The sequence below is a fragment of the Lupinus angustifolius genome, chromosome LG15 (genome assembly GCF_001865875.1).
Source record: "Lupinus angustifolius cultivar Tanjil chromosome LG15, LupAngTanjil_v1.0, whole genome shotgun sequence".
NCBI lineage: Eukaryota > Viridiplantae > Streptophyta > Magnoliopsida > Fabales > Fabaceae > Lupinus > Lupinus angustifolius.
The window spans coordinates 8,430,244-8,502,332 of record NC_032023.1 but is presented as its reverse complement, the minus strand read 5'-3'; the positions used below and the strand labels follow the sequence as shown (position 1 = coordinate 8,502,332).

The window sequence follows — 72,089 nt, the reverse complement described above, 5'->3', positions numbered from 1 at the left end:
TAGTACATAGAACCAAATCATTTCAAATTAAGATAATGCCTCATCCCTAGTGGACAACACTCTACTCAACTAACGAGGTCAAACTATGTCTGCACATTGCTCACCAACTGAATGATACACGTAGACAATAAAGAATCTTTTGCTAACAATTCCTCCAAGTCAGATTAGTACTCAAATTCTTCCCAGGTTTAAGGCTAGGATTTGTTGTATTTATATTGTGATGGGATCCCTTTTTCTAATATTGTACAGGAAAGTAGTGGGTAAAGCATGATTTGTATACCTTTTTGTTTTAGTCACATATATATATATTTGTTTTTAATTGCTATCATATCTTGCAAGCTACTTTCACTTATCCCATTTGAAAAGTGCCAAAACTTGTAGAAATAACTACTTTTGTTAAACTTGATAAACTCTAACAATGGATATGCTTGTTGCAGGACCATCAATGACTCAACAAGCAAGGATCATGATCAGCATGGCTCGAGTATGAATCAAAGGGAAATTGGCTTGGTTGGAATCATAGCAATGTACCATGAACCAGATAAAACAAGGAATATGTTTGATCAAGACAGAATGCACCAATTGGCTCTGTCTCGGTCAGGAAGCATGCATCAGATGTGCATACGCCAGTCTCGGTCAAAATCCTTGCACCAGATGCACATGTGCCAGCCTCGGTCAGAATGGTTGCACCAGATGCACATGTGCCAGTCTCGGAGCCTGCATCAGATGCGCATGAGCAATGAGCACCAATTGAGTCTGTCTCGGTCAGGACAGGGCATGACGCACCAGTTGCTTCTGTCTCGGTCAGGACAGGCCTTGGTGCACCAGTTGGCTCTGCCTCGGTCAGGATAGGCCTTGGCGCACCAATTGATGTCTCAGTCAGGCAAGGCCATAGTGCATCAAGTCAACCATGGCAATACTTACTCAACTCAGATTCATCATCACAATGAATCAAATAGATACAAAGTCTCTTGGATCAACTATAGGACTTCATATCTACATAAATTAAAGGCCTATGATGTGTCCTTTTATGATTATTTAAGAAGCCAACAATTTCTTGTAATACAAGCTATCTCTCTTAGCTTTGTAATAGGCTCAATAATTCTGGTTTTACATATTCTGTTTTTCTGTTTTTAGATTGATGGTTAGTTATTAGTTTGTTAGGTTTGTTATTTTCAAAGATATATATATTGATCCTTGCTTTGTAATTGTAATATGCTTTTTCATAATCAATAAGAGAAAATTCATTGAGTTCTTTTCATCTTTACATTGATTTGCTTCTTCCTTTTAATCAAGAAGAGTCTTTGATCTTTAGCAATGGAATTCACTTTTTCAAGATGGTATCAGAGCATCAATTGATGCTCTGCTGTGCTTCCATCAGAAAACTTTGATATCACTGCCTTCACCCTCCTCTCTACGTTCTCTTTATCATCAATGGAAAACATAGTTGCCACTCTCAATTCTATCAATGATCCATGTAGTCCATACTATATGAGTTCAAATGAAAATCCTGGAGCCATCTTAGTGTCACCTCCTCTAACAGGAGGAAACTACCATAGCTGGTCTAAAGCCATGATGATGGCTTTGAAAACCAAAAACAAGCTACAATTTATAGATGGTACCCTTCCAAAACCTCATACAAGTGACCCAAATTATCCAATCCAGGATAGATGCAACACTTTAGTTCTCTCTTGGATTAATCAATCAATTGATAAGTCTATTCTACAAATCTATTCTACAAAGTGTATTATGGTTGGACACATCTCTTGAAGTATGGCAAGATTTAAAAGAAAGGTATTATCAGGGTGATGTTTTTCGCATATGCAATCTTCAGGAAGAATTGTACAATGCTAAGCAAGGAAGCAAATCAATAGATGCATATTATACCTGCTTGAAAGGTTTGTGGCAAGAGTTAGACAATTTCAGACCTCTGTCATCATGCCCTTCACAATATGATTCTGTTCTCTATAAACTTGTTAAGTCCTACAGAGAAAGTGACCACGTGATCAGATTCTTGAAAGGCTTGAATGAGCAGTATGGAGTAGTAAGATCCCAGATCATGTTGATGGACCCTTTACCCTCCATAAACAAGGCCTTTTCACTCCTCATCCAACAGGAAATGCAGTTTGCATTAGCAAACCCAATTGACGATGTGAAGGTCCTAGCCAATACCTCCAATAACACATCTAATGGATTTAGATCAGGTAGAGGTAGGAGCTCTGGATTCAACATTAATTCGGGGACAGGAAGAGGATATAGCTTCAATAATGGGAAAGGCAGAGGTGGATCTAAGATGTGTTCCTTTTGCAATAAGCCAGGGCACACAATTGACACATGTTATAAGAAACATGGATTCCCCCCTCACTACAAGAAGACCAACAATGTTAACAACCTTACAAGTTCCAATGAAGAAGATGACCAAGAAGATCAAGAAGAGACAGGGGTCTTCACTGCAGATCAACATAAGGCTCTATTAGCCATGATCAAGGAGCCTGCAAATCATCAGGTGAATCAACTAACGAAGCATAGCACGGGTATGGATTCTTCAAGTCAAGGTAACTCAAAATCCATAGCTTGTTCTATCAAAAATAAGGATTGGATTCTGGACACAGGAGCAACAGATCACGTATGCTTCTGTTTAACAGAATTTCAATCCTTTAGAAAAATTGACCCCATCAAAATTAGATTGCCTAATGGAAATGAGATTGTAAGCACCATTGCAGGAACTATCATATTTTCAAAAGACTTGTTCCTGAGCAATGTGTTATACATACCTAACTTCACCTTCAATCTCATTTATGTCTCCAAATTAACCTCGACCCTTGGTTGTAGGTTAATATTCACCACCTCAAAATGTGTGATGCAGGAGGAGTCCACATTGAGGATGATTGGTGTAGCTGAAGCGAAGAAAGGATTGTACATCATTAATGCTCAAAGTTTAGTTTTCAGTCTAAATGAATATGTCAATAACATAGAAATGATTAGAGACAACCATGTAAAGAATAACTTGTGGCATGTTAGACTTGGTCATCCTTCAAATTCCAAACTAGTTATATTGAATAAAATGTTTTCATTCATACAATGTAAAGATACAGATATGCCATGTGATGTATGCCATTATGCCAAGCAAAAGAAATTGAGTTTCCAAGACAACATGACTAAATCTGCATACAATTTTGATCTCATACATATAGACATTTGGGGGCCCATATTCATTCCCTCTATATTGGGGCATAGATACTTCCTCACCATAGTGGATGACAAATCCAGACATACATGGTTGTTCTTCATGAAAGCCAAGTCAGAGGCAAGTTCCCTTGTAGAGTCTTTTGTCAACATGACAGAGACTCAATTTGATGTTAAAATCAAGACCATAAGGTCTGATAATGGGCCTGAGTTTAAGATGAATGCCTTTTTTCCAAAGGCATTGTTCACCAAACTAGTTGTGTTGAGACACCTCAACAAAATGGAATTGTTGAGAGAAAACATCAACACATACTTGGTGTTACTAGGGCCCTCATATATCAATCTTGTCTGCCCAGGTGTTTTTGGAATTTTGGAGCTGCTCATGCAGTGTATCTTATAAATAGGCAACCCTCTCAATTTCTCAAAAATAAATGCTCCTATGAGATATTATACAATCATGAACCCAACCTTTTGAATATCAAAGTTTTTGGATACCTCTGTTTTGCCTCTACTCTAACTCATAACAGGAAGAAATTGGATCCAAGAGCTAGGAAGTGTATCTTCCTAGGCTTCAAACAAGGAACCAAAGGATACATAATGTTTGATTGCACAAACAAAGAAACCTTTTTGTCCAGAAATGTAAGCTTCTATGAGAACATATTTCCCTTCAAGAATGAAAGAAATCATCATAATCAAGGTATGGACATTTCCCTTCCTACTTCTTCTTATAATAATGAGGATGTCTTCCTTAATCATGACCATGTCAACATGTCTAGACATCCTAATGAAACTCCAATAATTGAGAACAGTAATGACTACTATGAGAGGCATGTTGATGATGATCAACCTTCTTTGAATAATTTAGATGAGAGTCTTGACTTCAATAACAATAACAACCAAAGCCTGAGAAGATCCTCTAGACAAAGAAATGACCCTAACTACCTAAGAGATTATCATTGTTCTTTAAATCTTAGCACAGCAAATATGGATGACACAAAAATCAAGTTTCCTCTGTCTAAAGTCTTATCTTATGACAGATTTTCACCTTCCCATAAGAACTTTATCCTATCCATCAGTTCTCACACTGAACCTGAGAGCTATAGTGAGGCTATTAAACATCAACATTGGATTGATGCTATTAACACTGAGTTGGATGCTCTAGAGAAAAACAATACTTGGGTCTTGACCAAACTACCTGAAAATAAAAGAGATTGAGGATGTAAGTGGGTGTTTAAAACCAAGTATCATGCTTATGGGAGAGTGGAGAGATACAAGGCCAGGCTTGTGGCAAAAGGATACAACCAAACAACAAGAATATATTACTTTGACACTTTTAGCCCTATAGTTAAAATAACAACAATTAGAACCATAATTGCCCTGGCTGCCATAAAGGGTTGGCATCTTCATCAGTTAGATATTAACACTGCCTTTTTACATGGTGACCTTGTTGAGAAGATCTACATGAAGCCTCCACTAGGTCTCAAAATTCACAATGAATCCCTTGTTTGTAAACTGGAGAAATCCCTATATGGCTTAAAGCAAGCTAGTAGACAGTGGAATGCTAAACTCACTGTTGTGTTGAACCAGTGTGGCTTTATTCAATCTAGAGCTGATTACTCTCTGTTTACAAAGATTGATGCCAAAGGCTACACTGTTATAATTGTATATGTAGATGATCTTGTGATTGCAGGAGATAACCTTGATGAAATCCAATATGTGAAAGACATTCTGGACAGAAAATTCAACATCAAGGATCTTGGAACTCTCAAATATTTTCTTGGTATTGAGGTAGCCAGAAACAAAAATGGAATAAATCTATGTCAAAGGAAGTATACCCTTGACTTACTTCAAGATACAGGTATGCTAGCTAGCAAACCCTACTCTAGTCCTATGGATTATAATGTTAGATTACATAGTGAATTTGGAGCCATTTATTCTGATATAACATCATATAGAAGGCTCATTGGCAAACTAGTTTATCTGACTCATACTAGACCAGATATTTCCTATGCCATTGGGCATTTGAGCCAGTTTTTGGCTGCCCCTAGGATAGACCATTTTAATGCTGCATTAAGAATTCTCAGGTACATTAAGGGTGCCTCAGGTACGAGATTATTTTTTCCTACCAAAACTACTACTCAATTGAAAGGCTTCAGTGATGCTGATTGGGGATCATGCCTTGACATTGGAAGGTCAGTAACGGATTTCTGCTTTTTTCTTGGAGAATCTTTAATTTCATGGAAAAGTAAGAGACAAAAAATTGTCTCTAGATCCTCTGTTGAAGCAGAGTATAGAGCCTTAGCTCTAACTGGTTGTGAGGCTCAATGGCTTCTTTATTTGTTTGATGATTTACATTTAAGTCATGATGGCCCTATTATTCTATACTGTGACAATCAATCAGCTTTGCATATGGCTGCTAACCCTGTTTTTCATGAGAGAACAAAACATATTGAGATAGATTGCCACTCAATAAGAGAAAAAATCTTGAGTGGTGTTGTTCATCTCTTACCTATATCTAGCAGTGAACAAGTTGCTAACATGTTCACAAAATGCCAACCCCCTGGAACATTCAAAGATAATATATCCAAGCTTGGATTGTGTGACATACACACTCCAGCTTGTGGGGGATGTTAAACTTAATAAACTCTAACAATGGATATGCTTGTTAGAGATGAACAACACCACGCAAACTTTCTAAACCCCAAAGTTTGTTTCATAAGGGAGTGACTTTATGAGATTGAATTGTGAACCCACGCCAATTTTACTTGAATCTTAGTATGGACGGATCCAGAATATTATTAAAGGGGTTGAGAATAAAAATCACACAACATATATGTAAAGAAAATGTTTACAAGCATACAAACAAATTTGATAATAATAATTAAAGGTATAAACTACACCAAACATATCATATGTGTAAAAATAGAGAGATATACGTAAGAAAAATTAATATTATCAAAGACTCTTTCAACTTTCAATAAATACACTACTAGTAACTAAAAGTTGAGTGTGTTTGGGATATATCATTACAAAATTGAATTTTGTTGAACTGAGTTTTGCAAATTAAATGTTGGTACAGTGAGTTTGATAAACTAAATTTATATTTGGATACGCTATGAATAAAAAACTTTTGATAGTAGAATTATATTTGGATTGTGTTATTCAAACTCATGACTTTTAAATATATACTTACCAATTTGCACTTTAAGTTAATTTTATTAGGTATCTTTTCATTTATTATGAAAAAGGGATTGAATGTTGATGTATATTAAAAATAGTAGATTATTAAATTAAAAACATACAATAGTCACACAAAAATGATTAAATGTAAATACAACATATTTAAATTAGCATAATTAATAGATATTAAACAGAAAAGTATATATGAATTTTTTGAATTATTAAATTAAAGATATAAGAGTAATAATAAGTTTTTAAAGACAATAAGTAGGATGAGTGGTAATAATCGAAATTTAATACTTTTTTAAGGATATTATGAGAAGAATGATATTTGGAAATTGAAACTGAGTTTTTAAAAGAGAAAAAATGCATACATTGACGTATATGAGTTTTATATACTATTACTATATCATTCATCATTCACCTTTCAAAAAAAGCAACACAAATAAAAGGTGACTGACATATTACTGTATATAAATTTGTACACTAACAATGTATAAATATTACTCTCTTTTTAAAATGTAAACTGAGTTTTTTAAAATTGGAACTTAACAAACTTTTATTTCTTCCTAAACCATGATTATGTGTAAGTACTCAGTTGGAGTGTTTCTCTCATACTAATTTCATTTTTATTTGAGTCTTACACATTATTATATAATTTATTATATTCTCATAAATTAAAAATAATATTTAGTTTTTTTATTAAAAAAATATTATTTTTATTCTTATTTGGGTCAACAACCTATTCAAACTTTTATATTTTATAATAGCGAATGATTTCTCTCTTATCATTTCTACTTTTTGGTATCTACATTTTCTTATAAAAGTAAACATAAAAATATTCTTATGTAATGAGGATTCTTAAGAAATAAATGAAAAATATTCTGATTTTAATAAAATATTATAAGAATATATGTATTTATGGCTATGAAGAACTTTTGCAATGGCAAACATACTGAAAAACTCAAAGGTCTGTTGTGACATTCCAAAAGTACCTTTGATCCACCTAGATAATACACGTTTAATTTTTTTTAAATGTGATATCTATAAATTGACAAATTAAAAATTTATACATAGTTAGTGTATCATCTATAATTTATTTATATTACTTTTATAAGAATCAATGATAATTAAAAATAGTGTAAATTACACTAACACCCCTTGTGTTTTAGCGAAATTACACAAATCACCCCTCACTTTTTTACACCTACACAAACCCCATAATTTTTATACTTTCATTACACTGACCACCCCTGCATAAAAAATAAGTGTAATCTTTTAAACAAAAAATGTCATAAATGCAATTTAGTTAAACAAAATATGGTATATTGTGGAGACAAGTCTAAATAATATATGAGTCAATACCTCTTTATTATTTTTGGTTCATTACGATATAGTATAAAAGCAATTTAAACAATATCTCTTTAGAATTGTTGATGCATTTTCTAACCAAAAATAATAAAAATACATTGATTTGTATATTATTTGGACATGTCTCCACAATATATTATGTTTTATTTAATTTATCACATTTTTTGTTAAAAGATTACACTTATTTTTCATGTAGGGGCGATTAGTGTAATGAAAGTATAAAAATTAGGGGGTTTGTGTAGACGTAAAAAAGTTAGGGGTAGTTTGTATAATTTTACTAAAACTCGGGAGGTGTCAATGTAATTTACTCTAATTAATTAAAAATCCATATAGTAAATATTATTAAAAAGAAATTGACTAGGGTAAGCATACGGATGGAAAAATGGGTTTGGCCCGACGGGCCAGCCCGTTCTGGTAGGTGTTTTTAGCGGGTCGGGCTGAGGGTTTTAGCCAAAAGCCCGTATTCAACCCGTTTTGGAAGCCCGTTTTTTAGACAGGCCATGGAGGGCTGGGCCGGGCCAACATAAGATTAAAGTTCATTTGTCTATCATGTTGCTCATTGCAATTAAGATTAAACTTTTACAATTTTAACTTATGTTTGGATGTTTAAGCATATAATTCTTCTTTCTCTTTGTAAAATGAACATTTAATATCTCATTATGTAGTTATCTATTATCTTCACTCTTATCCAATTATTGTACTTGTTATCAGATAAAGGTAGAGTTTCACTGACAATTAGGGGTATTTGAGTCAAATTTAAACATTTAATTAATTGAAATGGAAAATTAGAAACTCAAACATAATTACTGATTTTGATTCCTTCTGGAAAATTAATTGAATTCGACTGGGTTTCAATTTATATTTTTAATATAGACGAATTCAAATTAAATTGAGTAATATATATACTTTATTGTGATTGATTTATAATATAATAGTTTTGATTCTTATACATTTTTTAAAACTTAGGAGTTATAAGCTCTATTGTGAACTATGAGTCTAAAAATTTAAGGCTATGATAGTTTATTGTTAAGAATTTACAAGTTTTGTACTAATGTAATATGTTATTATGAGATTGTATCTTTTGTTTGTGATTTTTTGTTTTAAAAAAACATTTATGAATTGTTTGAATTATTTATTTTTGTCTAAAAGCTTTAATGTGTGTTTTAAAAAAAAACAAAACGGGTCTACCAGTCCTGCCAAATATGGGTCGGATTGACATTTTGAACTCTTTTAACAATAAGGCCAAATGTGAGCTAAGCTGGGCCGAGCCGGGTTGGCTCGTATTACCACCCTTATGTAAGCATGACACACTGGTCACCCCTTACTCGAATAGGAAAGCTTTAGTTATATGCCAAGATTCAAATTCTATAATACCTAACTATCACAATCTACTTCGAGTTAAGTCTCTCATATATAAACTCATCTTTAAAAGACAACTTTTTTTTACTCCTTTATAACATATTTATTCTGTATTATAGAAACTTGGTTTAAACTCTTTTTTCGACTGTCAAGGTGCTGTTTTCCTTTTCCATTTTAATTTGCATAGCCTTTAACTGTTATTGAAACTCTAAAGTTAAACTTCAAGGATGGCGAGGGCCAAAATTGAATGATTCAATATTTCAATTTGTCATGAAAGTTTTTGGTTGACAAATTGTAATATATTTCAAGAGCTTGGAAAAGAATTGCCTCGCAATTATAAACTAAACACTAAAAGTACATTTTAGCCAAGAGACATCTCATAATAAACATCCACTAGATCATATGTCTCACTTAACTCAAAATAAGTCATAAAAACAAAACACAACATTTTTATATTATTTAGTAGAATTTGATTGGCTAGAAATATGAAGATATGGTTTTTTCGGACAAGTAATCTTTGTTCATAAAGGCGGATGAGTAGTCTACCATACGAGTATAGACCCTCTCTAATATTAGAGAGTCCAATACTAGTTAGAGATATTGACACGTGTCACTAAGATTATTTTAAGAGTTGAGATTTTTAGTTACTTTTCAAATTAAATAATTTAAATTTTTTTAATATTTTATCATCCTCACATTGGAGAGGATCTCATTTCTGTAGATCCTCTCCACTACCGAAAATTCAAATACTGGATAGCGATATTGACATGTAGCACTAAAATATTTCAAAAGTCCATATTTTTAGTTACTTTTAAACTAAATAATTTAAAAAAAAATTAAAATTTTCTCATCCTCACATTTCTTTACTAAACCTTTAGAAGATCACATTTCTACAAGAGTGCATGCCTTCTACAATAATGAAGAGTCCAATAGTCGGCAGAGATGCTGACACATGATATTAAAATTATTTAAGAGTACAAATTTTTTAGTTACTTTTGAAATTAAATAATTTAAAATTTTTTGCATCCTCACATTTCAATAATGGAGAGAATCTCATTTCTATAAGAGTGCAGATTCTCTCTAATACCGGTGTTAACATGTAGTACTAAAATTATTTCAATAGTCTAGATTTTAGTTACTTTTAAATTAATAATTTAAAAATTTTAAAAAATTTCTCATCCTCACATTCATTTGCTGGACCCTCCCATACTAGAGAAAATCACAACTTTACAAGAGTGTAGATCCTCTATAGTAATGGAGAGTCCAATATTGGATAAAGATACTGATACGTGACACTAAAGTTATTTTGTGACACTAAAGTTATTTCAAGAGTCCATATTTTTTTGTAACTTTTCAAATTAAATAATTTAAAAACTTTTAAAAAAATTCATCCCCACATTCCGGTACTCGATATGATCTCATTTTTACAAGATTGTAGATGCTCTAGAGTCTTAAAGAGTCCAATACTTGATAGAGATGTTAACACGTGCTACTAAAATTATTTTAAGAGTCGAGATTTTTATTTACTTTTCAAATTAAATAATTTAAAAACTTTTAAAATTTTCTCATCTTCACATTTTAGTACTAGAACATCTAATATTGGAGATAATCTCATTTTTACAAGAGTGCATATCCTCTCAAGTACTGGAGATTAAGTCTAATACTGGGCAGAGATATTGACACATGACACTAAAATTATTTCAAGAGTTCAAAATTTTAATTACTTTTTAAATTAAATAATTTAAAAAGTTTTTAACTGCTAAGCACGGTACAGCATCTCATTTCTACCAAAAGTGCTCTGCGTTGTACCTTCTTCAACCACCTAAGCTGGTTGGTATTGTGAGAACACAATGAAGAACCTACAATGCTTAAAAACATCTGGTAAACACTAATTACTCTCAAGTCCAAACAACACCACCTTTCCAGTAGTTAGTTTCTTCTTGTTGGCCTATCCATTCCTAGAAAATACCAATCTTTTAAACTCTCTAACCTAAACTTGGTATAGAAAATGAAACACCAACATCCCATAAACTTGGATGTAATATTCTCTCTATTACTGTGATTGAGAACCAATTCAATTTATCACCTCTCCCTCTCCATCTAGCTGCTACAAAGGTGATTAATACCAGTGGAGGCTTGAGGCAATATTCTAAGAAGATCAATTCTCAGTTTTCTTCAAGAGTATCATTATTTCTGTTAAACTTGTATGAGTCATGCTTGAATGAGAAATAGAATCTTGAAGAAGAAAGAAGGAGGAAAAAAATATTTCTCATTGAATTGAATAAATGATAGTTTAGAATGAAATAAACTATATATACATGTAAACAAAACTTAACTAACTAAAACCTCTAAAACTAACTCTAACTATAACTAGCTTAATACAATATCAACCTAAATACTAAAATATAGTTCAAAATATATTTCAACAATTTTCCTCAAACTGGAATGTATTGTGCATTCCAAGCTTAAAATGATTGCGTTGAACATAATCATATACTCTAGTGTCTCCTCTAACTAGTGAGTGAATCATTATCTCTCAGTCTTGAAATTTGAATATTAAGCAATAACGATGCTTAGCCACCACTAGCAGAAGCAATTTCATTTAACACTTAATCATTTATTTGATAGAAGCTTAACCAACCATAATGGATGAAAGAGAAAAAAAAATGGATCTTATATGTTCTTCAATAAAGAAAAAAATACATACTTCATAACGTTGTGTATTTATGAGAGGAATATAAGAAAATAGAGTATGAAGAAATGAGCAATGAGATATGGGTTTAAAAGGTGAACAATAAGAAAAAATGTGTAGATTCTTATTGTCATTGATAAATGATGAAAGAGGAAAAATTCATCACTAGATCAAATGTTTTTCTTGAATTGTGTATATCCTGCTCTTCTTGTATTGACCTCTCCCTACATTGTAAAATTCTTCAAGAAATTCTTGTGCAACTTTAACATACTTTGACTTTCTAAGAACATTTACTGCACTTAAGGTGATGATGATCCAAAACCAACATGATGTCCTGAAAGTGGTTGCAAAGATGAAATCTTATATGTTCAACTTCCAGCTCCTCCTTCTTGGAAGAAATTGTTCTTCTTTAAGAATAAAGGACCATACTTATGACTGAAACAAACATGGATCTCTGCACGTGTATGCCAAGCTTATGGTATTGTCCTGCCCCATATGCTACCATAAAAAGTGTCTGGTGCACTAATCAATCCCATCAATAAGGTGAAACACGTAACTAATGCAAAGGAAGTAGCAATCGAAGCACTGAAAGAGGAAGTGTACCAACATGACAAGCAAACATAACATAAATGGTTTGAAGACTGTACTGAAGGATGACAACTGAGGAGAGAGTTTTCTTGATTATCATTGGAAAACTTGAAAACACCATCATGCATAGATAAAGAAACAGAAATGAAAATTGGAACACAAATTTCTTCTTCACCCATCCATTACTCATTACTTTCCACGATGGATAAAGAATTTTGCTCATAACAGTGTTTTAAATTTCGTTTGCGGTCGCGATAGCGGTTGCGGTTACTGCGATTATGGTCATTGCGACTGTTGCGATGCGGATTGCGGCCATTGCGGTGTGAATTATTTTGTGAGAAAAAAAATATTTTTGACATCGATGCGGTCTGATGCAGCCTGATGCGGTTCCGTTGCGTCCCGATGCGGTCCAAATGCAGTCTGATGCGGTTGCATCGTGACCTGTTGCGGTCGCATCACTGTGAATCAGGATCACGCTGCAATTGCGGTGTGATACGGTTGCGACGGTCATCGCAACCACAATATTGCGGCCGCATCACGTGATGTGGTCCGCAATTTGATACACTGGCTCATAAGCAAAGAATGTACAAGAATAGAGATTGATGGATAAACAACAGAAGAAATAATTACATTATTCTGATACCATATTAAAGTGGTAGGAGCCATGCTTGAATGAGAAATAGAATCTTAAAGAAGAAAGAAGGAGAAAGAATAATATTTCTCATTAAATTGAATGATAATTTACAATGAAAATAAACTATATATACATGGAAACAAAACTTAACTAACTAAAACTACTAAAACTAACTCTAATTATAATTAGTTTAATACAATATCAACCCAAATACTAAAATATAGTTGAAAATATATTTAAACAATGTCACCTCAACCTCAGCTTTTTTAGCATTTCCATTCTCTGCTTTAATGTTCTTCTCGCAAGCTCATCCCTCCTCCCTCACAATCTTCACCCTCACCTTTCTCCTCATTGCAAAAGCATCCAAAATTCAATCACTGCAACCACCATAAACTAACTTTCTCACCATCCTTCACTTCTATAATAAACTATTACAAACCAATCCTTCACACCTATATCTACAACTCCTTATTCATTCTCTCAGCAAATGCAACTTCTATTGAGGCCTTGTTCCAATTCCGAGTTGCCAGAGCACTATCACACTCCTGGAAAGTCATAGCCTTCAATGACTTTAGAGAGCATTTTCATTCATATTTGTACTTAATTTTTATCACCCTTGACAGTTGGTGCATAATAGCACCATGTCATGACTAGGACAATTACAATTGTATCAAAATGAGGAAAGCTTACAAGGGAAATAATAATAGGAAGTAACTTGTTGACCATGTTACTTCCTCTAACTAATCAACTACCTAAAAATAGAAAAGGTAACTCAGAGACATTGGTTACCACTTTATATCGATATAAACTACGTACTACTTGTAATTCTTTTTATCTAATAAGCATGGATCATGTAAAAGTGTTTTATACTATTATTATATTATTTATCATTCATATTTGATGCGTATGAATCTTTATAGTGACATTAGATAATGATTACACTCATAACACAAAGAGTGTAAAATCTATATACTGACAGTATAAAAATTTATACTCATACACTTTATCACCCATCATCCACCATTCATTTGGATTACTTTTTCTGAAAGTTAATAATAATTAAATAACAATAGTGAATGATGTAATAATAATGTATAAAACTGTCACTGTATACATCTTTTTCTCTAATATAAATGCATATGTTTATTTCCTTTCATTTTGGATCGTGTATTTAGACGAATATTTGCATGTGTTCCTGATTGTAAATGTGGGAGCTGTTCCCAATATAATTTATTTATTTCATTCATGAACTTGTTTTATCGTTTCTCAACTAAAAAGTTAAAGAATAAAAAAACAATAGACAACAGCTTATCTTTGTAGACCCCATGAAAGATGTATATTATGCGTTAGTTCAAGGCCTGAATCCTCTTTTTATTTTGAAAACCCATGAGATCATCTCATTGTCATGATAAAGGAATGTTATGATTCGAATCCATGGGATCATTGGACAGAAATAAGCTCAGAGCACTCATATAATGGTAAACTACATAAGAAGGAACTAATTCAATTGTAGAAAAATCTTAATCACTACTGTACGGTTCAACTGGACCTGACTTTTTAAACCACACAAACTTATAGAATATTAAGAACTGAATGATCAGTGAGATGGAAAATGATTAGGCAACTAGCCAGGAAGGACATCCCCATACAATAGCTAATGCTACACTATCTTTGCAAGTTTGAAATGTTTCTACTATCTTGTTCAGGAAGGACGTCCCCAAACTGAACAAGACAACGTTTTCTGGTTTTGTTTGGTTTGATCCCACATGTTTCGCAGTTTATAAACTGAAACTGCTTACACCCCTCTGTCTGTCCATAGTCCGAAGTGCTCAATTTTATGAGCTGGACATGGGTAACTTAATGAAACAAGAACCTTCTACAGTTCATACACTGTGCATTGGATTTAACAAGATAATGAAACTATCAATACTTCTAACTCGGCCTGCTCTTCACTTATGATACAGTTACAATACAGAGACCTGATTTCTATTTCTCAACCTGACAGCTATACAACATGCTCTTGAAGATATCCTACAAAATTCTACTGGAATAAAAATAGAAACTAATTTTTGTTACATGAGAAAGAATTGGTTAGAACTCTGTACAAGGTTTCGTGGTAATACCGTGCTCTGGTGCTGGGAAAAAATATACCAAATGAATGATGAAATCCAAAGCCAGTAGACATGTTCTACAACAAAATTTCTTCTTGCAATGAGAAAGACCAGACCATCATCTTCATAGCATTCACTGGATGCAGATAACTCACAAGCCATTGCAATAACCATCCATGCTGTATCTAATCTTGGCCTTTTTTCCAGAGTATTTTGCCATTTTAGATCAAATAATTTTGTTTCAACAACATGCCGCGAAACAATAAACTCCTAAGCCTTTTGTATGTTCAAAGATCTGCAGGTGGCAAGAATTTTCTACTGCAACTCAACAGCTCACCTTGAGAGGCTAATTGTCACATCATCGTCGGGAAAAGAGGCTGCCTCAGTCGATTCCAAAAGCAGTCCCCTTATCCACAGGTAGATCTGTGCTCTTAGGCAAGAGCATCATGTAGGTGCAAAGGATCTGACTGGAGTCTTCTTCTATCTTTTGCACTCTACCTTGTCAAGTTATTCCCTTGGCCTTCTCCATTACAGCCTCTTTCTCAGCTTTCTCCGGTTTCTTCTTCTCTATCTTTTGCACCCTTCTTTGTCAAGTTAATGCCTTTAGCCTTGTCCATTTCAGCCTCTTTCTCAGCTTTCTTCTTCTCTAACTCTGCTTCTTTAATATTCTCTTCATGCGATTTCCGGAACAACCTTACAAAATTTAAGAGAGTTGCGGTAACTGTAATCAACCAAACAGCAAGAGTAAGAAATTAGCCAGAGCATTATAGAATAGATAACAGAACATATCACATTTTTTCCAAATATAAAATTAAATATGCAAGAACAGTGAAACTATATTCAGTCCTTTTCTATCAATTATAAAATCTGTGTATATATGATATAATCAATTAGATGCAATGTTCCATTTATTCTTTTAATTACATTGGTTTAGGACTGGGTATCTTTATAATTGTTGACATTGTTAATATTAGTTAGTCCCAAGCCTGATTAGTTAGTCACTTATGGCGGCTTCTGGTACCTCAGAACCGTCCAAGACCAACATCCATTTTCATCAACTGTCTCACCTTTTTTCCACATATAAAATTGAACATGCAAGAACAATGAAACAATATCCAGTCCTTTCCTATGGACTATAAAATCTGTGTATATATGATATAATCAATTAGATGGTCAAGGGTATTAAGAACATCTCGCTAAAAAAGCTAAAGATGTGTCGGCGACTGAACGTCCAAAGTAAGAGAAGGTTGATGCACATTGTGCAGTGTTATCATGTCAACACTTCATCCCCTACCAAACTGGTTTTCGGTCCCCATTTCATGTGTTATGAATCGATTTGGAGTCAGGCTAAGGAACTCTATCCCAATGACATTCAATGAACTTCATCATGTGTTGATGATCCTATGTCCGGCTATTTTGCTCATGTTCATGCCGCACTTCATCATTTCATTGAACTTCTACCTACGGCTACATTTGCCCTGCTGAAAAGAAGAAACAACTTGAGCAACACAATACCTTCTTTATGATCCTTGCCCTTTATGGTTTGTCTCCGGAGTACATTACTACATGTGAACAGATCTTGGGTTTTACAGTTGTTCCCACTTTATCCAAAACATCGTTTGCACTCCTCCGGGTTCGAGTTCAGTCTACTTCGATCATCTCAGTCGCTCCAAGCAATAGTGATGTCTGCTAAGGGGGATTCAACGATTAAAATAGCAAGGCTGAACTAATCCAATAAATCACAAGGGTGAATATGTAAGATTCATGTTTGACCCTAGAGGGAAGTTGTTCAGTAAAATGTTTTTTGGCAGCGAGAAGACTCACAGGCCCTACAACGACTCCGACGTGTTGGCTTCTTGTCTGATGCATCTACCTTTATATGTAGCAACCTGAATCAATGGAATAACAACATATAACAAGAAAGCTTTAGAGCTTATGTGCTTATGTGCTTAGTGCATAGTTCGATTTTCATGGGTTCTTTGAGGCATTCCAAACCAGAACTTATCAAGAGATCACTCTCTTGGGGCGTTCTAAGGTCTTATCACTTGTCTCCATCTCGTGTCTCACTTGTTTCACTTATTCTTTCATTGCCATAGAATTAAGTCATCACAAAACCCTTTGGCTGTTTTTTTCCTCTTGAATTTGACCTCCATTGGAACATAAGCAAATAACATTTAATATTTTTGACATCGATGCGGTCTGATGCAGCCTGATGCGGTTCCGTTGCGTCCCGATGCGGTCCAAATGCAGTCTGATGCGGTTGCATCGTGACCTGTTGCGGTCGCATCACTGTGAATCAGGATCACGCTGCAATTGCGGTGTGATACGGTTGCGACGGTCATCGCAACCACAATATTGCGGCCGCATCACGTGATGTGGTCCGCAATTTGATACACTGGCTCATAAGCAAAGAATGTACAAGAATAGAGATTGATGGATAAACAACAGAAGAAATAATTACATTATTCTGATACCATATTAAAGTGGTAGGAGCCATGCTTGAATGAGAAATAGAATCTTAAAGAAGAAAGAAGGAGAAAGAATAATATTTCTCATTAAATTGAATGATAATTTACAATGAAAATAAACTATATATACATGGAAACAAAACTTAACTAACTAAAACTACTAAAACTAACTCTAATTATAATTAGTTTAATACAATATCAACCCAAATACTAAAATATAGTTGAAAATATATTTAAACAATGTCACCTCAACCTCAGCTTTTTTAGCATTTCCATTCTCTGCTTTAATGTTCTTCTCGCAAGCTCATCCCTCCTCCCTCACAATCTTCACCCTCACCTTTCTCCTCATTGCAAAAGCATCCAAAATTCAATCACTGCAACCACCATAAACTAACTTTCTCACCATCCTTCACTTCTATAATAAACTATTACAAACCAATCCTTCACACCTATATCTACAACTCCTTATTCATTCTCTCAGCAAATGCAACTTCTATTGAGGCCTTGTTCCAATTCCGAGTTGCCAGAGCACTATCACACTCCTGGAAAGTCATAGCCTTCAATGACTTTAGAGAGCATTTTCATTCATATTTGTACTTAATTTTTATCACCCTTGACAGTTGGTGCATAATAGCACCATGTCATGACTAGGACAATTACAATTGTATCAAAATGAGGAAAGCTTACAAGGGAAATAATAATAGGAAGTAACTTGTTGACCATGTTACTTCCTCTAACTAATCAACTACCTAAAAATAGAAAAGGTAACTCAGAGACATTGGTTACCACTTTATATCGATATAAACTACGTACTACTTGTAATTCTTTTTATCTAATAAGCATGGATCATGTAAAAGTGTTTTATACTATTATTATATTATTTATCATTCATATTTGATGCGTATGAATCTTTATAGTGACATTAGATAATGATTACACTCATAACACAAAGAGTGTAAAATCTATATACTGACAGTATAAAAATTTATACTCATACACTTTATCACCCATCATCCACCATTCATTTGGATTACTTTTTCTGAAAGTTAATAATAATTAAATAACAATAGTGAATGATGTAATAATAATGTATAAAACTGTCACTGTATACATCTTTTTCTCTAATATAAATGCATATGTTTATTTCCTTTCATTTTGGATCGTGTATTTAGACGAATATTTGCATGTGTTCCTGATTGTAAATGTGGGAGCTGTTCCCAATATAATTTATTTATTTCATTCATGAACTTGTTTTATCGTTTCTCAACTAAAAAGTTAAAGAATAAAAAAACAATAGACAACAGCTTATCTTTGTAGACCCCATGAAAGATGTATATTATGCGTTAGTTCAAGGCCTGAATCCTCTTTTTATTTTGAAAACCCATGAGATCATCTCATTGTCATGATAAAGGAATGTTATGATTCGAATCCATGGGATCATTGGACAGAAATAAGCTCAGAGCACTCATATAATGGTAAACTACATAAGAAGGAACTAATTCAATTGTAGAAAAATCTTAATCACTACTGTACGGTTCAACTGGACCTGACTTTTTAAACCACACAAACTTATAGAATATTAAGAACTGAATGATCAGTGAGATGGAAAATGATTAGGCAACTAGCCAGGAAGGACATCCCCATACAATAGCTAATGCTACACTATCTTTGCAAGTTTGAAATGTTTCTACTATCTTGTTCAGGAAGGACGTCCCCAAACTGAACAAGACAACGTTTTCTGGTTTTGTTTGGTTTGATCCCACATGTTTCGCAGTTTATAAACTGAAACTGCTTACACCCCTCTGTCTGTCCATAGTCCGAAGTGCTCAATTTTATGAGCTGGACATGGGTAACTTAATGAAACAAGAACCTTCTACAGTTCATACACTGTGCATTGGATTTAACAAGATAATGAAACTATCAATACTTCTAACTCGGCCTGCTCTTCACTTATGATACAGTTACAATACAGAGACCTGATTTCTATTTCTCAACCTGACAGCTATACAACATGCTCTTGAAGATATCCTACAAAATTCTACTGGAATAAAAATAGAAACTAATTTTTGTTACATGAGAAAGAATTGGTTAGAACTCTGTACAAGGTTTCGTGGTAATACCGTGCTCTGGTGCTGGGAAAAAATATACCAAATGAATGATGAAATCCAAAGCCAGTAGACATGTTCTACAACAAAATTTCTTCTTGCAATGAGAAAGACCAGACCATCATCTTCATAGCATTCACTGGATGCAGATAACTCACAAGCCATTGCAATAACCATCCATGCTGTATCTAATCTTGGCCTTTTTTCCAGAGTATTTTGCCATTTTAGATCAAATAATTTTGTTTCAACAACATGCCGCGAAACAATAAACTCCTAAGCCTTTTGTATGTTCAAAGATCTGCAGGTGGCAAGAATTTTCTACTGCAACTCAACAGCTCACCTTGAGAGGCTAATTGTCACATCATCGTCGGGAAAAGAGGCTGCCTCAGTCGATTCCAAAAGCAGTCCCCTTATCCACAGGTAGATCTGTGCTCTTAGGCAAGAGCATCATGTAGGTGCAAAGGATCTGACTGGAGTCTTCTTCTATCTTTTGCACTCTACCTTGTCAAGTTATTCCCTTGGCCTTCTCCATTACAGCCTCTTTCTCAGCTTTCTCCGGTTTCTTCTTCTCTATCTTTTGCACCCTTCTTTGTCAAGTTAATGCCTTTAGCCTTGTCCATTTCAGCCTCTTTCTCAGCTTTCTTCTTCTCTAACTCTGCTTCTTTAATATTCTCTTCATGCGATTTCCGGAACAACCTTACAAAATTTAAGAGAGTTGCGGTAACTGTAATCAACCAAACAGCAAGAGTAAGAAATTAGCCAGAGCATTATAGAATAGATAACAGAACATATCACATTTTTTCCAAATATAAAATTAAATATGCAAGAACAGTGAAACTATATTCAGTCCTTTTCTATCAATTATAAAATCTGTGTATATATGATATAATCAATTAGATGCAATGTTCCATTTATTCTTTTAATTACATTGGTTTAGGACTGGGTATCTTTATAATTGTTGACATTGTTAATATTAGTTAGTCCCAAGCCTGATTAGTTAGTCACTTATGGCGGCTTCTGGTACCTCAGAACCGTCCAAGACCAACATCCATTTTCATCAACTGTCTCACCTTTTTTCCACATATAAAATTGAACATGCAAGAACAATGAAACAATATCCAGTCCTTTCCTATGGACTATAAAATCTGTGTATATATGATATAATCAATTAGATGGTCAAGGGTATTAAGAACATCTCGCTAAAAAAGCTAAAGATGTGTCGGCGACTGAACGTCCAAAGTAAGAGAAGGTTGATGCACATTGTGCAGTGTTATCATGTCAACACTTCATCCCCTACCAAACTGGTTTTCGGTCCCCATTTCATGTGTTATGAATCGATTTGGAGTCAGGCTAAGGAACTCTATCCCAATGACATTCAATGAACTTCATCATGTGTTGATGATCCTATGTCCGGCTATTTTGCTCATGTTCATGCCGCACTTCATCATTTCATTGAACTTCTACCTACGGCTACATTTGCCCTGCTGAAAAGAAGAAACAACTTGAGCAACACAATACCTTCTTTATGATCCTTGCCCTTTATGGTTTGTCTCCGGAGTACATTACTACATGTGAACAGATCTTGGGTTTTACAGTTGTTCCCACTTTATCCAAAACATCGTTTGCACTCCTCCGGGTTCGAGTTCAGTCTACTTCGATCATCTCAGTCGCTCCAAGCAATAGTGATGTCTGCTAAGGGGGATTCAACGATTAAAATAGCAAGGCTGAACTAATCCAATAAATCACAAGGGTGAATATGTAAGATTCATGTTTGACCCTAGAGGGAAGTTGTTCAGTAAAATGTTTTTTGGCAGCGAGAAGACTCACAGGCCCTACAACGACTCCGACGTGTTGGCTTCTTGTCTGATGCATCTACCTTTATATGTAGCAACCTGAATCAATGGAATAACAACATATAACAAGAAAGCTTTAGAGCTTATGTGCTTATGTGCTTAGTGCATAGTTCGATTTTCATGGGTTCTTTGAGGCATTCCAAACCAGAACTTATCAAGAGATCACTCTCTTGGGGCGTTCTAAGGTCTTATCACTTGTCTCCATCTCGTGTCTCACTTGTTTCACTTATTCTTTCATTGCCATAGAATTAAGTCATCACAAAACCCTTTGGCTGTTTTTTTCCTCTTGAATTTGACCTCCATTGGAACATAAGCAAATAACATTTACTTTTTCTTATTAATCCATCATCCTAACACCACAATCCCAAAACCCATAAATACTTGACCTATTCTTGTTTTCCAACTCAAGAACGATTCAAAATATCCTTATGCAAGGTGGGATCTCATCACTAGGTGACATATTGCCCTTGTGTCTCAGCATAACAATCAAGGGTGATCTCGGGGTTTTACATCCCACTCCAAGAATCTTCCCAAGTGTTATTATTGCCATCGTTTGGGAAACACTATGGATCGGTGTTGGATACTACATGGGGGTCCTCCACAACGTCCTGCAAACAACTCAAACTGACATACCCTAGACCTGCTTCAACCTAAGCCAACTCCATTTCGATCTGCTTCGGTTGTGCACATTGTTAATTCATATTCTTGCATCTCACAGTCCAGTTCCCTTGGCCCCTCCGTTATCAATTCATGCGCCTCTCTGACCACAACACTGATAATTAGACCTTTTTCTGCTCTCTTTCTAATTTTGGTTACTTACCTACTATTACTTTAGCCAGTGGTACTAAACCCAAATCCCAAGGGATTGGTACGGCCAAACTCCTCAATCCACTTTTTGCTCATAATATGTTATATGCTTCAGAGTGTCCATTTAATTTAATTTCAGTTAGTTGTTTGACTCACTCTGACAATTGTAATGTTATCTTTACTACCCATAGTATGAAAGTTAGAAACAAAGGGAGAGAGGAACATAAAAATGTGAATCCTATGGCCTCTACTACATATCTTCACCCAGGATATACACTACCACACATTCTCGCATACGGTTCACAGTTAGTTGGGTCATCCATGTATTCACAAGCTTCACAAACCGGTGCCTAGCCTATCTAGATTGTATAGTTTACATTGTGAGTTGTGTCAGTTAGTGAAACATACTCGTAGTCAATATCCCAATCGAGCTAATCCATGGGCGTCATCCCCTTTTGCTTTAGTCCACTCTGAAGTTTGGGGCCCTTGTCGTATCAATACTAGTTCTAATCTTAAGTATTTTGTAACTTTCATTGATGATTTCTCTCACTGGACGTGGTTCTTCTTGTCACTTCTATTTCAACATTTCATGACCGCTAATAGTATTCTTCATCAAACCTCATGTGCTCATACGCCTCAATAAAATGGGGTTTCTATATGCAAAATTATACATCTCCTTGGCACTACTCGAACCCTTCTTCATGGTAATGTTCCACCATGTTTTTGGGGATGTTCTATTTTCCTATCATGTCATAAATCGTATGCCCTTTCTATCTTCGATGATGCAATATCCCATTATGTTCTTTCCCTATACATATCTTCAAGTAAATGACCAAGGCATGGAAAATGGTCCATTAGTGACCAAGTAAATGACCAAGGCATGGAAAATGGTCCATAGGTGGCCAACCTGGCCAAGCCAGCATGAGCCAGGCGCTGGGCGCATAGAGCACCAAACTGGGCCAGAATTCAAGTTTTCAAAATTGGCTTGATCAAATGGAAATTGTCTCGGTCAACTTGGGTTGTACTTTATTCAAATTCAAAATGAGGAGCATGGGCAAAAGATGGCTCAGTAAAACTGTGATCAAATTGAAGATAACTCCTTCAACTTCAAATCTGACATTGCACAACAAGAATCGCGGTCAAAGAGGCTAGAAACCACAAATATCTCGGCCAAGATGGATCCTCACTGTTTAAAATTCAAATTGAGGCGCAGGATAAAAATATGGCCCGGTAAAACTCTGATCAAAATGAAGATGGTCCATTCAAACTCAAATCTAGTGCATGGAGCAGGATTCTCGGCTGGGCAGATTTGGCTAAGAGTAGCCAAATTGAATTTTTCCACCTCGTTCCAAAATTCCACCTGAGCAACTTTTTCATATTATCTTCAAGGAGTTCAGAATTAAATTTTGGCTCAAGACAACTAGTCAACTAACCCTATGGATTTTTTGTCCTAAAATCTAGCATGGTAAAATTTGGCTAAGAGTAGCCAAATTGAGTTTTGCTCCTCTTTTCGAATTTTCACCTGAGCAACTTATCCATATTATCTTCAAGGAGTTCAGGATTAAATTTTGGCTCAAGAAAACTAGTCAACTGACCGTATGGACTCTTTGTCCTAAAATCTAGCATGGTCAAATTTGGCTAAGAGTAGCCAAATTGAATTTTGCCTCTCTTTTCGACATTCCACCTGAGCAACTATCTCATTATCTACAAGGAGTTCAGATTGGAATTTTGGCTCAGGAAAATATTCAATTTGACTATATGGAAATTTGGCTAAAAACTATGCCCTAAATTCTAGCATGGTCAAATCTTAGTTGTTGGAAAAGATCAAGATATTCAACCATATGCTTCTGAAGTTCAAATTCAAAATTGTCAACCAACCGAATGAGCCAAGTCAAGCCATGGGATTTTACCACCCTAGGACTTAGGTTCTTTACATGATAATTTAAATTTTGAACTTTTAAATTTTGCAAGTTTAGTGGAAGCCCTTTTCGACCAGCCACATCTATATGTAATTGAATTTTCATATTGAATAAACAAGTTTGATTTATTTGAGAATTGATTGTCTTTAGTTGAGTTAAGACTCCTAAAACTATCATAGCCGTGACCAACCCTATATTTCTTATCAAGCATCTTCGCTTGTGGTGAACCTCCTTGGCTTATCAAGCATCCATTGTTTGTGGCGCCCTCACCTCATTCCTTATCCATTTCACAAGTGTCTCACTCACACAATACACCAAACCGTAACCCATACATATTTTCCTTAACCATTCAAGCTAATAAACTATCCAAAACAAAGGCACCCCAAGGAGGTTGTCATCATCTTCTTCCTTCAACTGAAATAATTTTTCCTTTGATTCCAATTATTCAACTCCTACTACTACGGTCACACCTACCACCCAATTAGCAACTCTATAACCACAAATCTCCACAATTATACAGTAAGCCTCTTCCAGGTGTTCCTTTAGTGTATCACAGTATTCTTGGAGATTTGTGTTTAGAGAGTTGCTAATTGGTGGGTTTTCCCACATATAGAGGAGTTCCTACTTCAGGTTTGTTAAAGTTTTATTTGAAAACCAATTAGTAATATGAGGAGTAGTCCAACAGGTATTTAAACCATTCTCAAAATAATTAGGTAGACAACATGAGACTTACTTCCCAACATGCCCCTCTCCACAGAAGCCTACTGAATCAGGCGATGAGTTACCTTTGACCCTTGACAAAATGGTATCTTTTGGCCAATGAAAATCGAAGACAAGTTGGGCTCTGACGCAGATACCATGTTAAAGTTTTATCTCAAAACTAATTGGCAATGAGAGATAATCAAGCATGCGACGTGAGACGTACTTCCCAACAAGGTTAAGTGGCCTTGTTGGAGGAAACCTGATCTCTAAGAAAAGCACAAGCCTTATTATTTCAAAGGCAAGCTTTAATCTGAGTTTTTAAGGTCAAGGGCAAAAGTACGGTCTTATTATTTCCTAGCTTATTTCTTCTTTTTATCCCTCAAAGCCTCAAAAAACTCCAATTCAACAACTTCAACTATCACAGTCAAGAAGTGTTTAAGGAAGCACGAGGCAGATCCCATGAAAAACAACAATTGGGTACAAACCTAATTCCAAAATCAATTGACATGAAAATCACCCTTCTAAACTATCCTTATTTCTCATGAAAGAACATTTAAATCAATTTTAACATGATAAAATTGAAGTCACCAGTAGAAAGACAATGGCCACATATGATACAGACGAGAAGAACAAGTGTTAATGCTCAACCTACCTTGCTCAAATGGACAACGGGCAGGATCCTCGCCAAAATAAAGTGCAAGTGCATCTGCATTTCTACCCTGTGAAAGACAAATTACACAATCTTTATATCCCCTCTGTACCAGTGCATAATCTACCAAAATGATGGTTAAGCATATTACCACCACAGAATATAGATTTGTTACAGATGTGACATCTGACTCAGCTCCAGCAATGAAGTCTTTCAATGTCTGGGAAGGGTGTAAAAGTGAATCAAATGCAATGAAAATATAAGCAAGATAACAAATGATATGAACAAGATCATTCATGCAGTATGATGACAATGTTGTTCACTTCTATAAAAAAAATCACTCCTTAATTTTGATTTAAAACAATTAATGTTTATGCTAATAGTTGTACACTATTTGTAATAATCTACTATTGTTTAAAACCCCTTCATTGACTGAACCTGGTAACTAAAAAAATCATAACTCCATCTCAACTAAATAAATAACCATACAATCCCTTCCATTTATAAATCAAAAGATTCAGGAAAAATCTCATCCACAGTTGTTGAACAAAATGAAGAAAACAAATTTAAGAAAGAAAAAAATGCTAAATTCTACAAGAATCTAAACTAAAATTCCTCACACTGGAATATAAATGAATTAATTGATGACGATAATTATAGCAATAGCTACACTGTCAAAAACCTTTAAGATGGAGGAAAACCATTGTTATGAACTCAGTTTACAGACCGAACTTTCTTTGCAATTTCATTACAATATTTTCATGATATAATGAATAATTAAGGCTTGAATAAAAATGGTGAACACCTTATTGAAAACTTCAGATACATGGCCATCATTTTCAGATGCAGCAAGTTCCTGTTTAACCTTTTGTAACCCCTTGATGATTGCCTGCATTTCTTCTGCTAATGACTTCAATTGTATCTGCAAGATTGGGAACATACAATCAATATACAATGCAATTACCTGATGCAGAAAGTTAACTAGTACCAAGGACTTTATTATCAATACAAATCTACTATTTTGGACCTTCATTTTTCTCTTTCTATACCAAAACCCTATAATTTCAATAATTTCTCTTTGGTGTACTTCCAGAATATTTATTTAATGAGCACAGCCCAAAGAGGATAAATCATTTTTCCTAAACTTTTGTATGGCTCATATGATTGTTGACATGGTATTAAAGTCACAACTGAGTCATGGTCAGCCATTCCAAATCGGCATTCTTGTTTTGAGTCTGTGGTGGATGATTTCTAAACATCTTGGTTGGGTAGTGTCAAGCCTATTTTTCCAGACATCTCCTTTCTAGGATTTTTTTCTTAATCCCTGGTACTTTATTTGTTATCATGTCTTTCGATCAGTCAGATTCTCTCAGTGTCCGCTTTACAGGCAAAAGTTCTTGGGAATTTCAACTGAAATTGTTTGTGAAAGGAAAAGAGTTGTGGGGTCACATTGATGATAGCGATCCAACACCTAAGGATAAAGAAAAATTGGGTAAGTGTGATATCCAGGACATTTGTGTCATGGCCTGGATGATTAGTTCTGTTGAGCCTCATATTATTCTTAATCTGAGGCCTTATAAATCTTCCTTAGAAATGTGGAATTATTTATTAAAAAAAGTTTACTATCAAGACAACACAGCTAGGAGGTTACAATTGGAGTATGGATTCGCTATTACTCACAAGGGAGTTTATCTATTGAGGAATACTATTCTGGCTGTCAGATTCTTTGGAATATTCCACCTTGTTCATACGAATGTACACCCAAAGCTTTATATTCACAATCATAAAGCTGCATGACGAGATAAAGTCAAATTTATGATTATTCTATGGTGTAAATGCTGGAAAGCACACCCAAAGACTCAAAGTATACTCAGGAGTACCACCAAAGAGTAAGTAATGAGGGATTGATTATTAAGAGAGAGTAGGTAGTCTACTGATAAGAAAGACAATTGTGGTAAAGGCATGGTCCCAATATTGTATTGGAAAACAAGCATGAGGGCATGTTCCCAATTATGGTAAATAGAGCTAAACCAATTGATGATGCGTATAAGGGCATGACAACCTATGAATAATGCATAGAGACTTCAGAAAGGCAGTAAATGGCCTAAACTCAATACCAAAATCAGTCTGAACAGCTTTGACATTTTTGTCAAAATTGTGTATAAACTAGGGATAAAGGTATGGTTGTTGTTGCGTACGAACTAACCTTAAAAAATACTAAAAAATGTGAAGAGTTTTAGATTTCTGTTTGAGAAGAGAACCAAAACCAAACTTTCCTCTACCATAGGAACCATTAAAACCAAAGTTGAACTGATGGGAATTTTGAAGAAAATTCAGGTGAGGCATATTCTGATTAGATGAAGAACTACCAAGAAAATAGGAATTAGAATTCAGAGTTCATCATATCAGGGCTATGATAGGACTAAATACCAGAATTATGAGATAGATTTCGACAGACAGAGGTTGGATTTGACGAACTAGGACCATGCGTCACATTTGATGAAAAGACCTTGGTAGAGGAAAAAAGATGAATTCTCTCAAGGTATGTATGCTTCATGAGCTAGAAGAAGAGATTCAGGTTCACCAATTGTTACGGGGTTCAAACCTATTGTTGATAAATGTTACAAATGATTCATAATATGAAGGAAGACCTTCAAGAATCAAACACACTTGTTCTTTTCAAGAAATTGCATTACCAATAGCTGCTCCGAGAACAGAAGAGCTTTACATCAAGAGAAAATTTCAGAAACATATTGTGTGCCTTTATTCGCAGTCCTAAGCTCAGATTACAACAATTGCTATGCGCATGAATCCACAAGTGAAAATAAGTGGGTAACTCGTCCCAGATCTGCCACGAATGCCTACACCCAAGAACACACGATTGGGCAGAGAGTGGTGGCAATAATCAAGAAGCTAAGTGATGATGTTGCTCTTCCCAGAGTAAGTACGCAGGATTCTCATGATTGAATTAATGATCTTCTTCAGTGAGAATCCGTGGTGGAACCTTAGGGTTCACAACAAAACATTCTATCGATGAGATGTGATCACTACTTCAACTTGTTTCCAGATTAGATAATTCTTCTCTGATAGTTTAGCAGAGAAATAACTTGCGAAAATGTGATTGGATATGGTGGAGGCAGCAAAGTAGAAGGTGAACAATGTATATCAACCATTATCACAGATCACTTAAGCTCTGATTACCATGTTAGAATCTAAGCTCTGATTACCATGTTAGAATCTAAGCTCTGATTACATTGAGAAAATCACTATTTATCAAAAGAGATTAGAAGCTAAGCCTAAGGGCTGTGCTAGCTGGTACAATTGGAAAACTAACTAAAACACGTGGCTAATTACCTCCCAACAAACTAAATGGTATCACAGACTAGCACTTGTCTCTAATACAATAGGAGGGAGGGAGGGAGGCTGTGAATAGAACCTTCCACCTCGACCACCACGGAAAACACCAAAGTCAGATCAATATTGAAACAACGACGGAAGATACGAAAAATGTACATGGTGGTGCAAAATTTGAGAAGAAATCAGAGCTTGTGATGGTGAATGTGATGACGTCGCCGTAACATTTGCATAGAGAGCACCAGAGATGAATCTATAGCGATTCTTTTAAAGTTGATTCTCAAACATCACAAGAACGATTCCGGAGAGTGAATCATTGGTGGAACAGGTTGGCTCTCAACCAAAATGATCACTGGCTCTCAACAATCTAACCTTTTCAAGATCTCACTGACCATCGGATCTCGAAAGGACAAAGCTTAAAGGGATGCCACTGAAGAGTTTGAAACCCAACTAAAGCAAAAGCACTTAAAGACTGGATATCAATGTTCACCCTAACTAAACCACTTTTTGACAAGTTAATCTTGAGATCATAGATGACCTTAAAAATGTTTAAAATCAGCAAAGTATTAACAAAAGAGTCAGCATCTGATTCCAAGAAAAACACAGAGTGATCAGCAAACCAAAGGTGTACAACCCCTTATGATCCAATTGTTAACACCTCAACAAACCCATTATGGACAGATTAGACACAAATCGGCTAAACACATCAACCACAAGAATGAAGAGAAAAGGAGATCAAAGATCTCCTTGCCACAAACCTCATTGTTTCTTACTACAAGAATTATGTCTCCCATTCACAATCATTAAAAAGGTGGAAGAGAATAAACACCGTGATACCTACATCTGCCACTCGCCCCAAACATTTTTCATTACTTTATCCAGAAAACCCCAACTAACATGATCATTAGCAATGAGGGCAACATCAAGGATGTATGATAGGCTACTTAACATATGCACATAAAAATATTAATTGCCAAATTCGAAATTACATTGGATTGCCAAAGTTGAAGGAAGTTATTTTCAGTTGGCCTTTTCCATTCAGGACAGTTGCACTTTGACATCCTAATTTAAGATTCCACTTGCATTTCCCCCATTATTTACAGTACAAGTAAATTCCCACTTGACTTAACATGGCATATGTAAACTCCAATGTGATTTTTTGGAAGCAAAAGGACCAAAAAGACTGTATGACTATGACAAGGTGATGAGTTTTTGTTTCCCATTCCAGATGTGTTTTCGTGATGATTAAAAGTTGTATTAAGTATACTAATTTACTGAGTCATCTTCCCCTCAAAAAGGCACATACTCCGAATGTGCTTCTCAAACTATGAGGAGTTAACTCTTAATTTGGATGATAGGCATGGCATTGCAAAACGATACTAAAACAAAGAGGAACATGTTCACTTTTACAAATAAATGGGGAAAGTGCAATTGGCCAAATAAACCAGGGTTGGAAGGTATAAACGACATTTGCTCATTTGGATATAAAGAACCAAAAATAAATCATCACCTTAGAAGCTGCTTCCAGGTTAACAAGATCTAGGTGAAAATCAAGGAGTGCAGGTGACTTTTCAGCTAGTACCTGGAGTTCAAATAGGTAAAAACAAAGCGTAAGCCACCAAATAATATCTTTACTTATTGCAACAGAGACTTATACCTTGCAAAGGTAATGCATCAGTGTCATTTTGCTGTTAGAAGCACGGGTGTCAGCGAGCTTTGAAAGACTATCCAACTTGAATCCAACAGCAGCTCCTGGAAAAATGGATACATTTCACTCATTATTTACCGACAAAATGCTTACACTGTAAAGTGGTGTCTCTTAGTATTATTTCGTGAGGCTTGTTATGATAGGAAAATGTATAAATATTGACTTTCAATTTAGACCTTTATCCACATTGTTCATATTGAATGATACTTATAGAAATATTTATTTATAGTGTCATGTCCCTGTGTCCAATATTTTGCTCAGTGCCCATATCCGTGTTTCAATGGATTTCATCTCGCTAAAAGGGAAACAAATCTGAAAACTTCTAATAACAAGCTATAAGCAGCAAACTAAATGAGAAATACTAGCAACAAGTAGAAGAATGATGATAGACATCATCGTCAGTAGAAAAGACATACCCCTCGCTGTTCCTTGATTCAATGTATTACCCAAATAAAGAATTTTCTTCATGATCTCCTTCAGTTTGAGTGAACTACGACCCTATTACCAAGACAATGAACAAAGTCAAAAATATATATGCAACAAAATGCTCACTAGGTTCATAAGCAAAGTACCTCTTCACAGGCAGAGTTCACAGTGGTTAAACTCTTCTTAAACTCTGTCATCTGCATAAAGGGGAAAACAAGGTAAGTAAAACAAAGAGCCATATCCACAACAAATTCTGAAAAATACTGCAGACACCACCAAACCTGAGACCCAAACTGAATCTTGAAAGAGAATACTCTTAATTTTGACTCTGCTCGTGGCACTTTCATCAACTCCAAAAAGAACTGAAACATAACCAATGTATATAAGAATACAATTACAGACGCTGCCCTTAATTTTTATCCGACTTTTAGACACTTTCATCAGCTATGCAAAATTTTGAAACATAACCATATAAATAATATATGATTACACACAGAAGTTCCTGAACTAACAGAGACAAAAATCATTGGTTTATAACCCAACATCAGAAAGGTGGAGATGAACAAAAGCAAATAAGCTTTTTTGTCAACATGCAACCAGGCGTAAGCAACAAATTTGTCATGAACTTGATTCAATCTCTGCAACATGGCTATTTATAACTAGTCTTCTGTAATTATTAAGTTTCAATTTACATTCCATTAATTGTTTTCATAAAATAAAGATGTTCCTTCTCTACTGTAGCTTTTTCCAAATAAACTGCACCAGATAGTTTTATTCTTATAACTAGTAATTTCCTCTCAAGATTGGAAACAGCCTCTCCGCTTGCAAGGATAAGGCTAAGTACGTCTACCCTCCCCAAAACCAACAAGGTAGGAGTCTCGTGCACTAGGCCATCTTTCTTTAATTTCCTCTCAAGTCAGGGTATCAGTATTTTATCATGTCATTGATACACTACAAAACTTTTACTTTCAAGAATGCTCAACCATCAATCATGTAAGTTTGAAGACACCAAACTCATGATCCAGTTCTGGATATGCCAAAAATGGAATCTCATGTAAGTTCTATGTGCTTAAATTTTTCTTTCCATAACTGATGTATCATACTTTTATGAAAAAATCATTTGCGGACCTGTTCACACTTTCCCAATTTCTCCTTGTCGCCAGTGTATCCCTAAATAAACAATAACCAAAACAAATCAAAATTAGAAAAGTAAATAAATTACAGAAGAGTGTAAGTCTTAGGAGCCGCAAATGCTGGAAATGAGAACCCTTCATAAACAAAACAGGAAGTGAGCATCATAGAGTCTCACCTTCAAAAGCTCCATCTCCTCTTTGGTAGGACAATTTTTAATAATATTTTCCACCTGATCAACATCTAACACTGACTCGTCCAGTGCCAGCACTGCAGCCTGAGAATATGAACTAACATTTTAGACAAGAAACTGAAAAGGTTACTGGTGGATATTTAAGAAGTTTGATAAAGTTTGTAAAGATAAGATATGGTAAGAGATTGTTACAAGAATTATCTACCAGGAGAAGCCATTAGTCATTACTAATACTACAAACATATCAAAATTATTTCAAGAAGCATCCTAATCCTAACATTAGGACAACAAAAGCCTATTCTCCTGAGGTGGGATGGCTGACATGAATCAAACAATGTCACTGTGTACTATCATTAACTAAGTTTTGGTAAAGGTGATTCAGATCTATTTTCTATAAATAGTTTCTCAAAGATCTTTCCTTTTATCTTCATCAACCTCTCTGTATACGGCTATCCTCGACCTCATCAAGTGTTCTCACTAAGCTTCTATTGATCTTTCATGGCAAAACCATTGTTAGAATACATGACTATCATCTTATAGAGAATAGCTAAAGGATATTTGGGTCGATATAAATTTCATATTGTCATGATGATATCTTATATTAGTTTAGAGTATTTTAGAAGATCTCTAAGGATTGAGACTACTTTATTTTATTTTTTATGATTTATTTTTTTATTTAATTAGGAGTCTAGTATTAGTATAACTAGCGGATAACATTATGTCTTTTGTATCATATTATTATTCATATTAATATCAATATAATTATACTATTTTGAGTATTCCTTCTTCTCCTTCAATCCCTCAACCTTGTAATTTCAACATCTTAGTCTTATGGATGTGCAGTAAGACTTTCATTTGAGCACGAGGATCACCTTTTGATTACAACACTAAAATCATTGCTCCATTTCAGCCACATAATTTGAATCTTATAATTTACATCTCCTTCTATATCCTTGTCATTTTGCATTATATTTCCAACATACCTAAACTTGCAACTTGTTGAATTATAAGTATGATCTCCAATTTTTACCTCCAAGATAGTGCTAGCATGTGTTTTGCTAAACTTGCAATCTAAAATTTTAAATTCTGTGTCTCATGCAAAAGAATACTACTGCCAATAACATGCTTTAACTTACAAACCCAGCCTGCATAATTATATTAATTTCTTACAATAATTAAAATATTTAAAAGTATCAACTTACCATCATATCAGGAAGTGGCATCTTAACCTTTGTGAGCATAATTTCAGTATTATTGGCCCTCTTTAGGTCAACCTATGATTAAGAATGCAAATATACAAATTATTGGTATAACCAGGGGAATACCAAGTAAAGATCAAGTCAATGAGTTCAGAATAATTATTTGGCGTTTAACAGTCAAAAAATGCACCACTATGCACGATTTAAGTATCTGAATTTTAATTTCCAAGACAAGAGACAACACTGGCAGAACATTGTCAGAAACCCCGTTTATTAGTTGTATTATTTCCTTGCATATTACAATTATAGTGTATGATGGAAATATCCCTGAATCATAGGGATCTGAGTGTGTAGGTGTTGCCATTGTATTTCCTAAATTAACTTTTCAGCCTAGTAAACATGGTTATGTGTGCTTGATGATATACATAGTCGGTCCTAAGCCGATATAGAAGGTGAAGAGCCAACGTAAAACTTTATCGAATCTCTATGATATGGATCAACGATGAAACTTTTCAGCCTTGTATATACGACTGATGTTCTTCGCATAATTAAATGAAATCAATTCACACTACCCTAACTCTTGAGATGACATTAGAGCTCTCAAATTATTGGCGACCTAGTGCAAGAAGCTCCCATTTAGTAGGGTATGGGAAGAGTAGATGTGTGCAGCCTTACCCTCGCAAATGAAGAGGTTATTTCCAGGATTTTAACTCATGACCTTCCAGGTCACAAGGCAAACAACCTTATTGTTGCTTGTTGCATCAAGGTTTGGGGAAACCCTAGATGACAACCTTCATTGTTGTTGATCATCCCTTCGAGGGCATCCTTTATTATTGTCGTAATATACCTTGTTCCTTAGTTGTTATCGCAACAACCAAACACAACCTCCTTGCATTGCGTTAACTAAATTGTTGCGGACATGGGGAAGTTGGTTGGCATGACGATTGAAATAGTGGATACTCAATCCCAAATTCAAACCCAAAGAGAATAATGAAACATTGACTAGGGACAATAAATCCCAAACTCATCGAGAGTTGTAGAACCTCCACACTACCTACAGATTGTATGGGAAGAATTGCTTGAAATTGTCCCAACTTGTTCGTACTATTTTGAAAGGTAAAGGGAAAGTTAGCCACTTGATAGATCCCTTGAAGAGGAAGATCCCAAATTTACATAATGGGATGAAGAGGACTCTATATTCATGGCATAACTAGGGAACTCAATGATCCAAGAAATCAGTGATGCTTGCATGTTTCTTAATTCTGCAAAGGAGATTTGGAATGGCATAGAGCAGACTTACTCCAAAGCTAAAGATGCGACTCAAATATATGATGTGAAGGTGAAGAATGTGGCTGCAAAATAGTGAAACAAAGCAGATTATGCCAATCAACTCAAATCAATGTGGATGGAGTTAGACCATTACAGGTTCATATATGACAAATGCTTAGCAGATTTAGCATGACAAGTTTATGACTTCTTCTACGCCTTAACTCTGATTTCGATCAGGTAAGAGTTCAAACCCTTGGAAAAATGTTCCAGAAACTAATGAAGTGGTGGCTATGGCCAAGACTGAAGAAAGTGGAAGGAGATTAATGCGAGAAACCCCTGTTGATAAGTAAGTTTCACATCGCCTTTCTCATTCTTTTAGGCATGGCTTAAATACTTGTTGGGCTACTCCTCTCATTGCCAATTGGTTTTGAGATGGAACATTAACATATATCAGAGCCAGAGCCCAACTTCTCTCTAGTTATTATGGCCCAAAAGATGTCCTTTTAATCAACGGGAATAGAAAATACCTATTCAACAGCTTGAGGTAAGAAACTGTGTTTTATTAGTTGTATTATTTTCTTATTTAGCAAATTACAATTATAATGTAGATGGGAAATATCCTTTGCTCATAGGGATATGATGTATAGGTGCTGCATTGTATTTCCTAAATTAGCTTTTCAATCTTGTACACATGACTGATGTATTCTTAGTATAATTCAATGAAATCAATTCATTCTACCATAATTCAATGAAATCAATTCATCGTACCATAATTCTTGAGAAATAATAACAATAAAATTAATATGAGATGTATTTAAAATTTATGAGAGGGTGAGCTTAGTGCAATGTTAAGATTGTGGCTTACAAATAATGAGGTCATGAGTACAAATCCTAGAAGCAGCCTCTCCACTTGTAGGATAAGGCTGTGTATATCATATCTACTCTCCCCATGCCCCACTAAGTGGGAACCTCGTGCATTGGGTCGCCCTTTTTTTATGTTTTCAAAACAGACATCCATGCTAAAAATGTTATGTATCAAGGTATGCTTAATATTTCCATTGACGTAATATAATTAAAGAAAGTATACATTTCTTTCCTTAAAAAATCAAGAATAATTAGCTCAAGTCAGATTGCAATGAAAATGGCTTATTTTAGGAACAAGTTACTAGGCATACCAAAGAATGGTATTAATTCCAATTTTAATATAATGAAAGCCTTGGGCATTAGCAACTTTTCTTATTAAGTAAAACTACAAATCATGGTGAATTAGACTTCCAAAAGTAAAGAGCAACCGGTGAAAGCCATCAAATCGCCCCACACGTGGCTTATTTGAAAAATCAAATTTCAAGGATATCATATAGAAGAATAAAATACCAAGTGGATTTTGTCAGTTTTGGATCCAGCTGATTTTTTTCGGCCTCCAGCATCAACAGGTTTTGGAACATTTACAGAAAAAAGCTTCTCTATCTCTGAAACGTCAAACTCTTGTGCACTAAGATAGAATGTAAACCAATCATTACAAAAGGAAGGACATTGAAAGGAAGGGTACTGTATAACTATAGAAAATTGAAATGACTAGGACAAACTCTTCAAATAATAGACAAGTCAAATTACCTTTGTGGTTCTCCACGCTTTTGTAATTCTTCCCATAAACTTCCCTTTAATGCCCTAGTTACCTTACTCCAATGGTAAGGCTTTAAGGGGGATCGTCGAGTTGCTGTTGCAGCAGCTGTCGTACGTGCAAGTCCACGCCCTCTCCCTCTTGGATCAGCTTCTTTGGAACCTAACAGTGGAGGTGGTGGAGGTGCACCACCTGGCGGAGGTGGGCCACCTCGGCCACCTGGAGGAGGTGGCGGAGGTGGGCCACCTCGGCCACCTGGAGGAGGTGGTGGTGGTGGGCCTCCTTGGCCACCTGGGGGAGGTGGTGGTGGTGGGCCTCGGCCACCTGGGGGAGGTGGCGGTGGTGGTGCTCCATGCATTGGAGGTGGTGGTGGCGGTGGTGCTCCACACATTGGAGATGGTGGTGGCGGGGGTGCTCCATGCATTGGAAGTGGTGGTGGTGATGGGGGTGCTCCATGCATTGGAGGAGGTGGTGGTGGTGGTGGGGGTGCTCCATGCATTGGAGGTGGTGGGGGTGTTCCATACATTAGAGGAGGTGGTGGTGGTGGGGGTGCTCCATGCATTGGAGGTGGTGGGGGTGTTCCATACATTAGAGGAGGTGGTGGTGGTGGGGGTGCTCCATGCATTGGAGGTGGTGGGGGTGTTCCATACATTAGAGGAGGTGGTGGTGGTGGGGGTGCTCCATGCATTGGAGGTGGTGGGGGTGTTCCATACATTAGAGGAGGTGGTGGTGGTGGGGGTGCTCCATGCATTGGAGGTGGTGGGGGTGTTCCATACATTAGAGGAGGTGGTGGTGGTGGGGGTGCTCCATGCATTGGAGGTGGTGGGGGTGTTCCATACATTAGAGGAGGTGGTGGTGGTGGGGGTGCTCCATGCATTGGAGGTGGTGGGGGTGTTCCATACATTAGAGGAGGTGGTGGTGGTGGGGGTGCTCCATGCATTGGAGGTGGTGGGGGTGTTCCATACATTAGAGGAGGTGGTGGTGGTGGGGGTGCTCCATGCATTGGAGGTGGTGGGGGTGTTCCATACATTAGAGGAGGTGGTGGTGGTGGGGGTGCTCCATGCATTGGAGGTGGTGGGGGTGTTCCATACATTAGAGGAGGTGGTGGTGGTGGGGGTGCTCCATGCATTGGAGGTGGTGGGGGTGTTCCATACATTAGAGGAGGTGGTGGTGGTGGGGGTGCTCCATGCATTGGAGGTGGTGGGGGTGTTCCATACATTAGAGGAGGTGGTGGTGGTGGGGGTGCTCCATGCATTGGAGGTGGTGGGGGTGTTCCATACATTAGAGGAGGTGGTGGTGGTGGGGGTGCTCCATGCATTGGAGGTGGTGGGGGTGTTCCATACATTAGAGGAGGTGGTGGTGGTGGGGGTGCTCCATGCATTGGAGGTGGTGGGGGTGTTCCATACATTAGAGGAGGTGGTGGTGGTGGGGGTGCTCCATGCATTGGAGGTGGTGGGGGTGTTCCATACATTAGAGGAGGTGGTGGTGGTGGGGGTGCTCCATGCATTGGAGGTGGTGGGGGTGTTCCATACATTAGAGGAGGTGGTGGTGGTGGGGGTGCTCCATGCATTGGAGGTGGTGGGGGTGTTCCATACATTAGAGGAGGTGGTGGTGGTGGGGGTGCTCCATGCATTGGAGGTGGTGGGGGTGTTCCATACATTAGAGGAGGTGGTGGTGGTGGGGGTGCTCCATGCATTGGAGGTGGTGGGGGTGTTCCATACATTAGAGGAGGTGGTGGTGGTGGGGGTGCTCCATGCATTGGAGGTGGTGGGGGTGTTCCATACATTAGAGGAGGTGGTGGTGGTGGGGGTGCTCCATGCATTGGAGGTGGTGGGGGTGTTCCATACATTAGAGGAGGTGGTGGTGGTGGGGGTGCTCCATGCATTGGAGGTGGTGGGGGTGTTCCATACATTAGAGGAGGTGGTGGTGGTGGGGGTGCTCCATGCATTGGAGGTGGTGGGGGTGTTCCATACATTAGAGGAGGTGGTGGTGGTGGGGGTGCTCCATGCATTGGAGGTGGTGGGGGTGTTCCATACATTAGAGGAGGTGGTGGTGGTGGGGGTGCTCCATGCATTGGAGGTGGTGGGGGTGTTCCATACATTAGAGGAGGTGGTGGTGGTGGGGGTGCTCCATGCATTGGAGGTGGTGGGGGTGTTCCATACATTAGAGGAGGTGGTGGTGGTGGGGGTGCTCCATGCATTGGAGGTGGTGGGGGTGTTCCATACATTAGAGGAGGTGGTGGTGGTGGGGGTGCTCCATGCATTGGAGGTGGTGGGGGTGTTCCATACATTAGAGGAGGTGGTGGTGGTGGGGGTGCTCCATGCATTGGAGGTGGTGGGGGTGTTCCATACATTAGAGGAGGTGGTGGTGGTGGGGGTGCTCCATGCATTGGAGGTGGTGGGGGTGTTCCATACATTAGAGGAGGTGGTGGTGGTGGGGGTGCTCCATGCATTGGAGGTGGTGGGGGTGTTCCATACATTAGAGGAGGTGGTGGTGGTGGGGGTGCTCCATGCATTGGAGGTGGTGGGGGTGTTCCATACATTAGAGGAGGTGGTGGTGGTGGGGGTGCTCCATGCATTGGAGGTGGTGGGGGTGTTCCATACATTAGAGGAGGTGGTGGTGGTGGGGGTGCTCCATGCATTGGAGGTGGTGGGGGTGTTCCATACATTAGAGGAGGTGGTGGTGGTGGGGGTGCTCCATGCATTGGAGGTGGTGGTGGTGGTGGTGCTCCGTGCATTGGAGGTGGTGGTAGTGGTGGTGGTGGTGGTGGGATTGTCCCATTAGTTGGTGGTTGTGGTGGGGTTGTCACATTAGTTGGTAGTGGAGGTGCCCAATGAGTTGGTGGAGGTGGGGGAGGTGGAGCTTTGAATAGTGAAGGAGGTGGTGATCCACTTGATGGAGGAAGAGGAGGCGGTGGAAATCTACTAAAAGGAAGTGGAGGTGGAGGTGGCGGTGGTGGTGGCGGTGGTGGTGGAGGTGTACTTTGAGGAAGAGGAGAGAGTGATGGTGGAGCTCTACTTAAGGGGTATGGTAGAATTCTACTGAGAGGAGGTGGAGGAGGTGGAGGCGGTGCTGGTGGAGTTGTACTTAGAGGAGGAAAAGCGGGTGATGGTGGAGCTATACTTAAGGGAAGTGGAGGCGGTGTTTGTGGATCTGTACTCATGGGAGGTGGAAGCAGTGGTGGTTGAGATTTACTTAAAGAAAGTTGAGATAGAGACAGACTTCCATTTGAATTAGGTAAGGATAATGAAGGTAGGGTTAGTAGTGCTGGGGGTGGAGCACTACATAAAGGATTTGGGGGTGGAGGTGCAGGTGGAGGTGGAGGTGGAGGAGGAGGAGGACAGGGTAGATATCTATATATAGTAGACATTCGAGGAGGAGGAGGAGGAACGGATAGAACTTCATACTTTGGCAGAGGGGGAGGTGGTGGTGCTGGTGGTGGACAGGGATTGGAGGCTTCAGTAGGCAATACAGAAACTTTTGATGTAACTGCACAACTTGCAAGAGTAGGCGAAGCTGTATAGTTCTCACTAGCTACGGCAATTGATGAATAAACAGACTTCCAAGGGGTGGGAGAAGATAAGAAGCTCCCTCTATTTTCCACAGAAAATGGAGACATAGGTGGAGGTGGAGGATGGATGGGAACGGAGGGAGAAGTTGTCAGTTGTAAGTTCACCCCTCTATTTTGTTGATTAAATAATGTCAAAGTAGATGGTGGTGGTGGTGGTGGTGGTGGCGGTAACAGTTGCGGCATGGAAGGCATTGTACCATCAAATGAGGAATAGGATGATACTGGTGGTGGTGGAGGTGGAGGTGGAGGTGGAGGCCGTAGCACTTGATCGGAGCTCAACTGTGGTGCCTCAGTAGCTGACTGAAGAGATGTCTCTTTCTCTGACAGTAATGAAGGTGGAGAGTTTGATACTATTATTGTTGTGTTGTTTGAAGATTTTGAATCGTCTCTCTTGCAGCTTTGCAAGTCATCTGCCATGTCCGTAGAAACAACTGATTCATAGACATGAGAATCTGAAGCGACACTTCCCTTATCATCGGTTATTATCTCCTCTACAGAGGTAGCATTTGACAGAGCAGCTGTAGAATTATTATTCCTTGCTGGTGGATGTGAGACATGTATTGAATCTTGATAAAAAACCTTGTTAGGAGGAATCGTCATAGTTGTTGCACTTGGCATTGCTTCTTTTGCCTCAAAACTCTGTGGTTCTGGATGTTTAATCTCTTGCTTTACTGCAACTGTATCTCCCAATGACTTTGAGTTTGAAAGTAGTAATTTCTGTTCACCAGATGGAAGTAGGCTATGAGATTTTGGTCTGGAAAGATCATGCATCTGCTGCCCTGGCTTTGAGTCTAATTCCTTTCCTGATGCATTATCTTCATCATATATGTTTTGCATAATTGCCAACTCATCATGTACATCCACAGTGTCTTCCTTTGTTTCAAGAGTTTTCATCATATCATAAGTGACTGCTGTGGTAGTTGACTTAATTTCTCCGTCATCCACAACAATGTCTTTCACTGCATGAGCATCTGAATCCACCCTCTCATCAAGCTTGTACTGCACATCATCAACAGTAATGTCTTTGACTGCATTAATAATAGAATTGGTCCTTTCATTCTGTTGATGAGTCCCATCATCTGATGTAGAATCCTCAAAAGTATGAGGATCTGAATAATCCTTCCATACCTCTTTATGGCTTCCATCATCTGCTGCATTGGCATGAACCATCGGAGAATTGTACTCTCCCTTAGCTTCATGTGCATCAATTACATTGCTGAAGATCTCTTCCACTTCATAGAACTCCTCAGGTGAACCACTTTCCATTTCATTTTCATCTTCACTCACGATGACTGTGGTTAGATCAGGTATAACAGCATCAGCGTCCAAAAAAAGCACCTGATACAGATGAGTATTTGTTCAACTACTGCTTCAGAAAATGACTGTCACATGATAACAACAACATACCTCTGATTTGAAGTCCTTGGAGAATTCATCCTTTGCATCCCACAAAATATCAATTTCATCACGACTCAGCATCAATATATTTGACCGCACAAATGCAGTGTGAAACATAACTCTAAACATCATCTCCTCCCGAATAAAATCTTCACTTAAATGTATGCACTCAAGAACAACATCCCCTTGAACAGGACAATGGATATCAATTTTCACGAGCATACATTCTGCCTGCGGTTAAAATTTCTTAATAAAACATTCTATCTGATTAATTCACAATTCAGTAGGCATAGCATAACTATACATCACCTGTAGGTAGTGGTGAACATTATTTTGGATTTTTGAAGTTGAAAAAAGAAGCTTAGAACTTCTATTGACAGGTTTTAAAGTGTCTGGACCATAAACACGTACAAGAGGCCTGCAACCTTTTCCACCATCAAATAATGGAGGGACTCTAAGAATCAAACAATCCAAATATAAGGGTGTGTCTGATGGAGGCCACTCAGAACCCAAATGTCTCCTAGAAATATACTGAAGATATCTCAACTGAGAAGGTTGTGGATTCAAAGGAGATAAAAGGTGGAGAAGTTCTCTGGGTGCTTGCTTGTAGACCATTTCAAGAGTCTTCTGCTCCCCACTATACTGTTTACGGTACAATAGAAGACCTGCAAGCATAAATGCCAGAACAGGCCAACCGCCCCGTTCACAGTGCATCAAAAGCACATTTTGTTGCCCCTCCAAAGACAACCAGCTTTCACCTGACCGAAGAAAGTGATGAACCATCTCCAAAGGCAGAAGTGGACAACCCTCATATTGTCGAGGGTACTCCATAACTGTCATATCATACTGAGACAATATGTCTGAAATTTGGCTGCGTTTTTCTCCTTCTCTGAAATTGAAAACCATGAAAGAAGCATCTGGGAAGTGATCTTGTAGCTGATCTACAATTCCCCCAATATAAACTTTGTACTCATCTTCTTCCAAGACATCCGTGGAGAAGCAACAATCAAAAACTGCATAAACAAAGAAGAACCAGTCAAACATTATGGTAATAAAGAGTACAGGCCTCAAAAACTTATTTGCAGCTACAGTAGTCTCTGTTTCCATTTCAATAAGAACTTAAGGAAACCCAAGACACTAAATGCAGAGTAAATGAGTTTGTTAAACAAATGCTTAAGAAGACCAATCGTATACAGTAAATGGCAGAGGCACTTTCACCTTCAGGTACCATGACACCGTCTTTACAACTATCTAACAAATGCAACTGTAGCAAAGCAAAAATATAATTTCCTAAAGTCTAATGGTTCATTTCCAATGTTTTTCAACTAACAATCCACAATTGACCAATTACCACTCTCTGAGACAGAAACTGGTTTGTTTATCGCTTATATATCTAGGTATCCTATTCCAGAATTCTATACACTTTCAACAGCCCATCCCCACCCATCCAAAAACTCATGCAAGGAAAGGTCCTATAACAACAACCAAACTTTAATCCCACTAGATGGGGTCAGCTACGTGCACCAAGTGATATCATAATGCTCTATTATAAATCATGTTTATTAACAAAGCATTGATCTCAAAATCTTTCTTAACCGTTTCGCCTATGGTTTTCCTTGACCTACCTCTTCCTCTAGAAATTGGACTGACCTCCATTTGATCTACTCTTCTTATTGGGGATTCTAAGTTCTAACGGTGTCCTCCACACATGCTCAATCTACCTAAGTGTGATTCTACCGTCTTTTCTCTAATAGGAGCTATTCCAACTTTCTCCCTAATGCATTCATTTCTAATCATATTTTCTCTAGTGCGTCCACTCATTCAATGCAACATTCTCATTTATGTTATATGGATTTTATTCTCTTACTGGACTTTTACCACCCAACATTCAATCCCACATAACATTGTAGGTCTTATAGTTGTACGGTAAAACTTCCCCTTAAGCTTGAGTGACATCTTTCTATCACATATGACACCTGAAGCACTATGTGATCTCATCCACCCCGCATGGATTCTATGGTTACATCTTTATCAATTTCCTCATCAAGTTATACGTTTGATCCAAGATACTTAAATCTAATGACTTGTGGTATGGTATTATCTCCAATTTTTACCTCTATAGGAGGGTTTGTCCTCCCCTTACTAAACTTACACTTCATATACTTTGTCTTACTTCGACTTACACGAAAATGATGTGCTTATAAAGTTTGTCTCCACTTTTCCTAAATTCTCATTTAATTTCTCTCTTGAGTCTCCAACTAGGACAATAATAACAATATCATCCGCAAAAAGCATGCATTATGGCAGCAATTCGCGAATATGCTCAGTACGCACATCCAAGACCATTCTAAACAAGTAGGGGTTCAATGTTGATTCTTAGTGTAATCTAATAGTAATAGGAAAACCCTTTGATACTCGTCTTGTGTTCTCAAACTAGTCATGACCCATCATACATAAGGAGGAATGAAAAAATAAGGATCACTTTGCGAAACATCCATCACTAAACACATATTAAGAATCTGAACCAAAGCAACACAAGTTAAAGAATACAAAATAAAATAAAAAGTTCACATTGTTGTAACTTGTAACCATTTTGCTTAGTGCAATGGTTAGGGAATAAAAATAGGTAAGCGTTTTAATAGAAAACCAAATACATCACTCTTATTAATCTGTTAAAGACACAACTCCAGCAACACTTTACCTTGCTCTTATTCATTAATCATTACCTCTGCGGCAATAGATAGCAAAGCCATTGTTGTAACACAACACTATACCAAAATGATACCAAAAGTTCAGTAATTTAACAAAATTCAACAGTGCCATAAGCAATGCTTCTCATGTTTTGCAGTTTATCATCCATTCAGAGCATAGTTACAAGGTACTCTCATTAACTTTGAGCATCACATGCCGAATTCATCATTTTCGGAACAACAAAAAAACGATAAAAAACACAAAATGCAAGGAACAAGATGTAATGTGAGATGAAACAATAGAAAGGAAGCAATGAAACAAACCATAGACCCTCTCAGAGATCTCGAGAAGCCGATCCGGCGGTTTCCGGTAAAAGAATCTTCGGAACAGCGCCATTGGATGGCGCTGTTTCTACCCTAATCTGATCCACACCGTTAATTCGAATAATCGCCACAAGGACCAAAACTTGAAATCCAAAACGAACCGTTTTGCAGATCTCGCATTTACCCAATTCCAACGAAATCGCCAAATTCCAAGACAGGAATTTAACAATAACCGGTAAGTAATAATGGAAATAATAAAGAGGCAAAGGAATTGAATGCCGAATATGAAAGGGATAATGAATAAAAATGAATAAATAAAAAAGGGAGGAAAATGAAGTAAAGTAATAATAATAGAAATAGAATGGGAAAAAGAGAATGAAATGTTGTAAGATGAAGAAAGAAACGTAGTGGACTGAATAGAAGTTAGAGTTGTAATATGAGTTTCTGTATCATAAGAATGTTTCTTCAATGTCCTTCTCTATTTCTTTCTTTCTCTGTGTCTGGAACGACAATGTAAACATAAAAACATAAACTGATAATAATAATAATAACTTAAACATCAACAAAGCTCAGCTGGGGCTGGCTTTTGATTGATAGATAGATGCATGAGATACCACTAAATCTACGTGGCAATGCCCCATCACGTCACCTTAATATTATAATTAATGTTAATACTAATAATGTTTATAAAAAGTTAGTATAACATTTCATATCAAACCACGTTTAACTGAAATTAATATTCAAATTAATTGTTTTTGTTTTTAATATTTTTATATAGAGTGTCTCCATAATTGAGAATAGTTTTTCTTAACCTCATTTTTCTATCTATTCGCTGAATTAATGCGTAATAAGATTTTCTTAATCTACATTAATTCTAAATGATCATTATTTGATACATCTCCTACTTCTACAATTCAAAATGATTTGTGGTTATTAGTTTTTTCCCAATTAAATTTTTTAAAAGAAATAAAAACATGACATCAATTAGTTAAATAATTTAATAACATGCCTTTCACTGAATAATTTTTCCTAAAATTTAGACCTAAACAAAACATAAACACAAAAATTTAATAAAATACCTTTTCATTACAATTTCTATATTTATCACGTAGTGATTATTGTTGAAGTTTGACTTTTTGATGAGATTGATAATTCAAATTATTAAAGATGTGAAAGATTTATTGCAATATGGATGGAGTAATAAATATATGAGTGAATATCTTGTCCCACAAATCTTGCACATCCTTTTACTACCAATCAAATTCTAATTCTAATACCTATTAAAAAAACATAGGGAATTGAACCTGACCAAAATTATCAATTTTTTTGTGTGTGAATTATACTTTATATATATTACTAAATTATTATATATGTTATTAATATATATATTACTACTTACTAAATTGTTATATATATGTGTTACTTTTCAAGTGTCTTAATGATTAAAAATATATGTTCTAACTTTTTGCTACTAGGTTTGACACTAGCATATACTATAAATTGTTATATATGTTAATGAATTGTATTATTAATTACGTTACTAATTGTTATATATGTTAATTAATTGTATTATTAATTACGTTACTAATTGTTGTAGACGTTACTTATTGTGGATTGTATTGTTTTATATATCGTCAGTTATTTTCTTCTTCACAAATTACATAATTGTTATATGTGTTAGTAGCAAGCAATTACGATGAGTTTCAATTTGTTTACTCATCTATTTATAGTTTATATTTTATGATAATAATAATAGTCAAAAATTTCCTTTTACTAACAACCAATGTTTCGTGAAATATATTTTGAACTTTCAATACATGTAGTATTTACAAAAAATATAAGAAAACTGTGAAACAAAACTGAATCAAATCATTCATGATCAGTTCGGTTCATATAATAAAATTTTACAACTAGTTATAATAAATTGAATCATGTTTTTATGTTCGGTTCGATCATTGAATTGCACAAAAAAAACTAAACCGAACATTTGTGCCCCTATACATAACACAAAAAGCACACATAATAAGAGCTAAAAATGAGGATTTTACGATAAGCATTTAATATAGTGAGTTTGGTCGAGTCTTGAAACTAACAAGAATGTAATATTGGAATTGGTTGTATCCTGAACAATGTTTGTTTTACATTAAATGTTTCGGAATCTTCGTATCTAAATTCATCTTCTTGATGTATCCAGGAATTTCCTCTTTGATAATGACTTTGACTTTAAAAATCTTCATGCATTGTTCATGTGAATTTATGATTGTTTTGTTGTGTGTGCAAATTTTTCTTGTTCATGTGTAAGTTCGTTAGAGAACAAAAACATTTGTATTTACAAAACATGAAGTTTCTCTTACCAAGAAACAAAGTATTGAACAGTTGGAACATTAATCATTCAGAATAAATACACAAATCACTTATTTGATTTCAAATGATTGAACGAGTAGAGTTTTGTATAAACAATGAAAATGAGACAATTAAAGTCATTGTTTGAAGAGGTCATTGAACACATTATAACATCCCAAAAATTACTTTATTTTCGTAATCAACTTTTCAACCATATGCTATAATGTTATTTTATGATAAAATGAGTATAATGATATAATCAAATTACTTTAAAAATGTAGCTGAATGTTAACATAAGAAATAATAATATAATTCTATTGTTATTTTATTTATATTAAGAGGATCATTATTATTACTATTCAATTATATATGTCAAGATATTATTTAATTTTGAATAATATTATTTGTATATAGTTTATCTTGTTATATCCTTATTGTTATACATGTTTGTTTCCATATATAATCTTATTCCCTCAACTTCATAAAATAGTATAAATTGATATTTTTATCATTACCAATATTGTGATGATATCATTGAAATATTTGATTTATAATAAGATTTAGAAGTTGATAATTGTTATAAAAAATTAAGAAATCATTTAGAACAAAAGATCTTATCTTTAATAAAGATAAGAATAAGATTAATGAAGATTTATGATGTGAATGAGCACATAAAAGCTCCAATGAGCACTTTAAGTTTCCCACGAGAAACTCTTCTCCAATAGCTCTGAAAATGACTTAGGATATTGTTTGATGATTTGTGCCCAACTGAAATGTGTACCAACGGTCCAAAACATGTTGTAAGGCCACCATTAATGCTCCATTTAAGTCCCCTTGGGTCATATTCATGATCCCCACGAGCATTTCTCCTCCAATAACTCTATTAGTCTTTATTTACCTGCCAAGTAACAATATACAAAGTCAGAGTGTTGTTGGATCATGAAAAATAAAAGTTAGTCCAAGCATTAACCTTACCTCATTCACTTGTAACAAAACATTATTCATCTCACATCTTGTAACAAAACAACAGTAATCACGAAAATATAACCTTACCTCGTTCACTTGTTTGTGTCACTCACACTCATGTGTATGCAATATTTTTAGCTTTTTTCTCTAATATTTACTCTTACCTTTTACCAAGTATTTGTTCTATAAAACTACTTAACGAAATCATATATGGGACAAAAGTATGATGGAATAACTAGAATTTCCAATGGAAATTGTTGGCACGACTGAGTCGTATAAGGAAGGGCTCACGACCACATACAGAGTTTTAGAAACTAACATGACTATATTGTCTTTCAAGGCATGATCATGTACTATAGAGTGTGTTCTTTGATGGTTATCCGGTTGGTCGGATCTGGATACCTGTGTGATGTAGCCTTGTTCTAATCTATTTGTTGTAGAGTTTGGACCCACCAGGGGAGATACCTGAAAATGTTCTCTGATGCTCAAGTCAGTAAGAGTCTTAGAGAGATTGCGAAAGAGTAAGTGAGAATAAATGCTAGCAATAAATGAGGGAATGTTGAAAGTCGATTTCTACACCGGGAAACCCCCTCAACAATAAGGTGTGTCACTTGTTGAAAAGATTTTCCTAGTGTGCAAGTTATTTCTATTTATTAAGAGTGATGAGTGATGAACAATCTATTTAGTCACTTTATTTATTTACTCCCTTTTCAGGTTCCTTTTAATCATACCATAAAGGTTGGTCTCATTTTATTAAGTTAACCATATCATTTCTAATGAAAGGTTGGTGTCAAAGAATAAAATGAACAAAAGAATAAAGTTAGAAGTTAACCTTACCAATTCTTTCGAAGGGTTGATATAAAGAATAAAGAATAAAGAATAAAGCAATAAATAAATGTTAGTTGCGGAAAGTAAATGTTAGTTGCGGAAAGTAACTAACAGAAAGTAAATGTTAGTTGTGGAAAATAAATGACAGAAAGTAAATGTCACTGGTTAGATTATTATTCATCACTCTTTATTTATTAAGTAACAATCCATTGATTGAATTTCACTTTTTTGCATATTAGTCTTGTGTACAAAGTTACAAACCATGAATTGGTTTGAACTTATATTTTTAGGAAACTTTAATCAACAAATAAAATTTATAAAGTTTTTTATGCACAAACAAATTATTCTTAAATAAATGTACATTCTACAAAAATTTATAATTTTCACATATTCATCAACCAATGAAAATTTTGTTTTTGAAAGGATATGTTTGATGAATATGAAAAATTATTAAAAACTTAACTATACTAAATTTATGCAAACAATTAAATCACACAACATAATTCAAACTAGAATTAAAAACAAGGAAGCAAATAACGAAGCAACCACTAGATTGCCTCCTAGTAACTCTCGTTTAACGTTTATAGCTTGACGCTTGTTTTTTCAGCTTTGTAGAGGTTTATTCTGATGCAATTCTGATGATGAAGCCTGATTCATCACCCAAATATGGTTTTAACCTCTGTCCATTCACTGTCCAAGTCGTTTGAGACTTTGGATCTTCCAATTCAACTGCTCCATATTCTTTAACAATTTTTATCACAAATGGCCCACACCATCTACTCTTGAATTTTCCTGGAAACAGATTCAATCTTGAATTGAACAAAGGTACCTTTTGACCTTTGTAAAAATCTTTTCTTCAAATTTTGGAATCATGGTACTTTTTGGCCTTTTCTTTATACAATCTTGAAGATTTATAATCTTGGGATCTCATTTCCTCTAATTGATGTAATTGATTCTTTCTTTTTGGTCCTGCATCATTCAAATCAAAGTTTAAGAACTTAAGTGCCCAATAGGCTTTATGCTCCAATTCAACTAGTAAATGACAAGCTTTTTCATATGATAGTTGGTATGGAGTTTGGCCTATTGGTTATTTAAATGCAGTTCTATATGCCCATAAAGTATCATCCAACTTTTGTGATCAATCTTTCCTTGAAGAAGAGACTGTCTTTTCTAAAATTCTTGTTGCCTAAGTAATCGGTTAATAGGCATTTGATTCTTCACAGAAATCAAAAAGATCTTGTTGCCTAAGTAAATAGGGAAATGAAAATCTTCAAACTCAATGTTACTTACATTGCCATACTTAGGATCAAATAGTGACTGTCCAAGAAAATGCTCTGAGAAAACTTTGTGTTGTTCATCATTGGCGAGAAGATGTGCTAAATCCAGAGGGTTAGCTTCAAAAGATGAAGTACCTTGCTTCTTTTGAGACACACTGGTACGTTGCTATGCCAATGCATTTTCCAGCTTCATATGTATCGATGTATGTACCAGAACCCATAGGAGTAGCTATTGGCTTGAAGTCATCCATTTCAATTCTTTTCAGCAAATCTCTATAGTACTTGGATTGACTTACAAAAATACCATCCTTGAGTTGTTTGATTTGCAATCCAATGAAGTAATTTAACTTCCCCATCATAGGCATTTTTAATCCCCTTGCATCATTTTTCCAGAATCACTACACAAAATCTCATTAGTAGAACAAAAAATAATATCATCTACATATATTTGAACAAGAAGAGTATGGTGATTTATTTTCTTAATAAAAACCTTTGGTAAAACCTTTTTCAAGTAGAATGTTTGTTAGACGATCGTACCAAGCACGAGGAGCTTGCTTTAAGCCATAAAGAGCTTTATCTAGTTTATAAACATGAGAAGGATATTTGTAGTCTTCAAAACCTGGACGTTGTTCTACAAACATTTCTTCTTGTATATAACCATTAAGAAATGCACTCTTTACGTCCATTTGATATAACTGAAAATTTAAAGAGAAAGCATATGTAAGTAACAACCGAATAGCTTCAAGTCTAGCAACAAGAGCGAAGGTTTCATCAAAATCCATTCCTCCTTCTTGATTGTATCCTTGTACTACCAGTCTAGCTTTATTTCTAACAATAATTCCATTTTCATCTGATTTGTTATGGAATACCCAACGAGTTCCTATAAGATGCCTATTATTAGGCCTAGGAACAAGTTCCCAAACTTCATTTCTCTCAAACTGGTTTAACTCTTCCTACATAGCAAGAATCCAGTTTTCATCCTCAATTGCATCATCAATCTTGGAAGGTTCTATTTGAGAAACGAAGGCCATGTTTAAACAAGCATCATTTAGCTTTAAATGGGAAGTGACACCCTTACTTATATCACCAATAATGTTATCAATAGGATGATATTGATGCGTTCTCCATTCTTTGAGTGAAAGAGAATGAATATGCTATTATTGAGAAGATAGAGTATCATTCATTTTCAAATGCTCAGTAATGGTTGTTGCATTGGTAAAAGACTCTTCAGTTAAAGGGGAACTTGGCAAGTCTTCTTCATCAAGAGTTAACCCATCTTTTATTATAGGATTGGTTTCATCAAAAGACACATGAATAGATTCTTCCATAGCTAGAGTTCTTTTATTGAAAATACTATAAGCTTTACTTGTAGAAGAGTAGTCTAGTAAGAGTCCTTTATCGACTTTTGCATCAAAGTTGTCTAAGTTGTCTTTACCATTATTTAAAATAAAACATTTACAACCAAATACATGCAAATGAGAAATGTTTGGTTTTCTACCTTTAAAGAGTTCATATGGGGTTTTCTTGAGAATTGGTCTTATAAGAACTCTGTTTGAAACATAACATGTTGTACTAATTGCATCAACCCAAAAGTATTTTGGGAGATTAGTTTCATTCAACATTGTACGAGCAAGTTCTTATAAGCACCAATTCTATCTCTCTATAACACCATTTTGTTGTGGTGTTCTAGGAGCAGAAAAATTGTGATTGATACCAAGATCATCACAAAATTCTTCAAAATAAGCGTTTTTAAATTCTCCCTCATGATCACTTCTTATAACAGCGATTTTCAATGAAATTTCATTTTGAACTCTTTTACCATATTTTCTAAAGGCGTTGAATGCCTCATTCTTATGAACTAAGAATAGAGTTCAAGTATATCTTGAATAATCGTCTACTATAACAAGAACATAATAGTTACCACTATAACTTTTAGTTCTTGAGGGGCCAAATACGTCCATGTGTAGTAACTACAATGGTCTACCAGAAGAAATCATATGCTTAGGTGTGAAAGAGGTTTTTGTTTGTTTACCCATTTGACAAGCACTACATAGTTTTTATTTTACAAACTTCATTTTGGGTAAACCAACAACTAAATCTTTCTTAATTAGTTTATTCAAATGATCCATATGAATATGAGCAATTCTCCTATGCCAAAGCCATGCATCATGATTATTATTAGCAGCTAAACATTTTATTGGTATAGAAGAATTTATGTCGATCATATATATATATATATATTATTTATCCTCTTACCAATTAGTTTAGAGTGTTTAGAATCCTTACTTTCGATGACGCACTTATCAGGGTACAATGCCACATGAAATCCTTTGTCGCATAGTTGACTTATGCTCAACAAGTTGTGCTTGAGTCCTTCGACATACAATACTCCTTCTATAGTTGTTGAAGGTGGCTTACCGATTCTACCAATTATAAGTATTTTTCCTTTGTTGTTATCACCATATGTGACATAGCCTTTGTCCCTTGGAGTAAGGACAAAGTACTTATCCTTGTCGCCCATCATGTGCTTTGAGCAACTGCTGTCCAAGTACCATAGATTGCAGACGACTCTCTATATATCCTCTTCATTATCAAAGTGATGAGATACCATTAGTGAGAGATGTGCTTGTTCTTCATTTTCTGGTTCAGAGGCAGAACTGATATCATTGTCTTCCCAAGCTATGTAGGATCTTCGTCTAGTCCTCATTTCATTTTCGCCTTTGAAGGCATTCTTTTTCAGGTTTGGATATTCCATCATAATATGACCGGGCTGACCACATTCAAAACATGTGAAGTTTTGGTTTGAAGTTTCAGGTTTGGACATTCCATCTTGATGAATTTGTTCATTTGTCCAGTTTTAGCACCTTTGTTCCTTTTAAGGAACTTGCTGAACTTCTTTACAAAAGACTCATGTCTTCCCTCTCTTTCTTTTCCAATTCATCTCCTAATGAGTCATATCTATCAGAATTTGCTTTGAGAGAGATATTTTTCTTCTTCTTTTCTTGCTTTTCATGTTGGTCAAGTTGGTTGAGTTCCAATTCGTGTTCCTGCAATTTACCAAATAAAGTAGCTAATGACATTTTTGATAAATTTTTCTTTTCAGAAATGGCTGTTACTTTTGGATGCCATATTCTGGTGAGTGATTTTAGAAGTTTTAAGTTCAAGTTACTATTTGATAAAGTTTTTCCAAGTGCAATAAGATAATTTATAAGGTGAGTAAATCTATTTTGTAAATCTAGTATTTTCTCTCCAGGCTTCATACAGAACATTTCATATTCTTGGGAGAGAGTAATGAGTCTCGACCTTTTTACTTCCTTAGTTCCTTCATGTGTAGTCTCTAGAGTATCCCACATTTCTTTACTTATCCTTGTCGCCCATCATGTGCTTTGAGCAACTGCTGTCCAAGTACCATAGATTGCAGACGACTCTCTATATATCCTCTTCATTATCAAAGTGATGAGATACCATTAGTGAGAGATGTGCTTGTTCTTCACTTTCTGGTTCAGAGGCAGAACTGATATCATTGTCTTCCCAAGCTATGTAGGATCTTCGTCTAGTCCTCATTTCATTTTCGCCTTTGAAGGCATTCTTTTTCAGGTTTGGATATTCCATCATAATATGACCGGGCTGACCACATTCAAAACATGTGAAGTTTTGGTTTGAAGTTTCAGGTTTGGACATTCCATCTTGATGAATTTGTTCATTTGTCCAGTTTTAGCACCTTTGTTCCTTTTAAGGAACTTGCTGAACTTCTTTACAAAAGACTCATGTCTTCCCTCTCTTTCTTTTCCAATTCATCTCCTAATGAGTCATATCTATCAGAATTTGCTTTGAGAGAGATATTTTTCTTCTTCTTTTCTTGCTTTTCATGTTGGTCAAGTTGGTTGAGTTCCAATTCGTGTTCCTGCAATTTACCAAATAAAGTAGCTAATGACATTTTTGATAAATTTTTCTTTTCAGAAATGGCTGTTACTTTTGGATGCCATATTCTGGTGAGTGATTTTAGAAGTTTTAAGTTCAAGTTACTATTTGATAAAGTTTTTCCAAGTGCAATAAGATAATTTATAAGGTGAGTAAATCTATTTTGTAAATCTAGTATTTTCTCTCCAGGCTTCATACAGAACATTTCATATTCTTGGGAGAGAGTAATGAGTCTCGACCTTTTTACTTCCTTAGTTCCTTCATGTGTAGTCTCTAGAGTATCCCACATTTCTTTAGTAGATTTGTAGTTTGATACTCTAAAGAATTCATCAATACCAAATGTTGAAGTGAGGATGTTCTTTGCTTTGAGATCGTATTGCACCTTCTTTTTGTCTTCATCATTCCACGAATATTTTAGCTTTACTTCCCTTACACTATTGACAATAGTGAAAGGTTCATAAGGTCCTTCCTCAATCGCATTTCAAATATCCAGATCTTAAGATTCTCTAAAGATTATCATTCTGATTTTCCAGAAGTAATAGCATTCTCCAACAAAACTTGAAGGGCGATTGATGTTGGAACCTTCTCCCAGAAATGATCTTGAGACCGTCTTAGATACAGGATCAGATTTGAGAATAATTTACTCAAAAAATATCTAGTCCCAATTGTAAGACTAAGATGGAAACTAAGAAGGGGGGGGGGGGTGTGAATTAGTTGTCTTAAATCTATTTCAGATTTTTCTGCAATTATCGGGGTTGGTAGCAGCAGAAAAAGTTATGAAGAAAAATATCAAACAAATTTAAGGAGATAAGGAAGAAGAGAGTACTCAGAGATTTTTATACTAGTTCACCTTCTTGTCCAGCAAAGGTTACGTCCAGTACTCTTGCAGCACGAGATTTCTTCACTTGATCTTAAGAGTAGCAATTATAAATTCTCACCCCGAGATTTCCTTGTACCTTACTCACTCTCTAATACCTATATCACTCTTTGAAAAAAATAACCTTTCCAAGTGACTCTATCCCCTTTCTAACCACACCCTTGTGAAAGAAAGTAATTCAACAATTTGAATGAAGAAAACTTTGATTATGGCAAGGATTGCTTTTACAAGATTTGAAACTATGAACTCTTGCAATCCAATGATTCTTAATACACTTTAGTAATAATTCTCAGAAGATTTAAATAACTTTGAAAAAAATAATTAAGGCAACTTCAGAAAATATATTCTGAAAGTTAAGAACAAGTTGCATGAAGTGCAGAGCAAGTATTTCAGAAAAGTTTAGATTGTGTATATGCGTTGTGTATTTGAATTATGAGTTTCAATGCCTTTAAATAGGCTTTCCAATCAGCCATAACACCTCTATGAAAAGGTAGGACTCGATTGGAATGAAACCATTTCATTTGGGGTGAAAGCTGTGCAATTTGAATATGAAAACTGGTGCAACAACTATCAATAATCGATTACAGTATTGACGTAATCAATTACCCAAATATTATGTCCAACTGAGTAACTGATTATCACACAGTGTAATCGATTACCCAAAGGATGTAATCAATTACCCAAATATTTTGTCCAACTGAATAACTTATTATGACACAGTGTAATCTGTTACTCACAAGTTGTAATCGATTACCCAAGTACTATGTTCAACTGAATACCTAATTACTACAATGTGTAATCGTTACTCAAATGGGCGTAATCGGTTACCCTGTTCAATTTTTGTTGGGTAATTCATTTCTAACTCATGTAATCTGTTACTTAGTTCTAGTAACCTGTTACATAGTCACAATAACCTGTTACTTAGATCTAGTAACCCGTTACACATTATTTTGAAAATTGTTTTCATTTATACTTGTAGTTTTCAATTTTATCTTAAAATACTAATGAACATTACTACTATTTGTATATAATAAAGTATAAGGATAGAAGTACCTAAAGACTCAGATTCTAATTCTTTGAAGCTTTATCTTCATTGTCTTCATAATTATTCTTCCTTTTATTCTTTATGTGATGTTGATGTCTTCATTAAAACCATGCCAAGGTCAGAAGCAAGATCTTCTTCACAGACATCTCACTAATTTTTCCTTACTTTTTGCAACAGCTACAATGAGTGACTAAGTAGATCAGAGCAAGCTGCTGAAGTATGCCACCCTAAAGAACTAGGAGCATGCCTTTGATGCCTCCAAACGGGCAAGGGCGAGCTCACCAACTCCCTCTACTGATCAATTCAGGGAGATTTCCACTCCTCGTTGATAACTGGAGATTCCTCCTTCTTCTATGCAAGCTTCAGGCTAGGCTGCTCCGATTAGCTCATCAATTCATCAACCTGGGTCGTTAGCCAACCCCACCGATGCAGATACAATCGGGTTCCCCGTTGGTTCAATCGATGAAGAGGTAGTCGCCTCGGCCCGCCCATGACCGAGAAAGGGGAAGTCTCATACTCATCTGAGTGAGAGAAAGGGGAAGCCTTTTTCTCGCCACATCTATGTCATCCCGGAGGAGGTGAATGTCAATATAATGAATCCAGACATATAGGAGGTGATGGACGACATCCCTCTACTGAAGTTGCTGAAGCGGTTGCAGCAGACCATCATTATGGTCGTCTTGGTTGCCAAGTATTTTGAAATTGGGGGTGTGCTGGCTTCCTGGGTGGGGGATGAGACCTTGTCCAACCTTCAGGAGCAACACTCGGTGGAACTCCAAGAGCTAAAGGAGAAGCATGTGGAGGTAGTGAAGTCCCTGGAGGGTTAGACGTTGGCCATTGTGGAGGAGCTTTCAAAGTTGAGTTCCCAACTTTTGGATGCTCGGGAAGCTACTCTTACTACCCAAGAGAACCTAAGCGTGGCAGAGCGGGGACTAAGCGCCCTGGCTAACTGTTTCAAGAGGTCTGGGGGAGAGAAGCTTCAACTTCTTGATAAGTTGAATTTGTCGATAGGGCGAGAGGAATCTGCCCAGGCAGAGATTTTTTGCCTGGCCCGAGAGGTTGCTCTTTTACGGGAGGAGCGGAAGCAACTGGAGGTCGAGGTCGACGATGTTGCTTATGAGGTCTTGATGAAGCTGCCCGTGTCGGGCATGGATGGAGGAGCAGCCTGATCGTCCCTTTTGTTTTTTCTTGCCCTTATTTTTCTTAATGTAATAGCAGTAGGACTTTTACTCGCCGTTATGGCTTCTTTTATTAATGAAATTTCATGTTCCTTTATAACTTGTCTTTCTTTTTATATTGGCAAGTGTCTAATGACCGAAAACAAGGATTGTAAACAAATGACGATTATTGTCCGGGGCTGAATAATAGAACAGAGTAAACTTTATATGGGTCCGACAATTGACAAATAGAAGAATAATTGGGTAATCGATTAATTAATTACGATGAAACCAAGTGGCCTTTGTCCGGACCTGGGTGATCAATGCCAAACAATCTTTCGATACGACCAAGTAACAAATACATGGGTATTGTAGTTAAACCGCTGTCAAAGTAAGAAAAGGTTCATGCCATTGAGGGGTGTTGTTGATCACAGGCTAGAAGGACTTGGTCCTCGCCCTGGGGTGTTTGAAATAAACTATCGTCAAAGTAGGACAAGGTCCACACCTTTGAGGAGTTTTGCAAGGCACCGGCTAGGGGACTTGGTCCTCGTCCTGGGGTATTTGAAATAAATCACCGTCAAAGCAGGACAAGGTCCATGCCTTTGAGGGGTGTTGTTGGGCACCGACCACTTGGAACTTGGTTCTCGTCTTGGAGTGTTTGAAAAAAAACTATCATCAAAGTAGGGTCCTAGCCTTTGAGGGGCAATGCTAGGCACCAATTTGGGGGGACTTGGTCCTCGCCCTAAGATGTTTGAAATAAACCACCGTCAAAGTAGAGCAAGGTCCATGCCTTTGAGGGGTGTTATTTTGTATGTCGGAGTTGGAAAATTTCCTAATTATGAAAAAACGAGATTATGGGTTTGTCTAGCCATAGTTAGGGTCGACATTACATTTCATTACAATTGTGCTACAAATAGAAAACTCAAAGGTTCGCGACATTCAAATTCGGGGGATTTCTTTTCCATTTAGGGGTGCCAACTTGTATGCGCACTAACCGATTTGATCAATCACCCGGTAAGGCCCTTCCCAATTTGGTGCAAACTTCCCCTTGGCTTGGCCAATGTCTGCTCTGCGGAGGACTGGAGTTCCTTCTTTAAAACTCTAGGGAACTATAAAGGTTTTGTATTTTTCTATTGTGCATTTCTTCAGGGTCGCCTCCCTTATCCGGGTTGATCCCTTCTTTCCTTGATCTTGTCTAGAGTATGCCTCAGGAGAGTTGGATTAGTTTATTCATCAAAATACATGATCCTCTGAGTGGACTCACCTATCTCAACCAGAATCATAGCTTCGGCTCCGTATGTGAGGTTGAATGGTGACTCGCCTATAGTGGAAAGGGGAGTCGTTCTGTAAGCCTAGAGCATATGGTGAAGTTGGTCGGGCCAGGCGCCTTTTGCTTCATCCAGTCTATTCTTAATTTCCATCAGGATAACCTTGTTGGCTGCTTCTGCCTTCCCATTTGTTTGAGGGTGCTCAACCGAAGTTAAGTGTTGCTTGATGTGTAAGTCGATTAATAATTATTGAAATTTTCGATTCGAAAACTGGGTGCATTTTATGTTACGATGGCGGCTCGGATCCCAAACCGGGTGATGAGGCTCATCCAAGTAAACTTTCTGATGTTTGCTGATGTAATGGTGGATAAGACTTCTGCTTCTATCCACTTAGTGAAGTAATCCATTGCGACTATCGAGAATTTTAATTGCTCGGCTGTAGAGGAAAGGTCTTAGGATGTTCATGCCTCATCTACAAAATAGCCAAGGGGTCATGGTGGTGGTCAATTCTTTGGGTGGAACCTTGTGGTAATTGGCAAACAGTTGACACCGAGCACAGTTCTTGGTCAATTCTAATGCAACCTTTTTCAGAGTGGGCCATTAACACTCATATCGTAAGACCTTTTTTGCCAGAGTGGCTGCCCGAAGATGGTGACCGCAATTTCCTTCATGAACATCGCTGAATACATATTGGCCCCTATCGGGGCCTAGGAATTAAAGCAATAGAGCAGAAAACCTCGACGATACAACGACCCATGGAGAAACATGAACTAGGAGCTGTGCTTAAGGAATCTCAGTCTTTCTTTCTGGGCGGATGGGAGATCACCATTTTGAAGATACATGATAATAGCGTTGGTCCAATCGTCTAAGATAGGTACCCGTTCAACGAGCATGGCACTTGGTTTGAAGATTGTCTCTTGAATAATCAACTTGTTGCTTCCCAGGCTCTTGGTGCTAGCCCATTTGGAGAGAATGTATGCCCGGGTATTCTATTCTCTTGGAACATGTTGGATAGTAGCTTCCCCAAACTTAGCGAGTAAGTAAAAACGTGTGGAGCACTTGATGAGGATTAATGCTCATGAAATTCTTTCCATATGGGGCTGTTCTTGGCTGGCTACTTTCCTTTTGTTCCTTCCTCAAAGAAAACGTGTACCAAGCCTTCTTAATGGGAGAATTCGGTTGCCTTGGGTGTTGTAGTTGCCTTTGCCGAACTCCCACATGTGTAAATCTCAATTTGGTAAGTTTTTAAAGCTTGCCATTATCTTCATGATTTGGAGCAGATTTGAATTCTGATTTCCTTGGCCTAATTCCCACATGTGCTAATCTTGAATAAGGAAAGTTTTTGAATGGATTCCCTTACATTTACACACCATCCTCAAATATGGAAAGTTTTGGACCTCCTTGATGGCATTCCAATCTGAGTTGAATTGATAAGGAAAGTTTTTGAATGGATTCCCTTACATTTACACACCATCCTCAAATATGGAAAGTTTTGGACCTCCTTGATGGCATTCCAATCTGAGTTGAATTGATAAGGAAAGTTTTTGAATGGATTCCCTTTGCATTTATACGCTAGTCTCAAATAAGGAAGGTACTAATCTCCTTGATAGCATTCCAATTTGATTTGTTTAGATTAGGAAACAAATTCTATGGTTTGATGAACCCTTGGTATTTTCCTTAGAAGATCCCCACGTGCTCCTCCAAAATAGGTAAGACTTCATTGTGTCTTCATGACCTTTCAAAGGTGAATGCACGATTTGGCCAACAAGAAAAGGTTTTCCTTGATTTGCACGTGCTTTTCCAAGAAAAGAAGGTATTGATGCCTCCTTTAACACATGTCTTGTACCTGGATTACATGATTCCTAATGCCATTTATTACAACTAGAAGTTTGGCCACTTAAAGCCCAAAAAGGCAAATAGTTATTGTTTGACAAATAAGGAATAAAGAATTAAATTCTAAACTACATGTGGGTAGGATAATCCCCCACTTATTAATTAGAACTCCCACATGCCTCATTCAACCCCTCCTTGGCTGTGGCCAACTTGGGCTTCTTCCTCAAGGATTATGCAACGAATAGGCTTGGTCTCTTTGCTGGCCTTTGTTGATTCTACGACTTCTCCTACTAGTTGATTGAGAGTTTGATGTGTCTTCTTGGTTTTTGACCAGGTCGTGGGCCCTCCTAGCCCACTAAGCTCTTCTTCATTGATGGGCCTCAGTGGGTTCATATCAGTAATCCATTACACCTTTTGGGTAACCGATTACACAACACGGTAAAAAATTATTATGTTGGATAGAATAGTTGGGTAATCGATTACACCTTTTGAGTAATCGATTACAGCCTGTGAAAATCATTTACTCAGTTGGACAGACTGCTTGGGTAATCGATTACATTGATTAGGTAATCGATTATTGAGAGTTGTTACACCAGCTTTCAAATTGAAACTACATAGCTTTCAACCCAAACGAAATGGTTTCATTCCAATCAATTCCTACCTTTTCGTAGAGGTGTTTTGGCTGATTGGAAAGTCTATATAAATGCATTGAAACTCATTTCAAAACACACAACTAAGATATAACTCATATACATAATCTATACGTTTCTGAAATACTTGTTCTATACTTCTTGGAACTTGTTCATAACTTTCAGAACATATTTTATGAAGTTGCCTTAAGTATTGTTTCAAGTTATTCAAACTTTCTGAGCATTAGTACTAAAGTATACAAAGAGTTATTGGATTGCAAGAGTTTATAATTTCAAAATCTTGTAAAGACAATCCCTGCCATAGTTAAAGCTTTCTTCATTCAAATTATTAAATTACTTTCTTTCAGAAGGGTGTGATAGGAAAGGGGATAGAGTCACTTGGAAATGGTGTTTTCCAAAGAGTGGTATAGGTATTAGAGAGTGAGTAAGGTACAAGGAAACCTCAGGGTGAGAAATTGTAATTGTTACTCTTAATATCTAGGGAAGAAATCTCTTGTACTGCAAGAGTACTGGATGTAGCCTTCGGTGGACAAGAAGGTGAAACAATATAAAATCTCTATGTACTCTCTTCTCCCTTAACTCTTTAAATTTACTTCATATTTTTTGCATATCTTTTCCGCTACTATTAACTCTTGAATTTTGCCGAAAAATATGTCATAGCTTTTAAACAACTAATTCACCCCCTCTTAGTTGCCATCTCAATCTTATAGCTTCAACCCTGAAGGTGCATTTCTCGAGGTTAAACCGCATACTGTATTTGCAGAGCTGTTGGAAGATGTTTTCAAAGATGGAGGCATGATCTTCCTAGGGAAGGCTCTTTGTAATCATATCATCCATAAATACCTCCATATGCTTGTTGGATATCAGCAGGTCAGAATACACGTAGAAGGGGGATTGAATAGGTGTCGCGGATCACTTACTCCGCTTTTCCTATATTTTACCCACAACATAATACTATTGCACTTAATCGATTAAGCTTGAGTTTAATCGATTAACTAGTGCTGGATTTAATTGATTATGCTTATGGATAATCGATTATCCTAAGTTCTTGCAATTATTGATTTTAGGGTTTCTTGCACAACAAGTCACCGATTACCAACACTTATAGATTTAATTGATTACAGAGGTTACAGAATGACATTAATACAGATTATAACGTGTAACACATAATCAATTAATTAACAAGAATATAAAGACTTAAAGTAAAGTAGATTAGGTTAGAAAATTGTGCACAATGAAATTTTTATCCTGGTTCGTTTGCGGTCCACTACAAACTACATCCAGGCGTCCCCTTCTGATCTTGGGAGATTTTTTCTTCAGTATTGAAATTTTTTGAATACACACAAACTTCCAATATACGATAAAACTAAGACGCTACTTTCTTGGACTCTACGAGCTTGACAACCTCGGTTTGACCTCTATATCTCACCTACTAAGATCTCCTATCTTTTCACGACTAGGCCCCAACCAAGTATCACTCGAACCAAGACCTCCTAGTCTCCGTGAAGAATAACAAGATCTCTTCTTGAAGTGAAACTATTCACCAAGAGATCACTTTCCTTGTTTGATACAGATTTTGAGTTTTCTTGAGTACTGAATACTCAGATAAATACAATGTAAACTCAACTCTAAAAGACTAAGAAGAATACTCACAAGAACCTATTTTAAATTAAAAATTATCCAAAGGTTTTCACAAAACAGTTTTCAGAATTTCTAGAAAACTGATGTTTCTCACTTTCACTCTAAAACAAAACAAGAAACACAAGCATGAATGTAATGCATTAAAAGCTCTAGAGATGCATACAATAATGTGAATGTCTAAGCCCTATTCCACATGCTGTTATTCTCTAAACTCTTCTAATGCACTATATGAAAATGTATATGGAAAGATCTTCTAGTTATGCAAAATTATACAAGACTATACATGATATGATGTTATACCATATGGACCAGAATTCCAGCATTTATATCAATCATACTGATACTGCTATTAACCGATTATACATACACTTAATCGATTAACGAGCTGTCAAAAAATTAGTTTTATGTTACGTCTTAATCGAATATACAATGACTTAATCAATTAACACACAAGCAACATCAGATTGGTTAGTTACTATAATTCGGATAATGATGAATTATATGCAACACATAATCGATTATGCTGTATGAAAAATAGTTTTTTTTGATGTATGGTAAACTACCTATATGATATGTAAACATGCAATACATAGTTTTTCAAATATGTTACCTTTAATGCATATAACCATGTATGTAGATGCATGGGCCTACTTATCATATGATATCTAGATGTGATGTCTCATTTTTAATCTTTTTTATGCTAAAGCTCTTGTGAGACTCCTATCTAGGTTTACCTAACCTAGACTCAATCTAAGGCAATCATCTTAAGACTTCTAATTAGGTTTACGATCATCAAGCTTACTTACATATCTGTTGTCTTCATCAAAAATTAGGTTAGCATCAAATGTGCAAGTCTTGAATCTTTGCGCTTTAAATGCTTCCCTATCTGATCGCCAAATACCTTATTGATCATTCTTTGGTAAGTGACCCTGCCTTTTTTAGACCAAACGACATAACGGTGTAACAAAATGCTGCCTTATTGGTAATGAAGGTAGTTTTTTCCCGGTCTAGTGGGTACATAGGAATATGGGTGTAACCTGACTAGGCATTCATGAAGGATATGTATTGGTAAGTAGACAAATTATCCACTACATGATCGATATTTGGGAGTGGGTATGGATCTTTTGGAAACACCTTATTCAAGTTCGTGTTATCCATACACATTCGCCACTTTCCAGATGTTTTTTTCACCAGTACTACGTTTAACAACCAGGTGGTGTGGCGACTTCCTGGATGAATCCAACTTCAAGGAGCTCTGCGATTTTCTTGGCGACTTCCGCTGTTCTCTTAGGCCATATTTTCCTTCGTTTATATGCCATTTCTCTTGCTCATAGATTGGTTGTTAACCGATGGCACATAAACGAAGGATTAATTCTCAGCATATCGACTGCAGATCAAGCAAATAAGTCCTTATTTTTGTTCAAACATTTCACCAATCATGACTTCTGATTGTCTGAGAGGGTGCTGCCTAGGTACACCAAATTATCCTTGCTTGGGTTGAGTTGTGGACCACCTTTTTCCCTTGCTAGTCGTGGTCGAAGTTCTCCTTCATTAGTGCGAACATCTAGTTCAACCAAGTGCACCATTCGTGGTTTCTTTGTCGGGGGTGGCCATCTGCTTGTTTCTGCATTTGGTTGGAGGCTCATCTGATAACAACTCCGGGCATTGTGTTGACCTCCCCGAACTGTGCACACCTTAAGGTCGGGAGAGAGAAACTTCATACACACATGTGGTGTGGAAACCACTGCCTCGAGGCGATTAAGTGTAGGCTGGCCAAAAATGGCATTGTATGTCAATTTACATTTGATAATAAGAAACTTGGTTTGAAGAGTTCTGTTTAAGGGCTGGTCACCGATTGTTATCCATACGTCCACATATCCTCACGGGGTGATTCCTTGGCCAATGAAACCAATCAGTTGTCCATCATAAGGTTGCAAGTCATGGTTTTGTAGGTCTTTATTTTTGAAGAGGTCTTAGAACATAATATATGTGGAAATCCCTTGGTCGACGAAAAGTCGACCAACCTTCTTATTATTAAGTTTGGCTGTGATGACAAGAGGATCGTCATGCCCCCGAACGACACCTTCATAATCACGATCGTCGAATGAGATCGTGCTGATGGTGAACATATTTGGTTGTGTCTTGCATGACATCCCTTAGACATCTTTTCTGGGAAGACCTGGGGGTACCTCCTAACGTGAATCCCCTAGAAATAATGCTAATATCGATCGAGCTGTGTTGTCTTTGGTTACCTTGGTGGTACCTATCAGCCTAGTCCTTGTTCGGAGGACGTCCACTCTGAACTCTAGGAATAGAGCGTCTCCTGGGTGGACTGTGTCGTTGGGGTGGAGGTGACCGCCTATGTTGATTCACCCTATTGATGAAGCGTTTTAAGTGGTCGACTTGTATAGGATCCTTTATTGTGTCTCACAACTGAGTGCAGTCTTCAGTTACATGGCCGAAGACGATGTAGGATTCATAGTATTTGGACCAGTCTTGGTTTCTTGTTCTCTTGTTTGGATTGGGCTTGGGAAGTTGTACGACGTGCATGGTCATGACCTTTTGCAGGATCCTGGACCTGTTGGCATTGAGCGGAGTGTATACACTATAGTTGGACTTTCTGAGCAGTTTTGGGTGATTTAGAGGGGTGTCTTGAAACTTGGGCCTTTTTTCTTCTTGTGAGGGGTGAAACTTGCTCTTGTGTTTATATCATCTGGAGAAGTTGTTGGTGTTTGTGGCTCGGGGACAGGGGGTGGCTTTGGATGGCTTGTTGGGATGGTTGTACTTGTACTGGTGGATCTATGGAGGGGGTCTCATGATTGGGAGGCATGTTGGTGATTGCTTGTTCTATGTGGCTGGTGGATTTGCCTGATTTCTGGTGGTTACCATGGTGTAGATAAGCCACAAACGACACCAATGTTCTTTGCTGGTTATCTGGTTAGTCGGATCTGGATACTTGGGTGATGTAGCCTTCTTCTGATCTATTTGTTGTAGAGTCTGGACCCAGCGGGGAGATACATGAAAAAGTTCTCTAATGCTCAAGTCAGTAAGCGTCTTAGAGAGATTGCGGAAGAGAAAGTGAGAATAAATGCTAGCAATAAATGTGGGAATCAATGAGTTATAAGAGTGTGTGAGAGTATTTAATAGGTGAGAGAATGAGAATATGAGATACTTCCTACAAGGGGACACCCCCTATTTATAGTAGTTGGGGTGGTTGTCGTGACATTTGTCTAATGGTTGATAGTGACTGGTAGTAGATCATAGGTGTGCAGCAGGCATGTCCTCCCAGCATACTAGGTTTATCTCTGACCGTTATGTCACAGGGGACATGTTGGATTTGCATGCGACATGGCAGGGTCTAATTAGGATGTATTAAATGAGGTGTCAAGCGTGTTGATGCTTGATAGGAGGTAACGCAAGCTTCCAAGTTGGACTTGTTTGGCTCACGGGGACATGTTGACTTTGCACGTGGCGTGGCAGAGCACAATTGGAAATGGCACATGCTCTCATGTTGGACTTGCTCGACTCCTGGTCCGTCATATGGAGATTAAAAATTGTTGTTACCATATCTTGCAATAATTATAAATGGCACGAAATAATACTTACTGGCTGAGTTACGACCAGGTTGCTCTCTTAAGACATTTCATGGCACTGCCCAAAATGTGCAAGCAGACTATGAACCACGTCGTCCCCAGGATAAAACAACCTAGATCTCTATTATCGATTTCTTACTGCACTGTAAGAACCAATCTCGAATACACCCACCATAATACGACTACCAGTGCCAATTCGAAATATCCACAATATGACTACTAGTGCTAATTCTCAAAATACCCAAAATATGGCTAACAGTGCCAATTCTCGAAATACCCACAAAATGACTACTCGTGTCAATCCTCTTCCCACAATACTGACTACTAGTGTCAGTTCTCGAAATGCCCACAGTGTGGCTACTCGTGCCAATTCTTTTCCCTCAATACTGGCTATCAGTGTCAGTTCTTGAAATATGCAGAATATGGCTACTTGTGCCAATTCTTTTCCCTCAATACTGACTACCAGTGTCAGTTCTCGAAATTCCCACAATATGGTTGTCTGTGCCATTTCTTAGTGCCACGGAAAGAAAGGGGAAGAAGTTTGCTAGAAATGCATCGGCAGAAAATATGAGAGAAAAAGAAAAAGTTGAATGAAAGCGCATTCAATTTGGGGCAAGTTATAATGAGGGGAGAAGACCTCTATTTATAATATGAGATTTTTTTCATGTTCCTCATCTCTCCAATGTAGGACTTAAGACTTGTTTTTTTTTCCAAAACTTTTCTATGTGAGACTTATGAGTTTTTTAGATTTCAACCCAAAAGTTCTCACTAATGGTTTTCAACAAACCATGTTCCAACAATCCCGAGTAGATAAGGTATCCGGTTAACCTGGATGGAAAGAGTGCAAATCATGAATTTCAACTTTTCACATATAGGTTTCTTAAAAACTAAATCTGTATAGATTAGAACAAAATTTTCAAAAAACATGAATGGTTTGATCATTTTATTTCGATTTGTTTTCTTTGTTTTTAAAAGGCTAAATTTTTGAAATGGTTCATGTGATACATATAAAGTGAGAGAAAAAACAGAAACCATAAATATATAAAATGTACCAGCAAAGGTTGAAGTTTCCACTACTCTCCCATGTTTCATGTATTTGAACGTGTGTATGTTGCAGGTAACGAAATTGATAAGTGCACAAAGTAAAGATGAAGTTTAATATAGCAATTAAGAGCGAAAGATACAGATGGAATGGTGATATATTATTAATGCCACACCCAAGGATGGACGATAAGTCCTAAAACATTTCACCTAATAACCATGGAGAACATTTCTCGTAATATGCACAAAGAACTATGTTAAGCATAATGACTCCACTGACTGACTCAAAATAAATCACGTTTAATCGATTAACCATAGAATTTTAGTTATAAGATCATTAGATAATTGATTAACATAAAATTAAATATAAATTAAGCAACTTTAATTTGACTTAATTAATTATGGATCAATTGTAACAGTTTGGTTAGATAATGCCTTAATAATTCAAGACCAACCAAACCAATTGTAAGAACACAAAACTATCCAACTAAAGACAAAACAATTGATTATAAAATAACAATGTTGAAATTAAATAACATAGAGCGTAAAAAGATTTGACAACAATGATTTTATATTCGTTCACGTCAAGAACAATGCTACGGCCAATCCCTCAGTTGATGTGATAATTTTCACTATTGAAATATTATTTTGCTACAAATAGATCAACAAAGACTTCCATGGCTACCTTCTAAAGCTTGACCCCGGTTGATTCCCCACAACCTCTAGCTATATGTATTCCAAAATGATCACTATCTCCTAGATAGAGGATGCCTCACCCTGAATTATTCTTATTTTTTGATCTAGAGATGCCTCACCCATAATCACAACTTATTCTTATAAGCAGAAAATTACATCAACTTACTATGAAGAATACAACAATAATTTAACATAATAAAAAGCTTTAATATTTTCTCTAATCAATTTAACAAAACTAAGATCAAATGAATGTCAATACTAGAGAACAAGAAGAAAACTGAATATGATGAGCTTGGCTTTTCTTAAAGCTCACAAGTTTTTCTCTCTTTGAAAAATGTATGTAGTTAAATTGATTTTAGTTTCAAAACTGTTAGGTATCACTGGTCTAGACACACCTAGAGGGGGTTGAATAGGTGTAGCGGTTATCAATTACCACTTCTCGCACCCAAAACCCGATTCTGGAAAACAGCTTAGGTAATCAATTAACCAGTGGGCTTAATCGATTAAAACGTATCAGAGACAAAATTGGCAGATTGAATTCTTGCACAACAAATTACCAACAAATAAGCAGAGATACAACAAATATTTTTATGTACAATTAACAAGGATATGACAAAGTAGCAGTATGCAAAATATCAGCTTAATAAACGAATTAAAACAACTTGAATTATAAAAGAGATTGAGAGAGAACAACTTGCACAACATGATTTTTATCCTTGTTCGTTTGCGGGTCCACTTGCAAACTACATCCAGGCCTCCCTTTCGGATCTTGGGAAATTTCTCTACACTATATTGAAAACTTTGTATTGTTACATAGACCAACTTAATTACAAGACTCTAGACGCTTCTTTCTTGAATTTCAAGAACCTCTAACCTTGGTTTGACTATCCCTATCGCCCAAGAAAACCTTTCTTGTGATCCAGCCCCAGCCAAGATTCTCGCTCTAAATTCAAGACCTCCAAGCCTTGGTGAAGATTCACTAAATCTCAATGGTGGTAAGACACCAAGAGACAACACCTGATGTACAAAACAATATACAAAAATAGAGTTTTACTAAGCACTAATATACTCAAATTACAACAATGAAAACTCAAAGATTAACCCACACTCAAGTAACACAAGCCTTCATGAATGTATGCGAGTTAATACAAAACAGATAATGCAGAATCTTTCTCAAAAATCTCTAAACATAATGCATGAACATGTTAGAAAATATGAATGATAGTTAGCACATTAAAACTACATGCAATACATCATGAATAATATCTATTAAGCATGTTAATCTCTCTTTCTGTCACATACATCTCTCTTCTGCCTAAATGCAGCAATAAATCACGAAAACAATATGATCTCTAATAGTTTCTAACAAGATATGCAATGATACATGTTTCTGCAATTTACCAGAATTTATACAAAACGGATTTGGCTCCACAAACCGTTTTTTTTAGTTATGCAGTTAAAACAGAAAAAAGTTAAAACGGAAAACAGACATGTTAATCGATTTAGAATCGACGTTAATTGATTAACCAACATATTTTAATACATGATTAAACGGTAAACCACTTATATGTTATGCTTGACACCTATACATGTTTTAGCAATTATGTTATGCCTAATATGCACATATAACATGTATGATTAATGCATGAACACATATTAAACTAGATGATATGCCTCATGAACATGATATGTCAATATTTATGGCTTGTGAGACTTGCATCTAGGTTTACCTAACCTAGACTACTAACTAAGGAACACATCCCAAACTACTTAGAAATATAACTCTATTGATATAACCTAGTCTATATATGACCATTGAGTTCTAGGCATGTTGATTGTTGCGTCATCTTCAAGCTTTTACTAACTCTTTGTCTTAATCAAAACATAGGCAAAACATTGCTAGTGCAATCCTTGATACTTTTCACTTTCAATCTCCCCCTTTTTGATGATGACAAACACCACATCAAATTTAATGAAATAGCTTGACGATGTTGTACATTTGCATAACGGTTGTGAATTCAAAGTTGAAGCGCTTGCTCTCCCCCTTAGGTAAGAATTGATTACTATGGAAGCTATTATTTTACAACCTGCAAATACATCAAACACAACAAGCAATCTTTCTCCCCCTTTTGCCATTATTAAAAAGACATGAATATTCAATTCTAGTCAAAAGTCAGAAGAGTTATATGGTTAAGACAATGAAAATTGCATAAATGCTCAATTTTATGGGATTTAATCGATTAAATATAGTACATAATCGATTAAATTGACAGTAAATAGTGACAAAACTGATTTAATGGCATGAAATGCTATGTGAAGTCAAATTAAGCATGTAATGATTAAGCAGTGATATAATTGAACAGTAAACAACAAGCTTAATCAATCAACAAGGGTACATACACCAAACATGATCAAGATTCATTAAACATAAATCCATACTATTTACGACATAATTAACCATTAAGCATGAAATAGACAATTTGAAAATACTAACGTATTACTTCCAATTATAAACAGCAAGGTACAATTAAGCATAATACCAACACAAGCTTAGTAGAAGATAAGTAGTTAGCTATTACAATCCATATGCAAAAGCAAAATAGAAAATGAAGTTCTCAAGAGGAAAGCAAGGATCAACATAATCCATAAACTAGGAAGGATAAACCTAAGGAATCCTATGGATCTAAGGTCTCCTATATAAGGATGAGATGGAGGGTTTTTATTGTTAGGAATGATCATGCCACCACCACCCTTGATGAGGGTGTTCAACTTGTTGAACTCGACACACAACCTCTTGCTTTGTGAATCAGCAGTGGTTTGAATGAAATTCCTCAAGGTTTGATAATGATTATCTATATAGGCAATCTGACGCTCTTCAAAGTTCTCTAAATCGGTATGGTATGTGTCCTTCAAAGACTGAAAATGTAGATCCATCCTGTTGTTAAGTCACTATTCCATAACATCCAAGAGAGCTGGTCCAAAGGCTGGTTCTTGTGTTGCATTTTCAGAAGACTCCCCCTAAGTTGTAGCGTTTGGCTCATGTGTTTCAGCTAGATCATCCTCACCAGATGGATCGAGGTTCATAGTGTTGAAATCCTCCTGATATTGCCAAGTGTTGCCATAGTTGTAGATGCCCATCTTGTGGATCAAACTTTCACTAATCAAGTGATCTTTATCAGAACACTCCACAACAATAGTATCAGAAACATCAATATTCAGATAGTCAATGATGCGCAAGATCAAAATACTGTAGGGAAGCAACTTCGATTGCGATGTAGAGACACTATACATGACCTTCAGGATCTCTTCAAGCCAATTTATCATCACATTTTCCTTGACCGCATACATGAACCTCAAATCATTCATGGTAGGTTGTGCATGATTTGTGTTCCTTTGAATCAATGTGTATGCAATCAGATAGTGTAGGAGCCTATTCTCTACGAATGACACAACTTTTGTCAATTTCTTAGAGTTTGGAATTGGGGGTAAATGGATTTCTTGGAAATAAATGATGAAAAAGAAGGTTTATGGAATGGAATGGGGTTGGAGTATTCGGTTTTAGGCTAGGTTAAAGCTTAGGATTGACATTGAACATGTTCCTCTTAGATTTGAGTGAAAAGGGGATGAGGGAGGTTTTGAAAAAGGCCCAGAAACACTTATATTTCTATTTAGCTGGTGTTGTTAATTGATTAACTACCAGACTTAATCGATTAACCAAGTTAAAAAACAGGTTTTTTAAAAATGCGTCCAGGTAATCGACTAAAATAAGGACGTAATCGATTAAATAACATCAGATGTACAAAATCAAGAGCATTTTGGATGTTTAAAAGCATGCAAAGATTTCTAACTTATAGAAGGCAATATTGAGCAGTCACATATATACATAGAGCTTATTTATAGAATCATAGATCATATAAGGAATAACTAGCATTCAACATATTTTCATTTTGAAGCATACAAGGCAAATAATCATGCAAGGCAATAACATAAACTCAATCAAGATATTTTTCATCAAGGATTCCTAGTTCTCTTCGAAAAACATAGAAGGTATCTCGTGAGAGACTTGGTGAAAATATCCGCTAATTGCTTAGAGGTTTCTACGAATATTAGCACACAATCGCCTTGTTGCACATGATCACGTAAAAAGTGATGCCTAATCTCTATATGCTTGGTTCTTGAATGCAAAACGGGTTTCTTGGAAAGTTTGATGGCCCTCATATTATCGCACTTAATGGGGATCTTTTCTAGTTTAAGTCCAAAGGCCTTAAGTTGCTGCTTCATCCAAATGATTTGAGCACAACACACGCCAGCGACGATGTATTCCGCTTCTACGGTGGACAAAGCAACACATGCTTGCTTTTTTCTATGCCATGCCACTAAGGAACTGCCTAGTAAATGACAAGTCTCACTAGTGCTCTTCCGACCCAACTTACACCCAGCGAAGT

The 72,089-nt window shown here is 36.5% G+C and overlaps 1 protein-coding gene across 1 annotated transcript; it reads right to left on the bottom strand.

The window, feature by feature from the left end:
• Positions 19,444 to 45,055, bottom strand: LOC109327684 (formin-like protein 20). The gene is made up of 17 exons (XM_019560850.1): positions 44,509 to 45,055; positions 41,804 to 42,507; positions 41,504 to 41,725; positions 36,519 to 41,434; positions 36,279 to 36,396; positions 33,639 to 33,710; positions 32,422 to 32,520; positions 32,241 to 32,282; positions 31,394 to 31,474; positions 31,259 to 31,309; positions 31,103 to 31,184; positions 30,636 to 30,730; positions 30,489 to 30,560; positions 26,430 to 26,546; positions 25,776 to 25,844; positions 25,628 to 25,694; positions 19,444 to 20,418 (listed from the first exon to the last, which is right to left on the bottom strand). Exons 1-17 carry the CDS (start codon positions 44,579 to 44,581, stop codon positions 20,240 to 20,242), a joined length of 7,059 nt encoding a protein of 2,352 aa, XP_019416395.1. The 5' UTR covers positions 44,582 to 45,055; the 3' UTR covers positions 19,444 to 20,239.

What these genes read in the sequence shown, in the direction of transcription:
- LOC109327684 (XM_019560850.1), bottom strand. Translation starts at nt 44,581, where the DNA reads ATGGCGCTGTTCCGAAGATTCTTTTACCGGAAACCGCCGGATCGGCTT. An exon ending in TGATGCATTACCTTTGCAAG is followed by an intron (nt 30,561 to 30,635) that starts GTATAAGTCTCT and finishes TTTGAACTCCAG; the next exon opens with GTACTAGCTGAAAAGTCACC. An exon ending in ACCTGGAAGCAGCTTCTAAG is followed by an intron (nt 26,547 to 30,488) that starts GTGATGATTTAT and finishes CCAATCTTGCAG; the next exon opens with ATACAATTGAAGTCATTAGC.